Raw genomic sequence first — 72,089 nt, 5'->3', positions numbered from 1 at the left:
TATAATACAATTATTATATTTTTTAAATATTAATTTTCTAAAATTATCCTTTAATAGTATTTTTTTTTGAGAATATCTATTAATGAATTTAAAAGAAAAGCAAAATAGTAAATTTTCCTTGATTTTTGAAAAAGGATTAATATTTTAGGATAATAAAAAATAGAATAAGGAACTAATATTTTAGGACGGATGGAGTAAATTGAACATAAATTTGTGTAGTAAAACTTAAAATTTAGGTGAATTTATATTCAATTTTTACACTTTTATGATATTATATTACTTATTTAAATTCGTGAAAATTTATTTAATTTATAATAAAATTACATATGGTGTGCATTATGCACAAGATAATTATCACTGTAAATCTTGGTACTGATCATCTTTAAGGGAAAACATGGTACTCCTGTTCTTTCTGGATAATTATTCAGTAATCACGCAGTATAGACACGTGATATTTTATAGTATTGTAATTGTTGAAGAAGGTGGGTAGGTGACGTATTATGTTGGATGGTTGAAGAATATGAGGAGACATAATAAATGATGATTGGTTAGAGAGTACGGACTTGGGTACTCCAAAAAATATTCTATAATGTCCCGTTCGTTCATGATGAAATCGTGTCAATTTTATTATTTAAAAATAGTAAAATAATTGTTTTTATTTTTTATTTATTATTTTTTTAAAAGTATCTTGTATGATTATTTAAAAGAGTACTTACGGGTCAATCATATGAACGAATCTTATTTATCTATAAATTCTTATTGATAAATTTATCACTGTAAATTTATTTATTAATATTCATTATCTTTACTCATAATCACTTACTCACTTACAATAATCCATTATCTTCTTCCACATACACAAAGAACAAGAGAAATTGATAAATTTATTATTGAAAAATAAATCTGAATATGAAACAAAGGAGGCGGTTAATATGATGGTTGTATGAATTGGCGACGGTAGAATATAGATTTGCAATAATAGTGGTGAATAAGTAACGGTGGAGGTGGTGGGTGGACAACGACGATGGTGGTGGTGGTGGATGGATGACGACGATGGTGCGGTGGTGAATGGTGGTGTGAAGCTTTTGAAAAAATTGAAGAGGTAGAAAGAGAATCGAATATGAAAAAACTTGATAGCTAATAATTTAATGAAGGCATAACGTATTAGTGCATTCAAAAAGTCAATAGGACTTAATGGTAACTAAACCCTCAAACTAAATTTGTTAATTTTTTTTTAACTTTTTAAAGAATTAAAAAAAAATCTATTGATTAGTTCATTTATTATAATATAAATAAAAAATCTTTAATTATCTATACTTTTGAATTTCAAAATTCAAAAACATATATCTCACTTAATATGGGAAGTATGAATTTTTCCCAATATTTCCTTCCTCTTTTCCAAAGAAAACAAAAATGACAAAAGACCTAAATCTTTAAAAACCCTAAACAACTTAGAAATCTAATGTAACCATACCCCAGATTCAAACCTTCCCCGAGGCCAACAAACTCTCTCTAAATCTAAGTGTGTAAAAAAGTTAGCCCCTCTCATAATGTCAAGGGGATAGTTAAAGAAGGCTTGTTAGGCATTTTAGCCAATGTAAGTTTAATTTTGAGCTCTAATGGGCTAACTATTGGGCTAACTACTTTACCATCCTATTTTTTTGGTGGCTACAATTGAAGAGCTCCAGAGGCTCTCCAAACAATTATGTATGTATTTATTTTAAACTTTTGTATATTTATGTCTTGGATTTGGGATTTTATATATATATATATATGTGTGTGTGTGTGTGTGTAACAATTTTATATGTTCTTTTAATTCTGTTTGATGAATTACCGAATAACTTATTTTGTATTTTATATATTTTTTTCTCCTTATTTTACAAGTTCTGTATGTTTGTGTGGACAAATTTATTATTATTGTAAATTTATATTAGTAAAATATCAACAGTTAGTATTTTTTTGTTTTAAAAATTAATTAAGTTAGTTTAAATGATTAACTAAAATAAAGAGCGTGGTTGGAGAACACAATAATTAAAGTAATTAGGTAAAATAAAGAGTATACTTTAGCTAGTGAAAATAGAGTGTAGTTGGAGTTGCTCAGTCTAAGTTGGAAGTAATTGTAGGTTGAAAAGTAATATCGATTTAAAAATATGTAACTGTTGGGTAGTGTTGATTACTACTATATATTGAACTATGTAAATCTACACGCGCGTGCTTAGCTATCTTTGTTGTATTAGAGTTGATTTGAAATTATTTTTAAATATGGTGTAATTATATTTTTATCCGGCGATTTCTTCTTATTTAAATTATGAAATTGATTTATTTATATTTTGTTTAATCAGTTTAGTGTTGATTGATCATGATTATTAGAATATATATACAGGCAATGAAGATCCAATGATTTTTTGTTCTTTTTTTGTGAATTGATTGTATTGGTATTTTGATATTTTTTATTTTCAATTAAGAAATCAAATTTTTTGGCAGTTCACTGGATTTTAATTTATTTATTTATTTTATTTTTTTTGTGAATGTATTTTTTTCAAAACTTTAATTATTTAACGTGAATGTATTTTTATTTTCCTTTTATTTCCTCATATCTACATGTAATATAGACATGTAATATAGTCATGCAGTTCAGAAATTAATTTAAATTGAGAAGGGAATTTATTGTTGTCATATGTACGATTTTAATACGATAAGCTCAGCAACTAATGTATCATTATGATTTATAGATAAGAAAAGAACAATAATCATAAAAAGCACTACGAAAATTCTTTAAATTAAGAGTTTTTTTTTTTCATTTTTAATTTATTAGTATTTGTATATACAACATATACAAAATTCTTCATTATTTTATACGAGTTGATTTGAATTTATTTGATATGCCAACTCAACCAATCTATTCTCAATTAATAGTTAACAAGAATTTTAATCACCAAACAATGAGATGAAGGGTGGAGATGACGTGAGATTAGAGAAGAGAAGTTGTGGGTGGGGGTAGAGATTGACTTGGAGGAAAAATAAGAAAGAAAAGTTACAAGTATGGGTGGAGAGATGATAGTTGGTGAAGAGTGAAGACTTGACAAGGGTTTTCGGGAGACGTAATATCATGCTTCTTTTAGAAAGTGATAGTTGACAAATCTAGAAATCAACGTGTAAGATAGTTGTATACAGAATCATTTGATAAGGAGAACTAATTACAAATTTTACAATAATGAGTCATTTTAAATTACAAAATCCCGTACATAACCCAAGTAATATATTAGTGTGTATATATATTTATATATAAGTTACTGAACCAATACTCTAAATAAATTTATCTTAAATGTAATTGTTTTCTTTTGCTGCTCAAGGCTAATTTGGCAACACCATAAATAAGTTGTTTTTTGGCTTATTTTGGTCATATCATTTCTTTAATTTTTTTGCATATCTTTTTGTAATAAATAAAAAAGTCACTTTATAAGCCATATTCAAAATAATCCTCAATAAATGGTATAGCAATACACCATGTTTTCATTTTTGTTCAAATACATATATTTGAATTATGTAAGGTTTTAGATGATGTTAGGAGCCTGTCTTTAACATTTAGTTCTATGATTATTTGTATGTATTAATTTATTGGTTCTTTGTTTACGTCTCCGTCCAATTTTTTTTTAGTGGATTTTGATGGACAATTATAATGAAAATTGTAGATTTATTAAACTTGTTGATTCTTAGTGTAGATTGATTTTTTTAGGGGGAAAAGTATTAAATTTTATAAATATTAATAATTAAAACTATATATTTTTTTTAATATATTTATAAACATTTTTTTCAAAAACCTATTGAATTGTAATTCTTCCTTTTTTTTTATAGCATTATAAATATTTAATTATTTATATAAAAAAATGCTAAAAACAATCACAAGTGACTTTTTAAATGAGGTTTATTAGTTATTATAGCTCGCATTATTATATTTTAGTCATTCAAATGGGTTAGTTATTACAATAGCTATTTTAACAAAAAAATTTAAGGCTAGCTACATTTGAGAAGTTTTAGGAGACTCTTTAAACAGTTTGTATATTATAGATAGATAAAATAAAGAGTAGTATTGGAGTACATAGATAAAAAAGAAATTAGACAAAATAAAAAATTACATTTTTTATATTTTAGCTAATAAAAAATGAAGAGTATGGCTAAAATTACTCTTAGGCCTCGTTTGGGAACCATTCCTTTTAGTCAAAAAGTCAAAAAGTTACTAAATTAGCCAAAAAGTCAACAACCCATACCAAAAAGTAAAAGATTCTCTTTTCTCTCTACTTTTTGCACATTTTTTCGTAAAAAGTCAAAAAGTCATCCCAAACATACTAGTTTTTTTTAGCTCATATTTTAGCCAAATAACCAAAAAATTATTAAATTAGCATGTTCCCAAACGAGGCCTTAGTGTTTGAAAATGTGTATAAAGCGTTGTTGACTTATTTTTCCTACGAAGGAAAATATCATAAAGGCGAGCGTGCCAACAAGGATTGAAAAATCCTTACAGATTAAATTCAGGCCAATTATCAAGCGATTGCGTTAACGGTTATTTTGCCTCAATGAAGAGGATTTCAAAATTGCTAAGTCTTAAAGAAAAGAAAAATTAAAAGAAGAATGGGGGAGATTGAGAAAGATGATTGAATGAACAATCAAAGTAACAATTATTTACCTCTACTCCTATGCTTTGAAAAGGAAGTGCATAAAATGCTTTGAAAATGAAATGCTGAAATAAATGCTTCGAAAAGAAAGTGCGTAAAATAAAATGTAGGAAATATAAATGACAAGAAAATATAAATCAATTGTCTTTGATTTGAGTTCTGACCCTTTTACAATGTAGCCATGAATGGCTATTTATAAGAAAACATTTGTAGGAAAAAATACCTAAAACTACCTACTCTTCCACCTCCTCCATTTCATACTACATGACCTTCCATAACTTCCTTCAATCTCCACTTCATGCTTCATGTTCTCCACTTTATTCTCCATCATCTTTTCACATTTCATAACTTTTCATAACCTCCAAATGAGTAGGAGGATGCCACATATCCTACAATTATATAAATAATAAATAATAATAAAAAATACAGATTTATGGTACCAACAATACCCCCCGCGGCCCTTAAAAATGATGTTTACTTGAATTTTCGAATGGCTGAACCAAGCACATGACTAATCTAAGCAATAAAGTGCTTCGAATAATATTAACAAAGTACTTCGAATGATATAATAGCACCAATAAAGTGCTTCAAATGAGTATGAAATTATGACTACATGTCTTGAATTATATATATATGTCTCGAAGGGATATTATATATGTACTTCGAATCAACATTAATCCGTTAAAGGAAATTAAACAACTTTATTTTACTCGTACTTCAAACACTTAGAAAACTTGGAACCTTTTGAAGTAGGTTGATGTTGCTTGCACTTAGAATTATTCAGAATCTCATATTTTCAAAGCAAAGCCAATATTCAAACATGATTCACCTTCACAAGCTGTTAAACATGCTAGTTATTATGGACTAGTAACAAGCTTCGAAGGTGGTATAGAGGACCAAAATCATCTTTCGAAGGTCGAAAGTGCCGACAAAGGACGAATTACATCATTGAAAATACTCGCCAAAGTTTCGAAGGTTCACAACCACTATTATTGTTTCTTCGAAGCTGCTAATGTAAGATGGAGTGCTTCGAAGCTTACAAAATTATGGCAAAAGGGCCTTCGAAGCAACTTTTGGCCAACATTGTGGTTTTTCAAATTTTGTATGTTCTGTTTCACACATAATTAATGAAAATATTAATTTTGTGTTTCGAACCAATTATTAATTCTCCGAAGACACCAAAACCGTTGTTCTTCGAACTAACTTTTGTAAAATACTAATTACATTTTCATGTAACAAATGCCTATAAAAATGGTTATTAGTAAAGCCACTAATTATCATGCAAAAAATAGACATTATTCGATAATTAATTAATTGTCATTTTACATATATTTAAAGGGAAGTACATATTTTGAAAGTTTTCTCGTCCCATGTTACATTTCGAAGGTGTTTATTGATGACAAAACCACTCTTCGAAAGTCACATATGTTAGTAAAGGATTAAAGTCGTCCTTCGAAAGTGATCACGACATCTGTTCGAACCAAATCCAAAAAGTTGGATTACTATGAAATTAGTTTGGCATTTTAACTAGCCATTAATGGCTATAAAATAATATTTCAATGAACAACATGCTTTGAAGGTAACCACAAAACCAAATGGTGATGGTTTTATGGATCAACTAATAACTATATTTTTGGCCCAATATATTGCAATAACGAAATATTATTGTTAGTCATTCCATCAAAGTCAATGTTTGATGTGATCTATAAATCCAAAATGGATTTCGAACAACAAAAGTCATGGTACAGTATGACCATGAAAATTCATACTTTTTGACACTTTGAAAAATGTCAAAAATTTTGAATTCATGAACAGTGGCTTGCTCATTACTCTTGACCATGTTTGTTCTAAAAATATGACTTTCGCCGAATTGATTTTCATAATTATTTGGCAAAGCGGGTTATTTTTCCATGTTAGCCATTAATGGCTTATGAATATCACCCATAGATATGTTATTTTCATGACTTGACTCTCTAAAAATTGGCTTTTGAACCCCCCGAGCCATGCATGGAACATCATTCTTAGTCAAATTTGGCTAAAAAACATGCTCTTTCGTTATGTTAATTTCATAATTTGGCTCTTTAAAAACAAGCTCTTGAACCCCCCGAGCCATTAATGAAATCAACTCTTTACTTTTGCTATTTTTAACCATGAAAAAATTCTGAAAAAATTCCAGCCATTAAAACCTTAGTTGAAGACTTGGTAGTAAGAGTTGATAATTCATCATTCCATTGGCAAATTTCTATATCAAGTTGATGAATTTCTCAAATTAAATGGTGTCTTTTTTCTTCCACCAAATAATATTGTAAGGGATGAAAGTTTATTTCATCAAGAAATGGATCTCTTCTTGAAGATCCAAAAATTTTTGTTTACGCCAATAGATTTTATCTAGGCTATTTAAAATGGACAAATCTAATTCATTTTTCATTTCTTACATTTGACGTCCTACCGGGCGTGTCAAAAATTGTTGACTTATTTTTCCTACGAAGGAAAATATCATAAATGCGAGCATGCCAGTAAGGATTGAAAAATCCTTACAGATTAAATTCAAGCAAATTATCAAGCGATTGCGTTAACGGTTCTTTTACCTCAATGAAGGAGACTTCAAAATTGCCAAGTGTTGAAGAAAAGAAAAATTAAAAGAAGAATGAGGGAGACAGAAAAAGATGATTGAATGAACAATCAAAGTAACAATTACTTACCTATACTCTTATGCTTTAAAAAGGAAGTGCATAAAATGCTTCGAAAAGGAAATGCTGAAATAAATGCTTTGAAAAGAAAGTGCGTAAAATAAAATATAAGAAATATAAATGACAAGAAAAATATAAATCAATTGTCTTTGATTTGATTTTTAACCTGTAGCGACTATAATTTTTCATAAGTCATTATTTATTATTATTACTTTATTTATTTTTGACTTTATTAATTGTATGGTTATATGAGAATTTAATGAGGTATTTAATTAATTTAATGTTTTATTTAATTATAAGTAATTAATCTGAATATTGATATATTTATATTGTTTATATAAAAATATTTTAAAAAAAAGTGTTTTATATATTGATAAAATATATATCATATTTATTTATGTTTTAATTATATTATATTTATATTATATAATATAATAACTATTAGGTTATCCAATAATATAATAAGTGAATAAGTTATCAACTAAAGAAAAGAAAAGAGAATCAAAGAGGAGCAAGGCGTCTGAGAGAGAGAGAGAGAGAGAGAGAGAGAGAGAGAGAGAGAGAGAGAGAGAGAGAGATTAATCAAAATCAAGAGGCTGTTTCATCCAAGAAAGCTCAAAGATAGAGATAGTTGGTGAAGAGAGAGAGAGAGAGATCGAGAAATCAAGAGGGACGGCAGAAAGAAGAGTGGAAAAAAAAAATTAGGATTTTGTTTTGGTGATTTTATTAGTTCTTTAAATAATTTTTTGATCTTTAAAAAAAATATTGTGAGTATAAAACTCAATTCCCTTGATTTATGTTTAATTCATTGTTTTTATTTATATATTTTTATTTATTTGATGTTAGTTTGATTTTGAATTTACATAAAAATGATAGATTGATTTTAATTATTTTGATTAGTGGTGTATGTAAAGTTTAGGATTTTTAGATGATTTATTGATTTTAACTATTTTGATTAGTTGTGTATGTAAAGTTTAAGATTTTTAGATGATTGATTGATTTTAATTATTTTATTTAGTTGTGTATGTAAGGTGTAGGATTTTTAGTTGATTGATTGATTTTAATTATTTTGATTAGTTGTGTATACCAGGTTTTGGATTTTTATATGAATTTATTTTATGGTTGTAATCACACTCATGGTTATATGAAATTAAAATTAATTATGAACTCATAGATAAATTTCTTATACTTCACCATGACTCCATGGATTGTTGTTTTATTTGAGTGATGGTGAGAAAGAGTGTATAAAAAAATGTGAGAATTATGAGGTTTATTTAATTGCCTTAGGCTTGACATTGTTATGTTATTCTCATGGGTGAGATATTTTGTACATGTATATTGTTGCCTCGTTCTCATGAGTTGACGAGTGCTTTGATTTATGCACGTATGTATATGCTAACCATCCAGGGGAGTGTGAGTCAAATTCGGGATGATATTCCCGTGCAAGTTTGACTTCGGAGCGGTGTTAGGTATACGGGAGGCACATGGGTTATATGTGTAGGCCGGAAGTGATGGGCCGAAGTGGTGAAGTTAAGGTATAAAGAATTTAATTATGAGTTTATTGTTATAGTGTGAATTGGATTGATTTGTACATCTAGAAAAAAAAATAGTAAACGACCTCGATAAATTATGAAATTTGAGCGGAAGCATGTATACGTGATTCTAGACAACTTTTGTGTTTTAACTTTTTATTAAAAAGATCGATTAGAACTTATAATCGGATGACCTTGATTATTGTAGTTTTGATTCATTTTAACAATGCAGATTTTAGACGTTGTTTTAACTCACGAAACGAACTCATTTTTATTGGTTTCGCGCAAACTGAAATAAAACATTATTCTTCACACTTTTCATGTTTTGAACTTTTCTCGAAAAAAATCATCTTAGGGCAATTTCTGTTCGTTTTCAGCTTCAAATTTTTCGATTGAATTCTGTCTAGGTTCTTCTATCAAGTTTTTCTCTCAACCCGTTTAGTTTCTGTTAAATTTGTTTGCATTGCCTTGTAGGAAATTTGATTCTGTACAACTTTTGTTCTTTGAGTTTTGGTCAATTCAAATTATTTAAGCATGAATTGGTGTATTTTTATACTTCTTCAGCAAGTTACTTATGATTAAATTATACTAACTTTATTTTTTGTAGGATGGTCGGTCTTACTAATTTTTTTTACGCATGGATGACCCACCATATTTTTATTTCTATTTTGTTTATTTTATAATCAATTTATATTTCGTTGTGCACGGGCAAAAGACTAAATGCCACCTTATCTCGGGAAACTACCCATTCGTCTCGATGTGGTTGGAACTACTTGTTTTGTCCCGTAATAAGAATTAAATGTATTTTTATTTGTGTCTGGTGGACACGTGGGTGTTAAATCTTGTATTCATACCAGTATACCTATATACTAACCCGTTTTGTCTTTTGGCAATTCGGATACGTTCTGTTTGAGCGCAGTCGAGCTTCCTTTGCAGGATTAGTTGAGGCTGCGGTTGTGACGTGGTATAACTATAGTTGTTGGACATATCTCTTGGATTTCTTTTGGTTTCTTGAGTTTAGGGTTGATATAAGTTTATGTATTTATTATTATTATTATTATTATTATTATTATTATTATTATTATTATTTTATAACTTTAGTATTGGGATAATTTGGCATGATTTGTAACCGTAGATTATTTAAGTTATTTTGACTATTGTTGTTACTTTAATGTTGGAGGCATTGGTTAGTTATGAAATTATGGTAGATGGTTTGGTTGGCGTTTAGTTTTTTTGTTTCACCCCTAGGATTTGGATGATGGAATATTGATTGGGGTTTAGTCCTAATTTAATATTTAATTGTCCAAATTTTAGGGTGTGACAGTTTGGTATCAGAGCTCTAGGTTACCTTAGACTTGTGAGAGTTTAGGTGATCCTCGGATTGTGAAAACATGAGTTAGCTGGTTTATTTTGGTGGTTGAATTTATTCTAATTATTTATGAACGAATTCTTTTTGTGTGTTTAACTTGAAAGTGATGTCTGGAAGGTACTTTTAATCTCTTTCAAGAACTCATTAGAGTACTTTTTGATACTGGTGTCTCTCATTCTTTTATATCTAGACAATTTGCAGAAAGAGAACACATTGTAACTATCTCCTTGTCTAGACCTATTTGTGTTGAGATCCCTTTAGGAGGGGCAGTTACTCTTTATGAGATGTGTAAAGATTTTGAAATTGACTTTGTGAGCAGAGTCTTGTATGCGGACCTAATTGTGTTAGGGTTTGAGGGGTTTACAACTATTTTTGGTATGGATTGGCTGCGAAAATATTTTGAGACTCTAGATTATGCTGAAAAGACTGTACATATAGATATTCCCGGTATACCATGGCTTACCCACACTTCTAGCGATGGAGAAGATCGATGATGACGAGTTTTCTACGCTCAGTAAAAATCCGCAAGTAGGATATTAGTGAGGTAGATGTGGTGCATGAGTTTGAGGATGTATTTCAAGAGATACCTAGACCTCCACCTCAACGGGGAGTAGAATTTCGCATTGACCTAGTGTCGGGAACTGCACCGATTTCTAAGGTGGCATACAGAATGGCGCCTAAAGAGCTTGTGGAGATGAAGAAGCAGCTGGAAGAGATGCTTCAGAAAGGGTTCATTCGTTCAAGCAACTCCCCATTGGGAGCACCCGCTATCTTTGTATCCAAGAAAGATGGCACTCTCCGCATGTGCATAGATTACAGAGAGCTGAACAAGGTGACTATCAAGAATAAGTATCCACTACCTAGAATTGATGACTTGTTTGATTAGTTGAAGGGGGCAGCCATGTTCTCTCAGTTTGATCTCATAACGGGTTACCATCAGATGGGTGTGTCAGAGGAAAGTATACCGCTTACTACTTTTCAGACCCGGTATGGGTTGTACGAATTTCCTGCAATGCCTTTTGGTTTGACCAATGCTCCTGCCTATTTCATGGACTTGATGAACATAATTTTTCAACCGTATCTAGATAAGGTTGTGATTATCTTCATAGATGATATCCTAGTATATTCTAAGAATGAGGAAGAACACAGAGAACACTTGAAAGTTGTATTGCAGACTTTGAGGGAGCAATAATTATACGCTAAGTTTAGTAAGTGTCATTTTTGGGAGAAAGAAGTTCGATTTTTGGGGCATGTTGTGTCCAATCAGGGAATAGCGGTAGATCTTGAGAAACTTGTTGCGGTCAAAGAACGGAAGCAGCCTACGAACCCTACAGAGGTGAGAAGTTTTTTAGGACTAGCCGGTTATTACAAGAGATTTATAGAGAAGTTTTCCACTATTGCAGTATCCATGACCAAGTTGACCCGTAAGAATGTGAAGTTCTTATGGACAGATAATTGTGAGAAAGCTTTCCAGGAATTAAAGCAGCGAATAACTACAGCTCCGGTGTTAACTATACCAATACAAGGAGAAAAGTTAGTAGTGTTTACTGATGCGAATGGAACTGGGTTGGGATGTGTGTTAATGCAGCATCAGAAGGTTGTATCTTATGCTTCTCGACAATTAAAACCTCATGAGTGACGATACCCTACTCATGACTTAAAGTTGGCAGCAGTTGTTTTTGCGTTGAAAGTGTGGCGACACTACTTGTTTGGGGAGCACTTTGAGTTGTACACAGTTCACAAGAGCCTCAAATATCTTTTTTCTCAAAAAAAATTAAATATGAGGCAACAAAGGTGGGTTGAATTCGTCAGTAGTTATGATTTCGAGATCCTTTACCACCCGGGAAAAGGAAATGTGGTTGCAGATGTACTTAGTCGACAACATAGTGTAGCGATCCCAATTTCGACCCTTCTTTCATGTTTTGCCACTTTAACTGAGTAGGTCGGGGATCGAGGTTGCACAATGCATTCGAAGTTACTTGAGTCGCATATGCGAAAAACATGGGAGGGTTTGTTTGGCTACTGCAATAAATGCAGATGCGAGAGTGCAAGTGCGGGAGAAGCGCCGCACGTGCGGTGGTAGGTGAGTCCGAAATTTTAATTTTTTCTTCTCTTTAGGCTGAGTGTATCTCACTCTTGTTAGGTCTCTCTCTCTCTAAAAACCCTTTCCTCTCCCTTCTCTCTATATTTCCCTACGCCAAATTGAATCAAAACCTTTATTTCTCAAGATCCATTAGAGTTCTGCCATAGTTTTTTCATCAAAGTTGGTTAACTTCTCGAGGGCTTCATTGTGTGCGATGAAGATCTGAGTTTCGACACCGTTGATTTTGGGGATTTCATCTCATTTCTTCTTCAAAACTTGAGGTAAGGATTTTTTTAGAGTTATATATATGTTTTTGCAAGATCTATATGATTTTCGAAATCATCTTTCAATAGCTTTGAAAATTTATTGTTGATTCAAGAAGTTGAGCGATTTTGAAAATGGGTTTGCCTCTTTTTCTTTTAAAATGATCTTATGGGTTTTGATCTTCGTTGATTGAAGAAAAAATGATTTTAGAAAATTTTCTTTCAAAAGATTTGAGTTGTATAGTTTTGATGAGAAAACATAGAATTTGGGGATTTTTTTTAAGAGACTGAAAATCCATGAATAATATTGTTATATTTATTTTGTGTGTCAAAATAAATGGATATTTGAAAATTTTCTTATTTATATTTATATAAATGATGAATTTCAGGAATATGAGTATTATTGTTCATTTTAGAAATTATTATTCAAAACATTGAAATAATCTTGAAATAACTAATTGTTGAGGATACTTGAGAAAAAGGAATTGTGTTATTCCTTGGATGATGAATTGGAATAAAAGTATTTATATTTATCTTGTGTTATTGGCATATCAATTCATTTGATTACATTAAACTTTGAAAGTTGATTTGAAAACTTGCATTGAGAAAAGAATGTTGAGAAACAAGTTTTCATGGAATGGTTTTGGGGTAAATACGTTAGTAAGTCTTGATAGGTGGTGTAGATGATATTGAATAAGTTGGCCTGAGAGTCTGGGGGTGAAAGGCCGAAAACCTGCGCGGATAGGTGTCAAGCCTTCCGGTTAATACCAGTAAAAATGACAAATTGGTAGCACTTGTATAGTTTACTTGCGACCTAGAGATTACCAGAGTCATATTTATCGCTCTTGAAATGAATTGTTAAGTTTTGAAGAATTAAAATTGCATGACATCATTGAGCATGAGGGTTTTCAAAGATGAAGATGTGATTTTCTTTTAAAAGAGCATAGCATGGCATGTGCATTTCATCTCTTGAGACTTGTACAAAATGTATATATTTTGTTAAGGATTTCCTACTGGGCTTTATGCTCATCCTACGAGATTTTGTGTAGGAAAAGATGTGGTGATGCCGCCTAACTAAAGGCGAGGAAATGTGTGTTGAGAGTACGAGACTCTCATTTTGTTGTGACTCTGTGTGTAAGCCAAGGATTGTATGTGTGTGGGTTTGAATAACCGTTTTGTGTAACCAAACTCAAGCCTTGGAAACTTGTAAACCCTTGGGGTATTTATTTATTTATTTACTTGTTGGATTAATGTATTGTTACATGAAGAACTATTGTATCATGTAATATAAGTTTGGAGATTTATATTTGGTTTTCCTTGAAAAAGCCATGATTGTTGTATTATTATTTGGGCTAGAAATTTGGGACATTACACATGGGACTATAGCTTCTTTGATGATTCAAGAATGGAAGTCCTGTGAGTTAATTTCGATTCATGATGTTCAACCAATAGAGAGTGCTGAGAAGGCATACATTGGTAGGTTGATCGTGCAACCGACGTTACTAGGTAAAGTTCGTCAGATGCAGAATTTAGATGGGTTTCTCGTCAGCAAGCTCGATGACCTCGTAGTGGATTTGATCGATGATTGTCCTACTGATTGGTCTATGGACTCAAATGGGGGGATTGCGATTCAAAGGCAGGTTGTGTGTACCAAACATTGTTGAATTGAGAAAAGAGATTATGGATGATGCCTATAGGTCCCGACATACCATTCACTCTGGTGGGACTAAGATATATCATGACCTGAAGTGAACGTTTTGGTGGGAATGTATGAAGAAAGACTTAGCAGAGTATGTTTCTCGATGTTATGTGTGCCAACAAGTTAAGGCAGAACACCAACGATCGTTTGGACTTATGCAGCCTCTCGAGATCCCTACTTAGAAATGAGAATACATCTCTATGGATTTCGTGGATGGATTGCCGCGGTCTAAGCGAGGCAATGAATCTATTTGGGTGATCGTGGATCGACCCACCAAGTCTGCTCATTTTATTCCAATCAGTGTTCACTGAACTACGAATAAACTGGTTAGGTTGTATATTTGGGAAGTGGTGCGACTTCATGGCGCACCAATTTCTATAGTTTTCGGATCGTGGTCTGTTGTTTGTGACAGAGTTTTGGGAGAGTTTTTAGCATGCTTTTGGTGCTAGGTTAGACTTGAGCACGACTTATCATCCTCAAACAGATGAGCAAACTGAGCGGGTAAATTAGATCTTGGAGGATATGTTGAGAGCTTGTGTCCTCGATCTTGGTGGTAGTTGGGAAGAACGCTTGTCATTGGTGGAGTTTGCTTATAATAATAGCTATCACTCCAGTATCGTGATGGCACCTTTTGAGGTTTTGTATGAAAGGCCATGTCGATCACTTGCTTGTTGGATGGAGGTAGGAGATGCGCTGTTGTTAGGACTAGAGTTGGTGAGAGAGACCACGGAGAAGGTGAACATTATTCGAGAATGTATTAAGACTGCACAAAGCCGTCAGAAGAGTCATGCTGATAGAAAACGTAAAGGGATTGAGTTGAATGGTAGAGATTTCGTGTTTTTGAAAGTCTCGCCGATAAAGGATATCATGCGATTCGAAAAGAAAGGAAAGTTGGCAACTAGATTTGTGGGACCATACGAGATCACTGAGAGGATTGGTAATGTGGCTTACAAATTAGTTCTACCACCTGCTTTAGCTATGATTCACAATGTGTTCCATGCATCTTTATTGCGGAAGTGTGTGCAAGACCCTTCCCAGGTAGTATCACCAGACACTATAACAAAAAAAGATTTTTACAACGTGCAACGCATGTCGTAAAAACCCTTCTACAACGTGCAAACGCACGTCATATTATGACCAGTCATGGAAAATCATTCACTTTCAACAACATGCTTTGTACGCCATTAAAAACTATTTAACGACAAATTTTGTACGTCATTACGTATTCTACAACATACTACAGTACGCTGTTAAAAACTATTTAACGACAGATTTTGTGTATTGTTATTACTTTTTCTATGACTACTTTTGCACGCCGTTAATTGGTGAGACAAACAACGCCGCTGCTTGCCGTAGATAAGTAAAACATACCACGACGTACATGGAATGCTATGGAATATTTCATATAATGACCTAATTTGCTTGCCGTAGAATGTGCATTTTTTTTTTAATTCAACAAATTCTATATTTGACCTGTTTTGTAAAATGTAATATTACAAACAGGCTTCACAAAATATTAATCAACCACCAAAATATTATTTCAACCATTAAAAATAAACTATATCTATAAATTATAAATATTCAAAAATTGTCAATATATACATTCCAAACATCCAAAAGGACTATCCTTAAGTTATAAATTATCAAAAAAAGTTATAAATCATCCAAAACTGTACATATATAAGTTTGTAAACATTACCCAAAACTATTCAAAAATTATAGAAATCTATTCATCAAAGTCCTCAAAAACTAACGGCTTCTTCTATAAAAGGCTTGTGAAGCTCTTGAACCTTATTCTGCAATATATAACATTTATGATAAGGAACCCAAGTCAAAAAATGTAACAACAAAAGTAATACAAAAACATTGGTTCATACAGAATAATCAACTCATTCTTCACAAAATGATTAAGAAGTTGACATCTAATTTAAAATATTCCATTTCATTTCGAATGAACTATTTTTCTTTCAATTTCTATCCAAATTTCTTAATCATTGTTATCAATTGAACTAGATAGATCTAATATAAAAAAAATTACAGTCAAAACTAATTGAATTGAAATTACAGACCCAATTATCAGAGAGCAAGACCATAGATAAAAAATAAATTAATATCATTATGAGCCTTTATTAATTATCAGCTAGCCACAAAACAACCTAAGACTACCTAATTTTAACTAATAAAAATTAGAGTTCGATGAAATGGTTTGATGAAATGGTTTACTAATTCATCATTGGTATTAGGGTTCTTCTGTCATCTATTGTATATATCATTCATGCCCTAAACAAATTCAATGACGTAACTAAGAATTTCATTCAACTAGTTATCATCAATGTCATTGTATTAGATTTTTTATTTCTACAACAAAATCAACTTTCATATGATGTATTGTAATTTTATATATTCCCTATAAACAAAAGTAATTCAAACACGTCAAACTCGTCAATATATAAACAAAAGTAATTTTATATATTCCCTATAAACAAAAGTAATTAGTTCAAACTCCTTTTCTTGGTTTTCTTATTTTGAATGATTTTCAGCTCTGTTTCCAATCCATAGTACAACATGAGCAACACCGCAGGACCAATAATAAAAGTCACTTTTCATTTGGCTTGTGACAGAGATTAAGCAAATCCCAATCTCCTTGTTAATTTCTCTGATCCGATTTTGTGCACGTAAAAGAACTGTATAATTAATAATGAAAAAGGTGGTGTGTGTGATTTTTAAGCTCAACATCTACTTATCTTTTTCCATTTCAATCTCTCTTTTTTTACCCTCTTTGTGAAGTTATTGTCTTTCCATAGTTTTTATTCATCAAGAAATCAACGGATGTGATTAACTCTTTTTTTGGTAATTTTTACTAATTATGATAAAATTGTTATTACTTGAATTCTAACAAAATACAAACTTGAATGCTAAATAAAAATAGGTTCTAAGGTTAGGATAAGGTATGCCAAATCTGAATGTCAACCATATTTATGTAACTACCAGCAGGTTTAGGAGGTCAGATCAGCAAGACAATTGAAGGACACAAGGGCTACATGGCTGCAGCCAGATCCACAACATGGGTAGTTGGCTAAAGCATTACAAGTCAAGGTAGAGCTGCAGCCAGCTGCAGCAGCTGCAACCACAGCTCAGTCCAACTGAGCAATTGCATTAGACTGCAAATACATTCAAGTTCTTCTCTGATTTTCTTTAATTTTAACATGAGGAGCAAGTGTAAAGCAACAACCAGCAATCTTTCAATTGAATTGAATGAAATCATAAGCTTTAATAACATATTAAGGTAATTCAAATAATGATTAGCAAATACACTAAGATGGTATTTTTAGAGTTTCAAATAATCTAGATTCTAGAATTGTAATAAAATACCATTAAATTTTGGAAATATCAAGTACGTAACAAACAATTGAATATCAATTTTGGTGTTTGATAGGCAACCTAGTAACATACTAGATGACAACTAGATAATTATTCTGTAAAAAAGTTCAACAAACTTTAGGCAAATAAAAAAAAAGTATACCTTGTAAACTTGAAATTGCTTGATTCCTTCCTTCTCCTAGATCGAAATAATTATTTTAGATCTTTCACCTATGAAGCACGGATACTTCAAAAAGGGTGACGTATCCGTATCGGATACTTATTGGATACCGATACTCCTCGGATACTCGCGGATACGTATCGGATACTTCTTAAAAGTATTAGATACTTCTTAATTAATTTTTTATTAATTCTAAAGTATCGGATACTTAATTTTGAAGTATCGGATACTCGAAGTTACATATTACTTATAATATTTTGTTTAGTTCTTTGATAAGAGGAATATTTTGAGAGTTAAAGTAATGGAATTTGTCAAATTAATGTATCCTTGTTGTCTCTCTCACTTCTCTCTCGCTTTCTCGCTCTCTCACGTTTCTTCTTTTCTGCTCTCATTCTTTTTTTGATGTTGGCATGTAAGGATGATGTTTAATTTGCATTTACTTTTGCTTTTAGTTTTGGATGTTTTATGAATGTTTGAGCCCTTTTAGGTTAATAGGAATCCCTCTCTTTATTTATTAATTTACTTTAAGTTTTATTTTCATGTTTATTACATTATTAAAATTATAATTTTTTTTTTTTTACGAATGTATCCTCGCTGTACCCGTATCATACTTTTTCCAGTTTTGACATATCGCCATATCCACATCCCCATATCACCATATCCGTATCCATGCTTCCTAGGCTATCATTGATGACTTAAAAAAGTATATTTGCTGAAATTTTTATTTAAGAATGATTTTTTGGCTTTAGCTAAGGTCTTGTGATATTCACTGATGAAGGGGAACAAGTTGAAGCTATTGACCTTGAAGACTCTTAGTTTTATAGGAATCTTTCTTCTTTATCAAGTTGTCTTTCGCTTTAGGTTTTATTTTTATGCATACTGCATTACTAAAAATTGTTAAAATAATATTTTTTACGAACGTATCCCCGCCGAACCCGTATCCTAGTTTTTCAAATTTTGTCGTGTCGCCGTATCGGTATCGTATCCGTATCCCGTATCTGTATCCGTGCTTCCTAGTCTTTCACAAGGAGGCTTTGACAGTTGGTCAGCAGCACTCGAAATTATTTGATGTTTTGTCTTATAAAAGAAACCTAATAAGAAAAAAATCCAGGTTTCCGAATTTAGTGTTCTTGGCTGTTCAAAACAAAAAATAAAAAATTTGTGCTCTTAAGGGAAAGTTTTCCATTCCAAAACACAAGTTCCAAAATGTGGATTCCTAGAAGACTTCTATTTTATTTGTTTAGCTTCAAGACATCTATTATCTTTAGAACAACACCAAAACTATGCATGACAAACAAACAAACAAAAAAAAATCTCAGATATCAAGATGCCATTTTACTCGCCCAATATTTCAGCATCAAAACCAACATGTAACGATGATCTTATTATACACTCCCTAAGAAATTGATCTGCTCATAAGTCAAACTCTAGAATCCATGATAGTTAAGAACAAAAAAATCCATATAAGACAAAATAAACATTCTTTGTGGACACATGCTGAACTTACAATCAAAACATGTCAAAAACAGTGGAAAATGTTGAGACACATGACTTTTGTTTACCCAGGACCAATAAAATAGAATATCATTGGGCCATCTTTATAACAAGTCTAGACATAGAGGAAAAAACAGGGGAAAAATGATGATTTCCCAAAGGAGTAGAATATAATATACACAGAGCATGAATGATGCCAAGAAGGGAGTTCAATGAGGTAACTTGAAGCATAACATTTGTTGAAGTCTGAAGATATGGCTTTAACCAATGAAACCAAAAAGAAAAATAGTAAGTAAAACTTATAGGAAAATGCAGACCAGTTTAAGCATTCTTAAGGAGAACTGTGTCCATGTGCCTATGTGTGTCTCAAGGTGAACTTTCGGCAAGTGTGCAAAACTAGAAATCATACCTTCTGCAAGCTATCACCACTACCAAATGGAGAGTTCAAAGGAGAACTTCTTCGAGTGTATGTTCGGGGACTATTAGCTTCAGATGGAATACCATCACTCCTTGATTCTGTTCTCCACTTTCGTTGATGGCCACGTTAAATTAATGCTTTTAAACCAATAAACCATTGCTCAGCGTCATATTTATCTTTACAAATCTGTAATGAAAGTCAATTACCAAATTACAAATAGAGTAAAATATATATCTATTTGGAAACAACTCTAAAATAGCAACAGAGAATTGGGATTTTAGGAAGATCATTGCAGCAACTGAAAATTAAGAAGGAAATAAATATGTCAAATGAGATGCTTACCAAATCCAGTGACCTGTCGTTATATATAAGAGAGAAGGACTGGTACTCCTCAGACCGTGGATACCTTCGAAAGATCAGCTGAAAAAAATTCTGTTTAAAAAGAATTGGTATTTTATATCATTACATTTGGATTTACGCACCACCAACTACAGAAATTCTGTTTAAAAAGAAAAACAAACAAAAAATGAAAAAGTTACATTCACAATTTGATAAGCCTCACTTTCCCTCTTCCCAACTGTGTCTGCCAACCTCCATTGGTAGTACCAAGATGCTAAATGGGATGTGAGGGTCGCATAGCTGTTAGTTTGCCCCAAGTATGTATGACAAGTGTAAATGGAATGTGAACAAAATATTCATAGGAAAAAAGTATATAGACCACATTATTCATTGATGAGAAGTTACAAGTTGTTATATTTCTACTTTCTTTGCCGGACTCAATGTTAATGAGCTCTTCAAACAACTCATGTATTTTAATAGAAAGAAACCTATTCACAACAAGATCATAATCCTTAACTGCATTTTGCAAGTTACTCACAACCTTTCAAAGAACAAATTGGTGTATCGGTCATTCAAGCAAAAGCCATCTCTCCCAAAATGCATAGTTTGGTTTGCTAGGTGTTTGATGATCTAATAATAATATAATTTAGAAGCCCATAAAAGAAGACAAAAGAATTCCATTTGAAGACTGAGGGAAGAAATTTACTATGAGGAAAGAGAGTAGAACAAGATGAACATAGCTCTACTTTTTAGCTCATCCCATTATTAAAGTAAAATAATAACATTAAAAAAGAGAAAAGATGCAATCTAATTTATATGAGAAAAGAAAGTTTTCAATATGTAGATATCCATTTTAAGATCTTCAATCATTTTATCAATGCTCCAGCAGTTCATCAATCATTTTCTCAATGTTGTAGCAACTTGTCAATCTGTTAATTCAATTTGAGTATTGCTATGCTTATCAACTGTTTTGACCATTTCCATTTAGATTTCGATGTGGCACACTCCATTATCTTTAGATATCAGTGATATGTCTATGGGACCTATTGTATTAACAACAGTGGAGTATGTCACATCAGATATAAAATGCAATTGGTAAAAGAAAATAGTCAACATAGCATTTTTTTTTTTTTTTTTTTGAATTTATGATGAGATGCATTTGTTTTCAGGAACACACCAATGTTTATGTTGATTTGTAACTTTTATATTATTATTAGAACTTGAAATATGTAAAGACATCTATTTCATCCCAATTCTATGATCAAAATTGCATAGAATTTACCAGTACTGTCATCAGAAGCCATAGAGCTAAAGTGATTTCAATATTTGTTATTCTAATTTTATTTCACTTAACCATATTAGCATTTACATTGATAATGTGGAAGTTTATGTGTGTATATACCTGTGTATATGTTGCTCTAATTCTATTTCACGTATACACTTGTAGTCGTGTATATACACTCAATACACTTATAACTGTGTGTATAACCCCAAGGGGTTGACACCCTCCAAGGTTTCAGGTTCGAAACTTCCTAGGTGCAAATAATTCGTTGGGGCAAGTCCATACGGGGCTTTGCCTTGGCTTTAATGGGGCCTCCTGGATTAGTTAGTGGGCCAGATACCATGTTATCAAACAAACAAACCAAAATAATATATATACACTTGTGCATATATGTGTATGTGTATATGTATCTACACATGTATATGAAAATATATCTATATGTATGTGATATATGTTCCATGAGGGATCAAAGAATAACCATGTAGAAATCAGAAGTAAAAAGAAAACCAAAAACAGTACCTGGAAAAAAAAAAAAAAAAAAACCACTAGCTTATTTCAGCAGATAATAAACAAGGGAAGTTGTCTAAAGCGTTAAGACCTAGATTAACAGATAATTAATAGAGTAAACAGAAAATTCAAAGGCTTCATAGAATTTCTGATTTATTATATAAAAGGAATACAATCCACCAGATGAAAAATTTAAATTAATGTTCCAAGGGAATCAGTGTTCTTGGTAAGATATCATGCAGGTTCCACTAAATTGGAGCAATTGAACACAAATTATGGATGACATGCAGGTTCCAAGGACATTAAGATGAAAAACAAAACTAACAAGTGTCTTCATGATTTTCTAAACATGGATAGGCAAATGACCGGATAGTAACTTTTATTACCATCCAATGGCTTAAAATCCTGATAGATTCACTATTGTAAAAATTAAATTTAACAAAAATAATAAATTCAACAAGTTTATGGGACTAGTAAATTTGTTTCAATAGTAGTATATTAAAAATAGGATTGAAACCAAATTTTAAAAAGGAAAATACTTAACCCTCAATATTGAGATAAAAGCTTCCCACCCTCAATTCTACAACAAAAAATAAACATCCCAAACATTCAAAAAGGCTCTGGGCTTAGAAAATTACAAATGATTTACTCCAGCTGCCAAAATATAATACAATACGGGCCAGGTATGGGCCCATTACTATATCATCAACACACTGGTCCAATGACTCTTCAACAGTAAAATGAACCTTTTTTTTTTTTTTTTCTTCTTAAACAAACTATAGAAATAAATAATCAAAGAGATAAGGGAAACAGAAATAAGTTCAACTAGTGATAATAATGCAGACCCCACCCATGTCAAGCCAAAAGCACCCATGTGCTTGAGGTTTGAAAAGAACTACTCATATGTCACTTAAGACTAAGTGTTTCAGACCTTCAAAGTAATTAATAATTAACACATGTAAGAACATATAATAATGAAGCAAATAGCTTCACAATTTGACATAAAGCAATTCAGTTTAGAATAGCACTTACTACATTTCTGCAATTTATTACAACACTTCACTACATTTCAAAAAATGGGGAAGACAATGTAAATTTTGTAATTAATTAAGCTACCTAGTACTGATAGTATACATTATAAATGTCAGTCCACAAGCATACAACCGGTCAGTTGTTTAGATTGATCTGAAAATAAGTGAGAGATTATGTGTTTCGGTCTGCCAATAGCAAGCTGCCAATAACTAAAAGCTGAAAGCTTTAACTTTGGTAGTCATGGCTTCAAAGCACATTATTTTTCATCTCTGAACCACTGCTCCAATTATGAAGTGGGACCCTACTAATCATTTATAATTTTGCACTTTAAAAAGACAACACACCAAATGCATTTGATCATGCTTATGTGAAAGTAATGAGAAACCTTTTTCCACTAGGAAATGATTTAATCACCAAGATTCCTGCAAAAAGGCTGTAATACACATGCATATATGATCTTCTTAATATATATATACACACACTTCAATAAAACGATTTTCTAATAATTAGTCATTTTATAAACTAGGGTCATGCAAAAAGCCAAAGAAAAATCTTGAAATTGATATAACAATACAATACTATCTTTAATTATCAAAAAATAAATAAAACTTGAAATAGATCAATATATACAGAGGAGCAAACAAGAACTAGAATCTTACAACCTTTCAATTCTTTAACACCCAAATTTAAAGCCATTTCTTCAAGGACAGAAACAATTTTCACATGAGTTCCATTCCAAATGCTAACCCATAGATAATCTCTCCCAAAGCACACAAAAAACCCCTCTTAAATAATCAAGATATATCACAAAGGGAAATAATTTTCATTTAGATTAAAGAAAAGTAACACCATGATGCAGGAGACACAAATATATATTTTTAAAACATAAAAAAACATGAAAAACATAAAAAAGAAGTTCGAATAAATCAACAACAATTCTGAGACACTAACACTAAAAAGTAAAAATGAAAACACAAACAACCACATAATTATTAGGTTCTCGAATGCTATTCTAAAAGAACCAATCCACCTGGGACAGAAAGAGTAAAATGGAAATGGTTGTCTAAGCAACATAAACAGAGGGCATCAACTTAATCAAGAGTAGTTATCTTAGGAACAAAAGTTCCTGCCTCCAAACAATCCAAAAGAAAGTAGAGCATATTATAGTTTCTTTTCTTACCCAACTTTTTCTCAGCAGCAAAACAGTGTGTGAAAGCACTTTGCCTCAGGCTAAACAGAGATAAATAAAAACAAGAAAAAGGAAACAAGAAGTATAAATATATTAAAAACTCCAATTTCCAATTTCCACCCAAGTATTTGCAGAAGGGGGACCTAATTGATAAACATGGATTTCAAACACTAAACCCACAAAAGGATCCTACATCTTTCCGCACACTCCAAAACAATGGAAAAATAAGATTTGGTTTCATTTACCTGCATTTTTTAGCAACCAAACAAAGCAGGAAAGAAGGCCCCAAACTAAAGACCAACTTAAAAAACTATAGTCCTAACACCAAACTATTAAAACCAAATTAAAAACCCACTCTCCTTTCTCAAACCACAAAAAAAATTTCCCATGCAAATATAAAAATATATATGAACTTTAATTGTTTATCTTTTTACAATTTCCCACAACCAAACAGGCATAAAATCGACCTTTACAATACCATTTTCCACAATATAAAGAACGAAGAAAGCCCATTTTCACACAAAAAAAAAAAAAAAATCTCCAAAACATAGGTTCAAAAATGTTTATTTCGTCCTTTTCCCACATTTTCTCAGCAACCAAACAGCGCAAAGAAAACCATTTTTGGGGAAAAGTAACTGTGATCAAAGAATGATGCTTTTAACAATTTTTCTTTAAAAAAAAAAAAACAATTAAATGAGAAACCCACCTCTCTGTACCTTCAAATTCCAACCCAATTTCTCCAAACGAAGTTTCACCACCACCCACATCAACATTTTTGTTTTCTTGATTCTCTTCCTCTTTAACCCCACCCTCTTTGTTCTTCAAACAATCAGTCAATACGGACCCACCAGACCCAAAATTCAAAGAACCCACCCTCAATCTAGAACTCGAATTAGGGTTAGGGTTAAGGTTTTGCAAGCAAGTCTCTTCAGAAGCAAAGACAAGTGAGGGAAATGATAACAATAGTATATATCTATATATATATAAGATGTAGAAGCAAAGACAGACCAGGTTATCGGAGAATCGATCGGAGCGAAAATACGGAGGCGGATCCCGACGAACCTCGCCAAGCTCGTAATCGCTGTCGCAACCAGCTTCGCCGCCACCGCCGCTGTCCGACGGCCATACCACCAGCTCCACTGCCGCTGTCGTAATCGGCGTCATTTGATCCTTCTCCCTCGCCACCGAATACAGATTGAAACCCTTTGAATTGATGATTAGAATCGGTCAAAAGCCAAATAGTTGATGTATATATTGTTTTTTTTTTTTTTTTTTTTTTTTTTAGGGGTGTAAAAGCATCATAAAAAGTGTAAAATTTCTAAGGGCGGGTGTTTTGTGAGCTATGAAAAGTGTAATACTTTTTCAAGGTTGGCGTATGTGTGTCGTGTATAGTTGATGTATTAATGACATGTCATATGTATGTCATAGAAAGTTTTATTTTTTACGGTAAACATTACAAGTCGTAAAAAAATCATCGTTACTACTATTCACGGCCTACGCAATAGACACGCCGTGGTTAAAAAAATATTTATAACGTGTAAAAAAAACAAGTCGTAAAAGTAAGAAACTATGGCATGCATTTATTGTATTTCGTTGATGTAGTGCCGTAAAAAATCAATTTTGTTGTAGTGAGAAGTGTTGGAGATTAGTGATGATCTAACGTATGTGATGCGACCGGTTACTATTCTAGACCGAGATGTAAAGCAGTTGCGGCGCAAAAAAGTGAACTTGGGAAAAGTGCAATAGAGCGAGGATGAAAATGATATCATTTGGGAATTGAAAGAGAAAGTTCGACATCTGTACCTAGAACTTTTTACTTAGTATTCTCTCTTATCAAATCTCGGGACGAGATTCTTTTGAGGTGTGTATATTGTAGCGACCGTAATTTTTCATAAGTCATTATTTATTATTATTATGATTATTATTACTTTATTTATTTTTTACTTCATTAATTGTGTGATTACATGAGAATTTAATGAGGTATTTAATTGATTTAATGTGTTATTTAATTATAGGTAATTAATCTGAGCATTGATATATTTATATTGTTTATAAAAAAAATATAAAAAAAAAGTGTTTTATATATTGATAAAATATATATCGTATTTATTTATGTTTTAATTATATTGTATTTATATTATATAATATAATAACTATTAGGTTATATAATCTATATAATAAGGGAGAAGTGTTTTTAAAAATGTATAAAATGTATGTGAAATACATTTCATTTAAATGGTCTAGATCAATCCTATTCAATATCTACGGTTGAGATCTATTTTTTTCCCGCCTAAACACTCTCTACTCTTTCTCCCACATCTGCCAAACGTCTCTTAACTTCCTCTCTCCACATTCTCTCACGTTGGTGGATCTCTCATGTGTTGTAGTTCAGAAAAAGAGATGGGTGTTGTGTTCACACACTCTCTCTCTCTCTCTCTTTCTCTCTCCAGGGTTCTCTCTCTCTCTTTCTCTCTCCAGGGTTCTCTCTCTCGATCCGTCGCACTACCATTACCAGAACCACCGCCTCCTTCACAACCACATCAACCACGCCCCTCTTCTACAGTAGCGCCGTAGTCCGCATCTGCCGCTCTCTTCCGTGTTCACCGCTCGATGGTGCCATTGTTTCGATGCCGAATAGACAATCTTCTGCAAGCTCTTCGCTATGCTGCTCAATTCGGCTCCCTTTGATACCGACGGTGTTTCAATTTGGGTTTATTCAATTTGGGTATATTATTTATTCAATTTGGTTTTTCTTTAATTTTTGTGGGTATTTGTTGTTTTTGTGATAGATGCTAAGCAAGTGCAAAGGTTCCTCTCATTCTTCAAAACCCTACCCCGTGTAAGAAAACCCTTCTTTTATACTTTGCTTTTCTTTGACTCTCTCTCTCTCTCTCTCTATGAATGGAAATGTTTGAAAAATCTCACAACCCTAATCTTATTGTGGTGCTCTGTTTTTAGGACCCTAGGGCTGTTTGATTCTTTGATCGCTGGTCATAACACTCGAATCTGTACGAAGGCCATAACACTTTTTTTTTTTTTGGTGTGTGTGGGTCAATGAAAGTCTTATTGTAAGTAATCTGATCAGAGCATAATTAATGTCGAATTGAGTTTGATGATTTTGTGATTGATTGGTTTTATTCAGGTATGATGAGCTTTGGATGCCATTGATTTCTGATCTTACGGTTCGATCAACATCAACTCATCATCCCCCAATGATTCTTCCTCCTATTGATATTCAATGGGTCTGGTTTTGTCACACCTTCAATCCGGTAAGCTATTATTTGATATGTTCTAATTTGAACTCTGTTCGGTTGTCCAGAAAAGTTCACAATTTGGGCTAAGTTAACTTTTGGGATTTTGTTTGCTTTTCCTCTGTTTTCTGAGCACCCAAACACAATGTAATCCAATATAACAGTCCATTTTCAGGTCTTTTACAGGCAATACTGTGATTCAAGGTTCTCAAAAATCATAGCAAAACCAGCTATTTTCAACGAAGATAATGAAGAGTATGCATTGAATAGATGCAGAGATATTTGGATCCACAGATACCCATCTGAGCCATTCTTTGTGGTTGGTACTTCAATTCATTGTGTATATACATATTTTTGGTTGTGTTATTATATACATAAGTTTGTATGCTTGTGGTTTGATTTGAAAATGGGTATGTCTTGGTACATTGGTTCTGCTCTTATCTGCTCTATGGCGGCAATTGAATATGGGTATACTCTTAATAAGGATTGCAGATGCTCTAAGACATATCCATTTTCAAATTTGATCAAAAAATGGCTAAATACAGATCAAACCATTTTATCAAATCTAAATCAAATCAAGGGATTTGTAAAAAAATTTCACCAAATGTTCAACAGTCATATTTTTAATGAAATTTCAAAAAGAGTAATTATTGGATATGCGTTTCTTTCATTAAAAATGGTTAAAACAGATCTTTAGGATAGGTTTGGATTTTTTTAGAAAGATTTGATGAAATAAAAGAGATTAAGGTTTGAGTGTTCCATATTAGATCAAGCTTTTAACCAAATTTTCTCTAAAATTTGATGAAAAAAAGAGACTAGGGTTGGAGATGCTCTTAGTATAGTGATCCTGCTCTTATTTGTATCTCAGTTAACCAAAATTTCTCTAAAATTTGATGAAAAAAAGAGACTAGGGTTGGAGATGCTCTTAGTATAGTGATCCTGCTCTTATTTGTATCTCAGTTATGTTGCATCAAATCTAGGCAGCAATTGCATATGGGTTTGCTCTCATTCATCAATTCATTGTGTGTATGTATACATATTTCTGGCTATGTTCTCTTGCTCTTATTTGTATCTCAGTTATGTTGCATCAAATCTATGCAACAATTGCATATGGCTTTGCTCTCATTCATCAATTCATTGTGTGTATGTATACATATTTCTGGCTATGTTATATACATAAGTATGTGGATTTAGTGCATGCATGTGGTTTGTATAATTTGACATTGGGTATGTCTTTAGTACATTGATTCTACATTATTTGTATCTCAGTTATGCTTCATTTTAATTTAATAACTAATCTATATGAGTTGTAGAATTTGAATGGATGTGCTATACTCATTGATGACATACTGAGAGAGTTCATGAAAAGGAAAAGAATCAAACATTAGTTAAGAATTGGAGGCAAGTAATCTTAGTGACACTTTTTTTTTTTCTTTTTCCTTTTTTAAATGTTGTGACTGCGGAGGATGAACTAGACACTTCCTACTATTTTTGGTCTCAAAGGTACTGACTCAACACACACACATAGTTAATGAAATGTTTGATTCTTTAATGAGAAATGGGTGTTAATTTTTTATTTATAAAATGGGTTTTTCTATATTATGAGTTTTTCTATTGTTTGCTAAATACTCATAAATATATACGGATCTATAAATACTTCTAAGTTTGCTAAATACGCTTTAAATACTGATATGGATTTTCCTATATTTATTGGGCTTTTTGTGTTTTTCTATTTTTTTCCCCCTTTATTTGGGAGTGGTGATTGGTAAGTTGTGATAAAATATATATATATATATATATATATAATAAGGCACAAAGGTTTTTGAAAATATGTTAGAGACAATTGTTCTACTAGGACATTTTAATGGTCCTGATTCATTTTTATATTTAGATGGGCAGCTGAGATGAACCCCTTTAAAAATACATCAATTTACTTCTTGTCCAAACACTAAACTTCTTACTCACCCACGTCTCATCTCCATCCTATCTTTAAGATCACTATGTTATTCTATCTTTATCTCCTCCCTTCTTTGTTCTCACCCACCCCATTCCCTCTTTATCTCTCTCTTCTTCCCTGTTCTTCTTCCATGCTCTCACTTCCGAAACTGCTGCTCTCCAGCCCTGTTCTTCTTCTTCCATACCTTCGCTCCCGAAACTGCTCATGAGGCACGAACACGACGCTGTGCTCTCTCTCTCTCTCCGTAAATGCTGAGAGAGAGATAGAGAACACTAATATATCTTCATATATGTTTATGTGTTTGTTTTATGCGTGTATAATTGAATTGCCTTTTCTTTCGGCTGCAAGGGCAGAGATCTGATGATCTATTTCTTGATGGCTTTGTTCTGGAGGCATATATATTCATCTCTGTCTCTATCTCTCTCTCTCTCCGTAAATGCTGAGAGAGAGAGATAGAGAGCACTAATATATCTTCATATATGTTTATGTGGTTGTTTTATGTGTGTAATGACTCGAGAAAAGGAGTTTTCCATGGCTACACAATAGACATTTTGATTTGCATTCAATTTCAATTGTTTTTATTCATTTTCGATTCTGAAATTGCTTGGATCTATATTCAATTAGTTTGTATTGGTTAGTTTGTTCGATTGACGTATGGTTTCAATTTTGGGGTTTTGAAACATTTGTGTTATCGATGTTTTGGTAGTGTGGAGATTTTCAGGTTTTTCTTTTTAAACATATGTGTCGATGATGAACAACTCTGATTCTTCCCCAATCTATCCTTGGTAAAGGTTTTGACTTCATCTTTCTTCACATCTTACGTTAACTTTTTCTCTGTTATATATATATATATATATATGTATCTATAGGCTGGTATGTATGTGGTTATAATACATACATATGTGTGTGTGTGTGTATGTATTATACAAATGATTGATTTTGTGTCATTTTTTCCAGTTAAATTAAATTGTTTATTTCGGTGGACTTTATGTGGTTCAATTAATGATGATTGAGATTCGATTTGGCTATTGATTTTATAGATTTTGTGTTTCATTTTTTTCGTAACCAGGAGTCCAGACCCAAATTGCCCAACTCAACTTTTTATTCAGAGAACATGTGTTGCCTGGTGAGACTTGAAAGAAAGGTATGAAATCTTTGTCTTGCTTACCAATCGAGCTATTGTTTGTTATTGTTTTAAAGGTTTTTAAATTAGAATGTGAGTTTTTCTTCACTATGATTTTATCAAGACTTGATGTTTCATTACTGATATTATTATTATTATTATTATTATTATTATGTGTTCATTTTGCCACTTTTGGTTTTGTTTGCTACCTTAGGATTTTATGTTTGATGGAGTGTATGTGTAATAACCCTGACCCGCAATTAGCCACTAATCGGTAATTAAGGATGTATTTAAGTGAATAAGATAAATTATGGGTTTATTATGTGCTTTGCATGATTTTGGATTTCTATCTGTTACCGGTAGAAATATCTATCTGGAAATCCCGCTTTAATATGTAAATTGAAAGCCTTATCGGCATTCGAAACCGAAATTGATTACATCGATGTGTTATTTGGAATTTTTAGAACATTATGGTAAGTTCAATTAAAAACTGATTCAGTCTGATTCGTTAAGTCGCGTTTGGCAAGCCCAAGGTTCTAATTAACGCATTATAGCATCACATGTGTAAAATGAACCCCTTGAGCTCATTTATTTTATCCCTTGAGTGGAAAAATCTAAGGAAACATTCTAGGGAGAGAGAGAGTGCAATTCTAGAGAGAGAGAGAAGAGGAGATTGAGGAGGAATTGAAGGCTTTAGCTTGAATTCATCTAGTTTGTGCTAGAACAAGAGCAATTGAAGGCTCTAGGTAAGAACCTAAGCTATAATTCATGTAGATGATGTGTTTGATTGTTGAATTCATGAAGATTATGAGCTTAAAGGTGTATATTGAGCCTAGAATGAAGAGTTGAGTTGCAATTCATGCATGCATGTGTATTTTCTTACAAATTGAGCATGTTTTCCAAGAATTCTCTCTTGCATGTTTGAAATCCACCTCGATCATGGGAAGTCATCTAGTTTCAAGTTGTTTTGGGGTATTTGATCATGTTTTAAAAAGTTTGATACAAGAAAAATCCATGCATGTTGTGTTCATAAACATTTTTGAAGTTTAAGTTGAATTTGTGAGTTTTTGACAAACTCTTGGGCCATGATTTTATGAAATAATCCCAAATTCTTTATGTTTTACAAGTTTACTATGTTATCTCAAGTTTTGGGGCCCAAGAGAGGTGTTTTGGATGGTTGAATTCGAGTTTTGAGCTTGAAGGTGCAATCTGGAAATTCCAGAAATTGCATCTACGCTCGAGCGAGGGAGTTTTCGCTTGAGCGACCACTCTGAGTTCGTGCACTCCGCTCGAGCGACCAAAAGTCCGCTCGAGCGTGAATTGCAAGCTCTTAGAGGTTTTTTATCTTTTGCAGATCGCTCGAGCAAAGGAATGTGCGCTCGAGCGACCATTCACATTTTGCATGTCCGCTCGAGCGAGGAAATCTACGCTCGAGTGGAGCTTCATTTTCTGCATGTATGCTCAAGCGAGGAAAGCTACGCTCGGGCGAGGACCTTATTTTCAGAAATTTTACCAAGTGTTCCAGGGCATGTTTTGGCATCCTCATTGCGTCTTAGGCATTCCTAAGCCTTAATTAAGTCATAGTAATGAGGTTGTGGATTAGAAACACACGAAGAAACGAATGTACTAAGTTATGAGGCTTCAAGTGTGTGTGTATTAAGCAATGTGCTAAATATGAGCTAGTTATGTAGCATGGAATGAATGATAACTTAAAGTGAGAAAGCTAAGCCATGTATGGCCACAGAAATGAGTAATAATGAGACATGTTTTGTGTTATGTATTTTGTGATTGTAGGTCAACATCTGGGGATTGAATGACCGCTTGCTGGAACCACTGCGAGTAACGTTATCGTAAAGATACGTTTATATGAAATTATGTTCCAAATGAAATGTGATAAGTTATGATTTCTGAAATGTTATATGTTTATGTGAACGAACATTACAAGTTTGAAATCTACTATGGCATCCATAGATAGTCCCAAGTCATGGGGGACGACATGAAAATGCGGGTCCATGACATACAAGTAATTACGAGATCTCGTTAGCCACTTCATTGTAGTGATATGTGTTTAATCGGTATCCGGAACCGATTACTCTAGTCAAAAGACGTTCTGTTCTATTCTGTAATATGTTCTATGGGATGTACCATTATTATGTTCTGATATGAAAATGATTATGCTATGATCTGTTCTGTACTTATGAAATGTTCGGAATTCGTTCACTAACCCCTTTACCTTAATGTTATTCACTGGGCTTTAGCTCACTGTTTGTATATATATGTATATAGGTGAGCATTCTGGAGTTCGAGCCCGAAGGCTTTTGTCTGGAACTGTGTTCTGTTGTCAACCAACCATTGTGCCTCACGTGGAGGTTCCAGATGTGTCACTTGTCATGGGTTTCAGTTACTTGTGTATTCGACTAGTTATATTGTTGGTTGTACTTAAGATACTGTAATATGTGTGGGTATAATGTATGTTGACTGTCGGATATGTATATAATGTTTTAATTATTCTGTTTCATATAAGTCAGCACAGCTCATTGGACAATTATATTTGTGTATTTGCTTCCGCTAGGCCCTTAATTTTGTCAATCTGTTCAGAGGCCTTTGGTAATCCAAGGATTACTGGCCGGTTACGATGCTGAACCTACAAGGGCGGGTTTGGGTCGTGACAGTATGTTTAGTGGGAATGATATTTTGGGTAGGGATGATTCAATTAGGTTCAGTAATGTTGTCAATTATAGTTCAATGCTCTGTTATCTTTTTGTTATTTTTGGAGGAGTTCTGATAAAGTAGTTTTTGATGAGATTTGGTTCTTTGACTGGTGTTGTTCATATGGGAGTTTAGGACGGTTTATTTATGATTTCCATTTCTTGAGATCAACCCAAAGGTCAGTAGATAAACTTGAGCTATAGACTATAGTGTTAGGCATGTTTTGGATTGGGGTTGAGAAATTCCAATAGGAGATTTGTGGGCTGACAGTGTTTAGAAACTGTATTATTACATGTTAATGTTATGAGGAATTTGCAATTACAATTAAGGAACACATACCCTATGTGAGAAATTTCTTGGAAAGTTCTGTGCTTGGCTTAAGCAATCCACATTACCTTTCTCTCTTTTTCATTTCTACAATCTGAAGATGATTAAATGTGTAACATTAGGGTATTCTTTTCAAATGGGTTTATCTATTTTCTTTCATAGACTTTGTTACAAACATTTTTTAGGCTGATTTGACTTTGTCTCTTGAAGTTCTCAAGGAAAATTGATATGTTCCAATTTCTTTTATTTTTCACCATCTATATCTACATGTTTAATTTCTTAAATAGTTCACTTCCTTCATGTTCCTAATTGATAAGGTCAATGATCTTATTTTATTGAATTTTAGATCCTCTTTCTTCATTAATTTACATCACTGTAGACACCCAATTTTTGACCGTCCTCAAGACTTGGACGTCATCGTTTGAACACTCGGTGATCATCCTTGTTTGTGTTCGTTTGGAGTTCCCGGAGGTCTCGGCTACGCGCCTTGCCTCAGGATCTCCAAACTCGACTGTTTAGTGTCTGGTTTTGTACCAAACACTTGTATTTTGCCTTGGAAGGGCAGGGAATGCCTTGTGAGGCATCCCCACACACCACCGGCCATGGCCAGAGGCCACCGGCTGGTTTTTGCTGCCACCGGCAATGTATATTGCCGGTCGGCACTATTTAGTGCCGGTCGGCACTCAATTTTGCCAAAATGGCATCTTTGGCCGGCCGACTACTGTGCATCTGCTTTTGCAGATATTTTGTCACAGCTGTCTTGCATTTGGCTCCCCTCCATACACGTGTATGGAGGGATCTCCCTCTTTAGAAGCTTGTCTTGTAAGCTTTACAAGACAATAAGCTCTATAAAGAGGAGCCCTTCTCTCCCTTGCTTAGGGTTAGACACTTTAGACACTTTAGATATTTTTAGACAGCCATTTTAGGGTTTTGAGTTCTAGGGTTAGAATCCATACACTTTCTATCTCTACATCTCCCTCTTGTGTGTGTTTAAGTGTGTTTTGTGTCTTACTATTGCACACAAACACATAGTGTTTCACCTTCACTTAGTTTCTGAGGTCCCAAGAGGTTGTTCTTGAGGTTCTTGAGTGGTTTCAAGCTTGGAGGAGCTGTTGGAGCTTCATCTTTGAAGAAAGTCAACAAGGGTAAGAAACTAATCCCTTTATTCTCCATTTTTGCATTGTATTTTTACCTATCTTAAAATTGTTTTTGAGCTTGGTGTATAATACAAAAAAGTTTTGTTTTTTAGCCCTCTTGATTGTTTATTAAGAGTGTTTTGTGGTTCGGGTTTGTTTGACCCTTCCTAAGCCTTGTAAGGCTTCATTTTATGCTATTTTGTGTAAGTTTCGAGACTTTGGTGTTTGGGTCTCTTCACCACTGAAATCCCTCAAGATTTCAGTGGTGAAGATGGTGCCTTGAAGTCTCCAAAAGGGAAGGGCCACCCCCTCCCCTTGTTGTCCTTGAAATGGACCGTTTTTGGCCTCTTGGGGGAGCATCATGTTAGAGTGTGTATTGATCATGTCTTGGCCGTTTTCCATGCTTATTATGCCATGATATAACCTTGTTGTGTGTTGGTTTTGGTACACCATGCATGCTTAGCATACCTACCATGTAATGCCTTGTTATTGCCTTAATATGCCTTAGGTTGTTAGCCCTTGTTCAAGCATGTTTTGGGCTTAGTCTTGTGAAGATTTTGTGCATATTTTGCCATGTTTAAGGTCTGTCCTAGGTTGTTTGGGTCGGATTTGGCATGCTTGGTATAGCCCCTTTGCATTCCAGCTTGTTGGCCTTAAGTATGTGAATGTATAGCATGACATTTTTGCATTGATTTGGTGATTTGGAACCATCCACCATGTCATTTCAGTCCCCTTTGCATGCCTATATGTTTGCTACTTGGTGATAGGAATTGGGCCTTGGTTCATTTGTTTGGTTTGCATTTCATTTGGCATGAAAATTGCACACTCGATCACTTGGGCCATCATGCATGGAAATGCGTGATTGGTGGTCCGAGAATCGAGACGCATGTCCCTTTGAGTCACAAACATGATAAGGGACATGATTGGTGCATATATGCCTTGAATTGTACTGCCATGCTCTGCCTTGCCCTCTGTTGCTGTCAATTGCAGATTCTGCAGGAACACTATGCCGACCGGCAGTGCCAAGTGCCGACCGGCAATCCTCTCTCTGCCGATAGCTTCACCAATGGCCGGTGGCCACATGCTACTGCCGGTGGCAATCCCATTCAGCCGGTGGTGTCCCCCAATGTCCAAGGAAGCAGTCCTGAGATTTTGGCAGCCTCCAGAGGAGTAAAGGAAGGAAAACAGAGGCAGCCTATGCATGGCGGTGCATTTCCGAGCAGGATCGAGCATGCATTGCATCGAGCTCTTCTCCCGGGGCGGTTTATCTGTTTTCCCTAGATTAGTTAATTTGCTTAGCTGTTTAGGCAATTTGTAATATTCAATTGGCTTGCGTAGTTAATTAATTTGTATTATTTATTCGGTCCATCCGGGTGAGGGCCAATCTGTAATAAGTGTGTGTGAGTGGTGTGTATGTCTTCCAATGCCCACTTCTTTCTTCCCTTTTACTTACCTGCTTTGATGGTTAGTAATAGGACATGTTCAATTTAGCATACCTTATGCTATGCATGCGTGCATTCATGCATTTGTATTGCATGCATTAGGCTCGGCACATCACGCTAACTGCATTTGTACTTCAATTCCAAATTGAATACGTGCATTAATTGATCGCATTTCACATGCCATATTTAGGGTTAGCCGAGCCTATCTAATTGCATCATGTATGTGTTGCATTAGTCAATTTGACATGAACTAGGATCACGCATATTTGCTAACTAGTTTACTGTTTTGACACGGAGTACAATGTAAGTATTTATGCTTTAGCATCCCGCATGCGTGTGAGTGTTGCCATGACAGTATGATTGCCATGCGGCTAAATGCTTATGTGATAAACTGTTTGAATGCCTGTGGGTGAAGGTTGGGTTGCTTGATTTGGAATAACTCGTTGAAATCCGTGTTTTAGCCTACTCGTGAGTAGCAAAATCCAAAACATTTTCCAAAACAAACGGATGTGCAATGCTTTTTCCCAAATTAGGCAATCTAGTCTATACTTGTTTGCTGTGCGCATAACATAGTAATTCTAGACTAATAACCGGAATAAGAACACATAAGGTTTTCAAAACTAGATATCACGGTTAGTAGAGGCCGGTCTTTAGACCGGGCGAGAGGGGGTGCTCATAGATGACCTTCCCCAATCGTACCCTAGCTCCCGAGCCGAGACAACTCCGGTGATGACGGACATGTGGCCTTCGGCACCGAGTCAGGGTTTCCTAAATTCTCCCATTTTGAAATATTTAGGTGGGGACTTTGTATCGGGCAAAGCAGTCCATGTTTGGCACTTCTTTTCAAAAATCTGTTTCTCAAAATGATTTGCCGGATTTGGACTCTTTGGTTCAAGATTAAGAACCGTGACACAAATCGAGTCCGAACTGTAGCGAGGGCCCCCCACGCGGGCGCGTCTACAGTTTCTGGCGACTCTGCTGGGGACTTAGAGAGCTCGACTCGAACTCGTGATATCCTGTTTTGACTTCATTTATGTGTCTCTTTGCATTGCATGTGCATTGGTGCGCCTAGGACACCGTGTTTGCCATCTGCCATTCCTGAACGGTTTGCCGGATGCTTGTCTTGTCAAGGCATGACCATAAGGCTGACCGGTTATGGGCTCTGACAGTATGGGAACACAAACCCCGGTTTTGTCGGGGCACCCTTTTCGACCATTCGACCTAGTGCATATCGAAATCCATAGTGACTATTCCAAACTAGGACAGGTTGCTTACCCGATTATAGGTTGTTTGAAACCGCTGCGTGCGTAGTGAAACCATAGCTGCTGACAAAATAGGACAGGGAAACCCTACCCCAACATAGGGGTGTTTTGGCTCTCACTTATCTGCTATGTGCTTTAGAGTGCGTCTTTACAGGGAATGCGTGTATCAGCTTGCAAGTTTGGGCATCAGGCCTGAGGGCATCAGTATTTTGAGAATCAGTTATATCTGCCGGTATCAGATTCAGATTTGGGGCAGTGATTTTGGGGAACAGTGATCAGTAGTAGAATACAGTTATTCAGTTATGCTTATGCCTGTTCTGATGAAATTTGGCTGAGATGCTGCCTATTTTCTCTTTTGCTAGGTAGTCCTGGAACCATAGCTTCAGAAGGCTCCAATATCCCCTGAGGTTCATTGGACTTGTACTGATAGACGTCGTCAGGTCATAGACTCAGTTCAAGGGTAATCAGGGCCAGAGAAGGCTAGTCAGGCACAGACCACCAGTACAACAGCTACCAGATCAGTGATCTTTGAGCAGTCGGGCTGAGATTTCCGAGCCTATTGCCAACACAGATATACCGGTTGCTCAGTTAGATTAGAACAGTATGTCGAGTCTGGAAGAGATGGTACGCCAACTCCGGGATAGTATGAAAGCCATGCAGTAAGACACTGTCCGTCAAGCAGAATTCGCCAAGCAACAGGCTGTGGTCATAGCCCAACAGGCAGAGACAATTGCCAGATTGGAGCAGCAAACTGGAGTATCTACTTCGCACCAGGCTCCTCCCCCACCAAGAGTTCCCATCCTCGGGGAGGCAACCCACGTCCAGGATGATACGGACATTCCAGTCGGGCCAGCTCCGCCCCCGGTTCTACCCCAGCTATCCAAGACACCCATCAACCTACCGGACTCCCCTTTTGAGTTAGAGACGGATCCAACGCCACTAAAGATGAGCAAGCTTGAAAGGTTGTTCAAGAAGGCTCAAGGCATGAAATCCGTCCCGGACATCGAGGATGGGTATACCGATGCAGCTGTGACGCTGCCAGACAGATTCAAGATGCCACGTATTGATCGTTTCGACGGGTCCGGGGATCCCATGGTGCACTTGCGGCCGTTTTCAGACATTCTAAGGCCGATGGGCCTCACCAGATTACAGAAGCTATCATTGTTTGGCCGGACCCGGTTTGGGGTAACCGCAATCTGGTATGCGAAATTGGAGAACTCTGTGAAACAGAATTGGGAAGAGATGGCTGAGGCCTTCAGTGATCAATACTCCTACAACACACAGATTGAGGTCACAACTCGTGATCTTGAAGTCACCCGCCAAGAGCCAAAGGAGGGTTTTTCAGAGTTTGTGGCGAGGTGGAGAGCAAAGGCCTCGATGATGGCTACAAGGCCTTCCGACAAAGACCAGATAAGGATGGTTGTGCGCAACCTCCAACCCAAACTAATGTAGAAAATGATCGTGCTCCCCTTCCCTACCTTTTCGGATCTGCATGAGATGGGGGTACAGATCGAGGATGCTATGAAGCAGGGCCTCATTGATCAGGAGAAGGAGCAGCCCAGGAGGGCGTTTACCCGCAGTTCGAATGCGACCACCAGCGGTGACGCAACTGCAAGATCTTCTGAAGTGGGCATGGTCGCCACCACCACACCAAGAACAGCCACCCCTTTTATTGGTGCATCCAATCCAAACCCCCGAACTTCGGACTATCTACCCCGAGGCAAGAGGGTTTTCACCCCACTCTTTATGCCTTTGTCTAAAGCCCTGGAGGTCCTACTCAGGAAAGGACATCTGAAACCGTTGAAACAACGGCCTCTACCCGATCCTCTCCCTCCAAAGCATGACCTGACTAAGTACTGCGCTTTTCATCAACAAACCGGTCATGACACCGGCAGTTGCGTCCGTCTCCGCCACGAGATACAAAATTTGATTGACAACAAGGTCATCCCCGCACCAGGTCTTGCAAAGTCTATCGGCACTTGATCGATGAACTTGTGGGGGATAATGTGATGTGATCGAGGATGAACCACCTGCGGGCGGCACTCAGTTTACTCCAGATGTGGTGTATGGCACGCACTGTTTTGAGCATTTTTGAATGCTAGTTTTGTACATTCTGACTTGGGTATTGGGTCAGTCTTGTTGTGTTGTTTTGAGTCTGTCTCTTTGTTTTGAGTCAGTCCTTTCATACTGAGTCAGTCGGGTCTGTCTTATTGTATCGAGTCAATCCTGTTTTGTTAGAGTCAGGTGATTTCGGCGGCGTTACCTTGGATATCACTTGCTTGTTTTGCGTTTGTCCTTTTGCTTTCCTTTGAGTCTGTTTCTGCTGGAGAGCCAGTTGTGCCAACAGATTTGAATGGAACAGCAGTGATTTTCATACTCTTGTGTTTGCTTCTGCCGTGTGCCAGTTGTGCCAGAAGTTTGAATGAAATGACAGTGCTCTTCGCCTGCCTTTTCTGTGCCTTTGAAGTCATTGCATCGACCTAAGTTTTCCAAAACTTTTTTCGAAACATTGTGAGAAAAACAAAGAGGAAGGAATTCCTCGGGTTTTGCAAAACTTGATCAATTGAGAGAAAGAGAGGCATGTTAAGCCCTTAATGATCGAGATCACGCTTGTTAGTATGAGTACTGAGAAGGATCCTGGCTTGATCCAGATTGGTCCTACACTGTCTTCAGCGCGAGCGATTTGTCGCTTTCTTAAAAGATTTCAAAAACTGTTTTGCGCGATCCTGTGAAGACTTGTGTGGAATCGCTCTTGAGATTGTGCAGCGTAGGATCACTCTCAGCCTCGAGATTCAATCCATTTGTTTTCGAACCTTGAACCCATTCAGAACGTTCAACGGTCAACCGCCATGTGAGGCCTGTGTGGCCAGATTCAAAGCAGCCCTCGAACAAGAGGCAAGAAAGTCAGATCAAGAAAATCAGATTTCATCAGAAGAGGCTTGCGAAGCTAGAACAAAAGCACCCCTTGAACTAGGGGCAAAAATGTCCGATATGCTCGAAGAGCCGAAGATGGATCCTTCAGTAAATCAATGCAACGGCCACTCTCCTGGATACGGATGGCTGCAAAACCCTAAAACCATTTGGCATGGACTTGTTACACTTTTACCCTTTGAGAGGCTCGTTGGGCCGAAAACCCGAAAGGGTGACCCAGGCAAAAGTTAGAGCAAGAGAAAAGAACAAAAAAAAAGGAAAAGAAAATAACAACAAGAAAAAAAGAAAAAAAGAATGAAAAGATACAAAAATTGAAAAAAAAAAAAAAGAACAAAGCTCGCAAGGTCGAAAACCCGCAACGGGTGCCTTGGCAAAAGTTAGAGCCTAAAAAGGAGAGGATAATACCCGAGTGTACCTTACCCCGAACTACGTGAGGCTTGATACCCATCTTTGGGATACGTAGGCAACTTCATTCTGAAGTCCAGCCGTAAAATACTTCAAATTCAACTGTGTCCATGTGATGGTTCTAGTCATCTTTGTCTTTTTTGTATCCGGGAGTTCGGTTGCAATCATCGCTCTGAGGACTGATTACAATACACTACGGTGCCATTCAGACAAGGGGCAACTTTCCGTTGCCATTCAATGCACTGCGGTGTCATTCAAACAAGGGGCAAGTTTCCGTTGCCATTCAATGCGCTGCGGTGTCGTTCAAACAAGGGGCAACTTTCCGTTGCCATGCAGTGTCCTTCAAACAAGGGGCAATTTTCCATTGCCTCCGATCCGAGGTCGTGCATCTCAAGAGTAGGTTCTGTCCTCGTTGAACAGTGGCCGTTTGCAAAAATAATTTTTGAGAATTTTTACTGAGGTTGACTGATCCCTCGACAATTATTCCATCTTTTCCAAAACTGGACCATTTCTTGGACTCAAAAAGGGAAAATTTTCAGTGTTCATAACCTAACTTGCATGATTTTCAGATCAAAAATCGAACAAGTATGTTAATCTAACTTTCATATTGGTCAAAATTGTTTTAGTAGAAAGCAAAAACAAAAAATGGTCAAAATAATGAACTAGGGGCACAGTTGAGTCAGGCTTCCTGTCTTTTCCCTGTTATCAATGCATTTGCCAGAAAGGGCACTCTACTTGCCAGAAAGGGTACAACTGAAGTCAACAACAAAGGGCTGAAAGCTCTCTCATCCTCCAAGCAACGGGGTATCAAGACAAGTGCGAAGCACGAACTGGAATGGGGCGAGATATTCCACTCCCTCATCTGGACAGATCTGATCATGTCCGAACTTCCCAGCAGAGCATCATCAACTGATGTCAACTACAGATTTGCTACGTACCCAGTTGTAGCGCAACCCCTCTGTGGGAGGAATTCACTGTTGTGAACAAGAATCAAAAGCTGGTAGAATACCAGGGGCAAGGGCCCACGACTTCCTGTTTATCCATCAACCACCCAGGGGAGGGATTGAAAAAAAATGAGAGATTGAAGAATAGAGAGATGCGCGATGAGAGAAAAAGTGAGAAAAGGGATTTTTCAGAAAAATAGAGCTTGAGGGCCGAGTGATGTGAGGATCACAAATGAGAAAGGGTGGGAAACAATACCCGGTGAAACAGGCTCCCTGTGCACGTCTGTGTGTCGTGTCTTTTGTTTTGTTTGTCTCGATTCTTGCTTTGAGTCGTTCCGAGCGTGTCTCAATGTGTTTAGGTTGTTTACCTTTTGTTTTCCGTTGTTGAGTCGTAGTGCGCTGTGTTCAGTCGTAGGCTCAATACCCGGTTAAGAACTCATTTCTTAACTTCAAAAATAAAATCGCTTTATGCTTAGAGTGCTGTGCCATTCTTCACGTTTGTGCAAAACAAGATTCGTTCTTTCATAAAACTGCAGGGTTTAACCCAAGTCATGTTAGAACAGTAAAACCAGGACCTATTTGAAGCTATATGGGTTCCAGACTACAAAACAAAAGCAAAAGAGGAAAATATCGGGTATCTGAGTGTGCTTCAACTTCGGAAAACTCCGTGATTGTACTCCGGATGTACCTTTTCAGGCCTTGTCAGTGCTCTGAAGAATGAGTGTGCCTCTACTCCAAGCTTAAGCCTGCTTCAAGTCAGAATGGCAATTAAAGCAGCAGTAGATGTCATCTCTCGCCAATGTAAACAGGGTGTCCCTTTTTCGAGCAGAGTTGTGTTGCCAAGTCCTCCGAAAGGTAAATCGGAGGCACCAGAGTACATGTTTGATGCCTTTCCATTGCATAGAATGTGAACTTTCATATACACTTCGATTGCATGCGTGTCGCGCATCGTTATGTTTCTGCATAGAATATGCTTTCAATGTTGCATAGAAAATGCCCCCATACTTGCATAGAAAATGCATTTTGTCGCACTGTCTTGTGCACCTGCATTGCATTGTTTTGCGCGCTCCTTTGTTTGGAAACACTGGGATACGTCCTTTTGTTTCTTATACCTTTCTGAAACACCGGGATACATCCCTGTGTTTCTCCTACCTTTCCAAAGCACCGGGATGCGTCCCTATGTTTCTTCTTCCATTCCGAAACAACGGGATACGTCCCTATGTTTCTTCCTTCTCTCCGACGCACTAGGATACGTCCCTATGTTTCTCTTTCCATTTTGAAACAACGGGATACGTCCCTATGTTTCTCTTTCCATTTCGAAACTCCGGGATACGTCCCTATGTTTCTCTCCTCCTCTCCGAAACATCGGGATACGTCCCTATGTTTCTTCTCCTTTGTCGAAACACCGGGATACGTCCCTATGTTTCTCCTCCTTGTTCGTAACACTGGGATATGTCCCTAATCCTTGGGATATGTCCCTAATCTCTGGGATACGTCCCTAACCATTGGGATACGTCCCTAATCTTTGGGATACGTCCCTAATCCTTGGGATACGTCCCTAGTCCTTGGGATACGTCCCTAACCTTTGGGATACGTCCCTAACCCTTGGGATACGTCCCTAATCCTTGGGATCGTCCCTAATCTTTGGGATACGTCCCTAACCGTTGGGATACGTCCCTAATCCTTGGGATACGTCCCTAATCTTTGGGATACGTCCCTAACCCTTGGGATACGTACCTAACCCTTGGGATACGTCCCTAACCTTTGGGATACGTCCCTATGTTTCTCCCTTTTCGGTTAAAAGCGTTCGGAATACGTTCCAATGCTCATACCATTCCGAAACACCGGGATATGTCCCTATGTTTCTCCCTGTCCCCTTTCCCCACACGATTTCAGTGTATTTGGAATTCATCTTAGGTTGCATTGTCATGCACACCTCTTCACTTGCGTTGTCGCGCACATTCTACTTGCATTGTTATGCATGCTCTCTTATCCGGAAACACTGGGATACGTCCTTATGTTTCCCCTTCCCAATTCGAAACATCGGGATACGTCCCTATGTTTCTTCTCCTCATTCTGAAACACCGGGATACGTCCCTGTGTTTCTTCTCCTTGTTCTGAAACACCGGGATACGTCCCTATTTTTCTTCTCCTTTTTCGAAACACTGGGATATGTCCCTATGTTTCTTTTTCTTTCTGAAACATTGGGATACGTCCCCATGTTTCTCCTTCAATTCGAAACACCGGGATACGTCCCTATGCTTTTCTTTCTTTCCGAAACTCCGGGATATGTCCCTATGTTTCTCCTTCTTTCTGAAACACCGGGATACGTCCCTATGTTTCTCATTCCTTGCGGAACACCGGGATACGTCCCTATTTTTCTTCTCCTTTTTCGAAACACTGGGATATGTCCCTATGTTTCTTTTTCTTTCTGAAACACTGGGATACGTCCCCATGTTTCTCCTTCAATTCGAAACACTGGGATACGTCCCTATGTTTCTCTCTCCTTCCGAAACACCGGGATACGTCCCTATGTTTCTCCTTCTTTCCGAAACATCGGGATACGTCCCTATGTTTCTCATTCCTTTCTGAAACTCCGGGATATGTCCCTATGTTTCTCCTTCCTTCCGAAACACCGGGATACATCCCTATGTTTCTTATTCCTTCCGGAACACCGGGATACGTCCCTTTGCTTTTCTTTCTTTCTAGAATACCGGGATACGTCCCTATGATTCTTCTCTTTTTCCGAAACACCGGGATACGTCCCTATGTTTCTCCTTCTTTTTTCGAAACACCGGGATACGTCCCTATGTTTCTTCATTCCTTCCGAAACTCCGGGATACGTCCCTATGTTTCTCTTTCCTTCCGAAACTTCGGGATATGTCCCTATGTTTCTCCCTCTTTGGTTAGGAGCATTTGGAATACGTTCTGGTGCTTGAACCACTCTGGAACACCGGGATACGTCCCTATGCTTTTCTTTCTTTCCGAAATACCGGGATACGTCCCTATGATTCTTCTCTTTTTCCGAAACACCGGGATACGTCCCTATGTTTCTCCTTCTTTTTCCGAAACACCGGGATACGTCCCTATGTTTCTTCATTCCTTCCGAAACTCCGGGATACGTCCCTATGTTTTTCTTTCCTTCCGAAACATCGGGATATGTCCCTATGTTCCTCCCTCTTTGGTTAAGAGCATTTAGAATACGTTCCAATGCTTATACCTTTCCGAAACACCGGGATACGTCCCTATGTTTCTTTGCATGATCATAAGTTATGTTCGGCTTCTTGCATTGTCAGTTGCATTTTGCCCCTGCCTTCGGGCGCATATCTTTATCTGTAGCTTGTATGCTTTGTCTAAGTCTTCGGCCTTGTCAAAAATGGGTCGTCTCTGGGCTTTGACACTCACTCTCGTCATTGTTATGACTTTCGAGTTCTGTCAAAGAGGGGCAACTGTAGACACCCCATTTTTGACCGTCCTCAAGACTTAGACGTCATCGTTTGAACACTCGGTGATCATCCTTGTTTGTGTTCGTTTGGAGTTCCCGGAGGTCTCGGCTACGTGCCTTGCCTCAGGATCTCCGAACTCGACTGTTTAGTGTCTGGTTTTGTACCAAACACTTGTATTTTGCCTTGGAAGGGCAGGGAATGCCTTGTGAGGCATCCCCACACACCACCGGCCATGGCCAGAGGCCACCGGCTGGTTTTTGCTGCCACCGGCAATGTATATTGCCGGTCGGCACTATTTAGTGCCGGTCGGCACTCAATTTTGCCAAAATGGCATCTTTGGCCGGCCGACTACTGTGCATCTGCTTTTGTAGATATTTTGTCACAGCTGTCTTGCATTTGGCTCCCCTCCATACACGTGTATGGAGGGATCTCCCTCTTTAGAAGCTTGTCTTGTAAGCTTTACAAGACAATAAGCTCTATAAAGAGGAGCCCTTCTCTCCCTTGCTTAGGGTTAGACACTTTAGACACTTTAGATATTTTTAGACAGCCATTTTAGGGTTTTGAGTTCTAGGGTTAGAATCCATACACTTTCTATCTCTACATCTCCCTCTTGTGTGTGTTTAAGTGTGTTTTGTGTCTTACTATTGCACACAAACACATAGTGTTTCACCTTCACTTAGTTTCTGAGGTCCCAAGAGGTTGTTCTTGAGTGGTTTCAAGCTTGGAGGAGCTGTTGGAGCTTCATCTTTGAAGAAAGTCAACAAGGGTAAGAAACTAATCCCTTTATTCTCCATTTTTGCATTGTATTTTTACCTATCTTAAAATTGTTTTTGAGCTTGGTGTATAATACAAAAAAGTTTTGTTTTTTAGCCCTCTTGATTGTTTATTAAGAGTGTTTTGTGGTTCGGGTTTGTTTGACCCCTCCTAAGCCTTGTAAGGCTTCATTTTGTGCTATTTTGTGTAAGTTTCGAGACTTTGGTGTTTGGGTCTCTTCACCACTGAAATCTTGAGGGATTTCAGTGGTGAAGATGGTGCCTTGAAGTCTCCAAAAGGGAAGGGCCACCCCCTCCCCTTGTTGTCCTTGAAATGGACCGTTTTTGGCCTCTTGGGGGAGCATCATGTTAGAGTGTATATTGATCATGTCTTGGCCGTTTTCCATGCTTATTATGCCATGATATAACCTTGTTGTGTGTTGGTTTTGGTACACCATGCATGCTTAGCATACCTACCATGTAATGCCTTGTTATTGCCTTAATATGCCTTAGGTTGTTAGCCCTTGTTCAAGCATGTTTTGGGCTTAGTCTTGTGAAGCTTTTGTGCATATTTTGCCATGTTTAAGGTCTGTCCTAGGTTGTTTGGGTCGGATTTGGCATGCTTGGTATAGCCCCTTTGCATTCCGGCTTGTTGGCCTTAAGTATGTGAATGTATAGCATGACATTTTTGCATTGATTTGGTGATTTGGAACCATCCACCATGTCATTTCAGTCCCCTTTGCATGCCTATATGTTTGCCTAGGATGCCTCTTTAGTGCTTTGAAAGCTTGTGTAGCATGTTCCATGTTTTGGCCATTGTGCATGCTTTGAAATTGAGCCACTTAGATGCCATCTAGAGGGCCCTCTTTGCATAGTCTAGGTCTGTCTTGAACCTATCTTAAGCCCTCTTAGCCTTGTGAGGCTTGGTTGGCTTAGCCATGGTTCGAGTCCCTTTGACTTGTTTCAAATACTTGGACCATTGTTGCATGTTTAGCTTGCCTTGCTGCTTGGTTTGGCACCACGTTTTAACATGATTTTCAGAGCTTATGTTGCATGCTAATTGTCCATGATATCCTCGTTCAAGTGTGCTTGAGAGTTGCCTCATTTGTGTTTAAGTGTTGGCTATTCAACATGTGCATGTGTGTATGTGTATTTGGTCCTTTATTTTGGTCACTTTGGCCACTGTTTTAGGCCTATTAAGAGTTGCCTAAATCATGTATAAGTCCATCTTTTCATCCATTTGCATTGCCTCATGTTTGCTTGTATGCTTGCATAAGTGTCTTGCCATGCCATGTTGCATCCTTAGCTTGTATGTCTAGGTTGCATTGCATCTTGCATGCATGCCTTGTTCCTTGACTTGGTGATAGGAATTGGGCCTTGGTTCATTTGTTTGGTTTGCATTTCATTTGGCATGAAAATTGCACACTCGATCACTTGGGCCATCATGCATGGAAATGCGTGATTGGTGGTCCGAGAATCGAGACGCATGTCCCTTTGAGTCACAAACATGATAAGGGACATGATTGGTGCATATATGCCTTGAATTGTACTGCCATGCTCTGCCTTGCCCTCTGTTGCTGTCAATTGCAGATTCTGCAGGAACACTATGCCGACCGGCAGTGCCAAGTGCCGACCGGCAATCCTCTCTCTGCCGATAGCTTCACCAATGGCCGGTGGCCACATGCTACTGCCGGTGGCAATCCCATTCAGCCGGTGGTGTCCCCCAATGTCCAAGGAAGCAGTCCTGAGATTTTGGCAGCCTCCAGAGGAGTAAAGGAAGGAAAACAGAGGCAACCTATGCATGGCGGTGCATTTCGGAGCAGGATCGAGCATGCATTGCATCGAGCTCTTCTCCCAGGGCGGTTTATCTGTTTTCCCTAGATTAGTTAATTTGCTTAGCTGATTAGGCAATTTGTAATATTCAATTAGCTTGCGTAGTTAATTAATTTGTATTATTTATTCGGTCCCTCCGGGCGAGGGCCAATCTGTAATAAGTGTGTGTGAGTGGTGTGTATGTCTTCCAATCCCCACTTCTTTCTTCCCTTTTACTTACCTGCTTTGATGGTTAGTAATAGGACATGTTCAATTTAGCATACCTTATGTTATGCATGCGTGCATTCATGCATTTGTATTGCATGCATTAGGCTCGGTACATCACGCTAACTGCATTTGTACTTCAATTCCAAATTGAATACGTGCATCAATTGATCGCATTTCACATGCCATATTTAGGGTTAGCCGAGCCTATCTAATTGCATCCTGTATGTGTTGCATTAGTCAATTTGACATGAACTAGGATAACGCATATTTGCTAACTAGTTTACTGTTTTGGCACGGAGTACGATGTAAGTATTTATGCTTTAGCATCCCGCATGCGTGTGAGTGTTGCCATGACAGTATGATTGCCATGCGGCTAAATGCTTATGTGATAAACTGTTTGAATGCCTGTGGGTGAAGGTTGGGTTGCTTGAGTTGGAATAACTCGTTGAAATCCGTGTTTTAGCCTACTCGTGAGTAGCAAAATCCAAAACATTTTCCAAAACAAACGGATGTGCAATGCTTTTTCCCAAATTAGGCAATCTAGTCTATACTTGTTTGCTGTGCGCATAACATAGTAATTCTAGGCTAATAACCGGAATAAGAACACATAAGGTTTTCAAAACTAGATATCACGGTTAGTAGAGGCTGGTCTTTAGACCGGGCGAGAGGGGGTGCTCATAGCTGACCTTCTCCAATCGTACCCTAGCTCCCAAGCCGAGACAACTCCGGTGATGACGGACATGTGGCCTTCGGCACCGAGTCAGGGTTTCCTAAATTCTCCCATTTTAAAATATTTAGGTGGCGATTCTGTATCTGGCAAAGCAGTCCATGTTTGGCACTTCTTTTCAAAAATCTGTTTCTCAAAACGATTTGCCAGATTTGGACTCTTTGGTTCAAGATTAAGAACCGTGACACAAATCGAGTCCGAACTGTAGCGAGGGCCCCCCACGCGGGCACGTCTACAGTTTCTGGCGACTCTGCTGGGGACTTAGAGAGCTCAACTCGAACTCGTGATATCCTGTTTTGACTTCATTTATGTGTCTCTTTGCATTGCATGTGCATTGGTGCGCCTAGGACACCGTGTTTGCCATCTGCCATTCCTGAACGGTTTGCCGGAGGCTTGTCATGTCAAGGCATGACCATAAGGCTGACCGGTTATGGGCTCCGACAGTATGGGAACACAAACCCCGGTTTTACCGGGGCACCCTTTTCGACCATTCGACCTAGTGCATATCGAAATCCATAGTGACTATTACAAACTAGGACAGGTTGCTTACCCGATTATAGGTTGTTTGAAACCGCTGCGTGCGTAGTGAAACCCTAGCTGCTGACAAAATAGGACAGGGAAACCCTACCCCAACATAGGGGTGTTTTGGCTCTCACTTATCTGCTATGTGCTTTAGAGTGCGTCAATACAGGGAATGCGTGTATCAGTTTGCAAGTTTGGGCATCAGGCCTGAGGGCATCAGTATTTTGAGAATCAGTTATATCTGCCGGTATCAGATTCAGATTTGGGGCAGTGATTTTGGGGAGCAATGATCAGTAGTAGAATACAGTTATTCAGTTATGCCTATGCCTGTTCTGATGAAATTGGGCTGAGATGCTGCCTATTTTCTCTTTTGCTAGGTAGTCCTGGAACCATAGCTTCAGAAGGCTCCAATATCCCCCGAGGTTCATTGGACTTGTACTGATAGACTTCGTTAGGTCATAGACTCAGTTCAAGGGTAATCAGGGCCAGAGAAGGCTAGTCAGGCACAGACCACCAGTACAACAGCTACCAGATCAGTGATCTTTGAGCAGTCGGGCTGAGATTTCCGAGCCTATTGCCAACACAGATATACCGGTTGCTCAGTTAGATTAGAACAGTATGTCGAGTCTGGAAGAGATGGTGCGCCAACTCCGGGATAGTATGAAAGCCATGCAGTAAGACACTGTCCGTCAAGCAGAATTCGCCAAGCAACAGGCTGTGGTCATAGCCCAACAGGCAGAGACAATTGCCAGATTGGAGCAGCAAACTGGAGTATCTACTTCGCACCAGGCTCCTCCCCCACCAAGAGTTCCCATACTCGGGGAGGCAACCCACGTCCAGGATGATACGGACATTCTAGTCGGGCCAGCTCCGCCGCCGGTTCTACCCCAGCTATCCAAGACACCCATCAACCTACCGGACTCCCCTTTTGAGTTAGAGACGGATCCAACGCCACTAAAGATGAGCAAGCTTGAAAGGTTGTTCAAGAAGGCTCAAGGCATGAAATCCGTCCCGGACATCGAGGATGGGTATACCGATGCAGCTGTGATGCTGCCAGACAGATTCAAGATGCCACGTATTGATCGTTTCGACGGGTCCGAGGATCCCATGGTGCACTTGCGGCCGTTTTCAGACATTCTAAGGCCGATGGGCCTCACCAGATTACAGAAGCTATCATTGTTTGGCCGGACCCTGTCTGGGATAGCCGCAATCTGGTATGCGAAATTGGAGAACTCTGTGAAACAGAATTGGGAAGAGATGGCTGAGGCCTTCAGTGATCAATACTCCTACAACACACAGATTGAGGTCACAACTCGTGATCTTGAAGTCACCCGCCAAGAGCCAAAGGAGGGTTTTTCAGAGTTTGTGGCGAGGTGGAGAGCAAAGGCCTCGATGATGGCTACAAGGCCTTCCGACAAAGACCAGATAAGGATGGTTGTGCGCAACCTCCAACCCAAACTAATGCAGAAAATGATCGTGCTCCCCTTCCCTACCTTTTCGGATCTGCATGAGATAGGGGTACAGATCGAGGATGCTATGAAGCAGGGCTTCATTGATCAGGAGAAGGAGCAGCCCAGGAGGACGTTTACCCACAGTTCGAATGCGACCACCAGCGGTGACGCAACTGCAAGATCTTCTGAAGTGGGCATGGTCGCCACCACCACACCAAGAACAGCCACCCCTTTTGTTGGTGCATCCAATCCAAACCCCCGAACTTCGGACTATCTACCCCGAGGCAAGAGGGTTTTCACCCCACTCTTTATGCCTTTGTCTAAAGCCCTGGAGGTCCTACTCAGGAAAGGACATCTGAAACCGTTGAAACAACGGCCTCTACCCGATCCTCTCCCTCCAAAGCATGACCTGACTAAGTACTGCGCTTTTCATCAACAAACCGGTCATGACACCGGCAGTTGCGTCCGTCTCCGCCACGAGATACAAAATTTGATTGACAACAAGGTCATCCCCGCACTAGGTCCTGCAAAGTCTATCGGCACTTGATCGATGAACTAGTGGGGGATAATGTGATGTGATCGAGGGATGAACCACCTGCGGGCGGCACTCAGTTTACTCCAGATGTGGTGTATGGCACGCACTGTTTTGAGCATTTTTGAATGCTAGTTTTGTACATTCTGACTTGGGTATTGGGTTAGTCTTGTTGTGTTGTTTTGAGTCTGTCTCTTTGTTTTGAGTCAGTCCTTTCATACTGAGTCAGTCGGGTCTGTCTTACTGTATCGAGTCAGTCCTGTTTTGTTAGAGTCAGGTGATTTCGGGGGCGTTACCTTGGATATCACTTGCTTGTTTTGCGTTTGTCCTTTTGCTTTCCTTTAAGTCTGTTTCTGCTGGGGAGCCAGTTGTGCCAACAGATTTGAATGGAACAGCAGTGATTTTCACACTCTTGTGTTTGCTTCTGCCGTGTGCCAGTTGTGCCAGAAGTTTGAATGAAATGACAGTGCTCTTCGCCTGCCTTTTCTGTGCCTTTGAAGTCATTGCATCGACCTAAGTTTTCCAAAACTTTTTTCGAAACATTGTGAGAAAAACAAAGAGGAAGGAATTCCTCGGGTTTTGCAAAACTTGATCAATTGAGAGAAAGAGAGGCATGTTAAGCCCTTAATGATCGAGATCACGCTTGTTAGTATGAGTACTGAGAAGGATCCTGGCTTGATCCAGATTGGTCCTACACTGTCTTCAGCGCGAGCGATTTGTCGCTTTCTTAAAAGATTTCAAAAACTATTTTGCGCGATCCTGTGAAGACTTGTGTGGAATCGCTCTTGAGATTGTGCAGCCTAGGATCACTCTCAGCCTCAAGATTCAATCCATTTGTTTTCGAACCTTGAACCCATTCAGAACGTTCAACGGTCAACCGCCATGTGAGGCCTGTGTGGCCAGATTCAAAGCAGCCCTCGAACAAGAGGCAAGAAAGTCAGATCAAGAAAATCAGATTTCATCAGAAGAGGCTTGCGAAGCTAGAACAAAAGCACCCCTTGAACTAGGGGCAAAAATGTCCGATATGCTCGAAGAGCCGAAGATGGATCCTTCAGTAAATCAATGCAACGGCCACTCTCCTGGATACGGATGGCTGCAAAACCCTAAAACCATTTGGCATGGACTTGTTACACTTTTACCCTTTGAGAGGCTCGCTGGGCCGAAAACCCGAAAGGGCGACCCAGGCAAAAGTTAGAGCAAGAGAAAAGAACAAAAAAAAAGGAAAAGAAAATAACAACAAGAAAAAAAAAAAAAGAGAGAAAAGAAAAAAAATGAAAAAAAAAAAAGAAAAAAAGAAAAAAAGAATGAAAAGATACAAAAATTGAAAAAAAAAAAAGAAGAACAAAGCTCGCAAGGTCGAAAACCCGCAACGGGTGCCTTGGCAAAAGTTAGAGCCTAAAAAGGAGAGGATAATACCCGAGTGTACCTTACCCCGAACTACGTGAGGCTTGATTCCCATCTTTGGGATACGTAGGCAACTTCATTCTGAAGTCCAGCCGTAAAATACTTCAAATTCAACTGTGTCCATGTGATGGTTCTAGTCATCTTTGTCTTTTTTGTATCCGGGAGTTCGGTTGCAATCATCGCTCTGAGGACTGATTACAATACACTACGGTGCCATTCAGACAAGGGGCAACTTTTCGTTGCCATTCAATGCACGCGGTGCCATTCAACGCACCGCGGTGTCATTCAAACAAGGGGCAAGTTTCCGTTGCCATTCAATGCGCTGCGGTGTCGTTCAAACAAGGGGCAACTTTCCGTTGCCATGCAGTGTCCTTCAGACAAGGGGCAATTTTCCATTGCCTCCGATCCGAGGTCGTGCATCTCAAGAGTAGGTTCTGTCCTTGTTGAACAGTGGCCGTTTGCAAAAATAATTTTTGAGAATTTTTACTGAGGTTGACTGATCCCTCGAAAATTATTCCATATTTTCCAAAACTAGACCATTTCTTGGACTCAAAAAGGGAAAATTTTCAGTGTTCATAACCTAACTTGCATGATTTTCAGATCAAAAATCGAACAAGTATGTTAATCTAACTCTCATATTGGTCAAAATTGTTTTAGTAGAAAGCAAAAACAAAAAATGGTCAAAATAATGAACTAGGGGCACAATTGAGTCAGACTTCCTGTCTTTTCCCTGTTGTCAATGCATTTGCCAGAAAGGGCACTCTACTTGCCAGAAAGGGTACAACTGAAGTCAACAACAAAGGGCTGAAAGCTCTCTCATCCTCCAAGCAACGAGGTATCAAGACAAGTGCGAAGCACGAACTGGAATGGGGCGAGATATTCCACTCCCTCATCTGGACAGATCTGATCATGTCCGAACTTCCCAGCAGAGCATCATCAACTGATGTCAACTACAGATTTGCTACGTACCCAGTTGTAGCGCAACCCCTCTGTGGGAGGAATTCACTGTTGTGAACAAGAATCAAAAGCTGGTAGAATACCAGGGGCAAGGGCCCACGACTTCCTGTTTATCCATCAACCACCCAGGGGAGGGATTGAAAAAAAATGAGAGATTGAAGAATAGAGAGATGCGCGATGAGAGAAAAAGTGAGAAAATGGCTTTTTCAGAAAAATAGAGCTTGAGGGCCGAGTGATGTGAGGATCACAAATAAGAAAGGGTGGGAAACAATACCCGGTGAAACAGGCTCCCTGTGCACGTCTGTGTGTCGTGTCTTTTGTTTTGTTTGTCTCGATTCTTGCTTTGAGTCGTTCCGAGCGTGTCTCGATGTGTTTAGGTTGTTTACCTTTTGTTTTCCGTTGTTGAGTCGTAGTGCGCTGTGTTCAGTCGTAGGCTCAATACCCGGTTAAGAACTCATTTCTTAACTTCAAAAATAAAATCGCTTTGTGCTTAGAGTGCTGTGCCATTCTTCACGTTTGTGCAAAACAAGATTCGTTCTTTCATAAAACTGCAGGGTTCAACCCAAGTCATGTCAGAACAGTAAAACCAGGACCTATTTGAAGCTATATGGGTTCCAGACTACAAAACAAAAGCAAAAGAGGAAAATATCGGGTATCTGAGTGTGCTTCAACTTCGGAAAACTCCGTGATTGTGCTCCGGATGTACCTCTTCAGGCCTTGTCAGTGCTCTGAAGAATGAGTGTGCCTCTACTCCAAGCTTAAGCCTGCTTCAAGTCAGAATGGCAATTAAAGCAGCAGTAGATGTCATCTCTCGCCAATGTAAACAGGGTGTCTGTAACAACCCTCATACTGTTTACTGATTAAGGACTGATTGATTACCGATAATCACCGATTACTGTTAAACGAAACGGATAATGACTGATAACTGACTGATAATTGAACTGATTAAAAGTACTGAACTGACTGACTGAAACTGGAAACTGAATTGACTGAGTATATGTTAGTTAATTGCATTCTATCTGTTTGATTTTCTGATTATCTGTTCATGTTTATATGTTTAAACTGCTAATTGAAGGCCTTATCGGCGGCCGAATTAGAAACCGTTTGATGTTCCGTGACCCTCATAATTAATGTGATTTTATGGTATATTTATCTGAAAACTGATTAGGTATGATTAAATTAGATTAAAATAAGCCAATTAAAGAGTTTGCCATATTTACCATTTTGCCACTATCTCAATACACACACTTGAGCCTTATGTACACACTTGAAGAACATTTTGCTCAGCCATTTTCTTGTGCTTAACCGACCAAGAGAGGGAGAGGGAGAGAAATTGAGTTCTACCTTGAAGATTGCTTGGAATTGTTTGAGAATTGAGGTGTGATTGCTACTTTGAGCTCCTAGACCTTGAATACTAGACTAAGGTAGGACATTCATCTTCTTGTTGTTGTTCTTGAGTTCATTCTTGCACAATTCATGCCTCATTTGTAGAGCTAAGCCATGATTTGGTTCATTAATGGTGGATTGAAGCTCATCTCTTGCATGCATGTTAGTATTATTGCATTTTGAGGTTAATTACATGGACATTAGTACATGCATGCTCATATTGTTGTTATAGACCATGTTTTCATCTGGTTTTGGAAAGAAATGAGCTCATTTGAGCAAGCTTTGGAGCTTCAATTTGGTTTAAAGCTCATTCATGCATGTTTGAATGTTGTTCTTGAAAATGGGTTTGAATGTGGTTTTAATTGACTCACCTTTGGGGCTTGAATTCATAAATTGAGCTTTGAAACTTGTTATACATTGAATTTAATGATGTTTTCCAGAATTTGGGCCCAAGAGGTCGAGTTTGGAGTGGTTGAATGCTTGGTTTGAGCTTGGGAGGCAGATCTGGAAATTCCAGATTTGGCTTCCTCGCTCGAGCGAAGGATTCCCCGCTCGAGCGAGCACCTTTGTCCAGGGCTCCGCTCGAGCGACCATCGAGCGACGATCGCGCGTAAAATTTCAGCATCCAGTACTTTTACTGTTTTGCAGACCGCTCGAGCGAAGGATTCCTCGCTCGAGCGAAGCCTTTGATTTTGGACTTACGCTCGAGCGTAGAAAGTCTCGCTCGAGCGAGGCTCCTATTTTCAGCAAACTTTGCGAAATGTTTTCTAAGTGTATTTTTGCATCCTCATCCCATCCTAGGCATTCTTAGGCCTAGTTTAAGACATTTAGATGAGGATATCGTTGTAGAACACACCAAGGCAAATTAGGGATTAAGTTATGAGATTTCCCAACTGTGTAGCTTAGTGTGTTCAACCTGTGAACTGTGTAGGGTTGGCAACTGGGGAGACACGCTCTAGCATACTGTAGCCCAGAACTCTGTGAGTAACAATTGTGTAAAGATATGTTCAACTGATTTTTTTTTGAATACTGAACTGAACTGTTTACTGAACTGGTATTACTGAATGAATGTATGTCCTTTATTTCTGAACTGTACTGTGGCATCCTTAGTACTTACTGTTTACTGTTACTGTTACTGCGACAGAATTCTCTGTCGGTTCCCTCGTGGAGCCACTACTGTTTACTGACTGATAGCCATCATTACTGTTCGGTCTTTTAAGACCTACTGTTACTGTTATGCTAATGGATGTACCACATATGACTGTTTACTGTACTGAACAACTGAAATACTGATTGAATTGAACTGTTTTCATTACTGTAAGGACATTCATTCTAAACCCCTTTACGCTTTATGTTATTCACTGGGCTTTAGCTCACTGCTCATATATATATGTAGGTGTTCAGGCACCAGATCGGAGCTAGGAGCGTCAGGGTAACTCCAGTTTTGTCAAGCCAGCCTTTGTGCCTCACTGCGAGGTTCCGAGCCTATTTGCTAAGGCTTAGGGGTGTTTTAAGAATTCCCCCTTCTGTACTGCTTCACTGTTTTGTATAGACTGACTGTTCACTGTACTGCTATCTAGGGTAGAGTCCCTAGTTGGAATGAATGTAAATATTGTGCATACTGTTCTGTACTGTTTATGTATAAATGTATGAAAAATCTTTTTGGCATACAGACTGTCACAGCTCATTGGACATTGTTTAATTACTGTATTGGCTTCCGCCAGGCCCTGTACTCTGTTTTACTGTATTACTGTTCTGCAGGCCTTCGGTAATCTCGGATTACTGGCCAGTTACGGTGCTAAACCCATAGGGCCGGGTTTGGGTCGTGACAGTGTCCCTTTTTCGAGCAGAGTTGTGTTGCCAAGTCCTTCGAAAGGTAAATCGGAGGCACCAGAGTACATGTTTGATGCCCTTCCATTGCATAGAATGTGAACTTTCATATGCACTTCGGTTGCATGCGTGTCGCGCATCGTTATGTTTCTGCATAGAATATGCTTTCAATGTTGCATAGAAAATGCCCCCATACTTGCATAGAAAATGCATTTTGTCGCACTGTCTTGTGCACCTGCATTGCATTGTTTTGCGCGCTCCTTTGTTTGGAAACACTGGGATACGTCCTTTTGTTTCTTCTTCCATTCCGAAACAACGGGATACGTCCCTATGTTTCTTCCTTCTCTCCGAAGCACTAGGATACGTCCCTATGTTTCTCTTTCCATTTTGAAACAACGGGATACGTCCCTATGTTTCTCTTTCCATTCCGAAACTCCGGGATACGTCCCTATGTTTCTCTCCTCCTCTTCGAAATACCGGGATACGTCCCTATGTTTCTTCTCCTTTGTCGAAACACCGGGATACGTCCCTATGTTTCTCCTCCCTATTCGTAACACTGGGATACGTCCCTAATCCTTGGGATACGTCCCTAATCTCTGGGATACGTTCCTAACCATTGGGATACGTCCCTAATCTTTGGGATACGTCCTTAATCCTTGGGATACGTCCCTAATCACTGGGATACGTCCCTAATCTTTGGGATACGTCCCTAATCACTGGGATACGTCCCTAGTCCTTGGGATACGTCCCTAACCTTTGGGATACGTCCCTAACCCTTGGGATACGTCCCTAATCCTTGGGCTCGTCCCTAATCTTTGGGATACGTCCCTAACCCTTGGGATACGTCCCTAATCCTTGGGATACGTCCCTAATCTTTGGGATACGTCCCTAACCTTTGGGATACGTACCTAACCCTTGGGATACGTCCCTAACCTTTGGGATACGTCCCTATGTTTCTCCCTTTTCGGTTAAAAGCGTTCGGAATACGTTCCAATGCTCACACCATTCCGAAACACCGGGATATGTCCCTATGTTTCTCCCTGTCCCCTTTCCCCACACGATTTCAGTGTATTTGGAATTCATCTTAGGTTGCATTGTCATGCACACCTCTTCACTTGCGTTGTTGCGCACATTCTACTTGCATTGTTATGCATGCTCTCTTATCCGGAAACACTGGGATACGTCCTTATGTTTCCCCTTCCCAATTCGAAACACCGGGATACGTCCCTATGTTTCTTCTCCTCATTCTGAAACACCGGGATACGTCCCTATGTTTCTTCTCCTCATTCTGAAACACCGGGATACGTCCCTATGTTTCTTCTCCTTGTTCTGAAACACCGGGATACGTCCTTATTTTTCTTCTCCTTTTTCGAAACACTGGGATATGTACCTATGTTTCTTTTTCTTTCTGAAACATTGGGATACGTCCCCATGTTTCTCCTTCAATTCGAAAAACCGGGATACGTCCCTATGCTTTTCTTTCTTTCCGAAACTCCGGGATATGTCCCTATGTTTCTCCTTCTTTCTGAAACACCGGGATACGTCCCTATGTTTCTCATTCCTTGCGGAACATCGGGATACGTCCCTATTTTTCTTCTCCTTTTTCGAAACACTGGGATATGTCCCTATGTTTCTTTTTCTTTCTGAAACACTGGGATACGTCCCCATGTTTCTCCTTCAATTCAAAACACCGGGATACGTCCCGACGTTTCTCTCTCCTTCCGAAACACCGGGATACGTCCCTATGTTTCTCCTTCTTTCCGAAACACCGGGATACGTCCCTATGTTTCTCATTCCTTTCTGAAACTCCGGGATATGTCCCTATGTTTCTCCTTCCTTCCGAAACACCGGGATACATCCCTATGTTTCTCATTCCTTCCGGAACACCGGGATACGTCCCTTTGCTTTTCTTTCTTTCCGGAATACCGGGATACGTCCCTATGATTCTTCTCTTTTTCCGAAACACCGGGATACGTCCCTATGTTTCTCATTCTTTTTCTGAAACACCGGGATACGTCCCTATGTTTCTTCATTCCTTCCGAAACTCCGGGATACGTCCCTATGTTTCTCTTTCCTTCCGAAACTTCGGGATATGTCCCTATGTTTCTCCCTCTTTGGTTAAGAGCATTTGGAATACGTTCTGGTGCTTGAACCACTCTAGAACACCGGGATACGTCCTTATGCTTTTCTTTCTTTCCGAAATGCCGGGATATGTCCCTATGATTCTTCTCTTTTTTCGAAACACCGGGAAACGTCCTTATGATTCTTCTCTTTTTCCGAAACACCGGGATACGTCCCTATGTTTCTCCTTCTTTTTCCGAAACACCGGGATACGTCCCTATGTTTCTTCATTCCTTCCGAAACTCCGGGATACGTCCCTATGTTTTTCTTTCCTTCCGAAACTTCGGGATATGTCCCTATGTTCCTCCCTCTTTGGTTAAGAGCATTTAGAATACGTTCCAATGCTTATACCTTTCCGAAACACCGGGATACATCCCTATGTTTCTTTGCGTGATCATAAGTTATGTTCGGCTTCTTGCATTGTCAGTTGCATTTTGCCCCTGCCTTCGGGCGCATATCTTTATCTGTAGCTTGTATGCTTTGTCTAAGTCTTCGACCTTGTAAAAAATGGGTCGTCTCTGGGCTTTGACACTCACTCCCGTCATTGTTATGACTTTCAAGTTCTGTCAAAGAGGGGCAACTGTAGACACCCCATTTTTGACCGTCCTCAAGACTTGGACGTCATCGTTTGAACACTCGGTGATCATCCTTGTTTGTGTTCGTTTGGAGTTCCCGGAGGTCTCGGCTACGCGTCTTGCCTTAGGATCTCCGAACTCGACTGTTTAGTGTCTGGTTTTGTACCAAACACTTGCATTTTGCCTTGGAAGGGCAGGGAATGCCTTGTGAGGCATCCCCACACACCACCGGCCATGGCCAGAGGCCACCGGCTGATTTTTGCTGCCATCGGCAATGCATATTACCAGTCGGCACTATTTAGTGCTGGTCGGCACTCAATTTTGCCAAAATGGCATCTTTGGCCGGCCGACTACTGTGCGTCTGCTTTTGCAGATATTTTGTCATAGCTGTCTTGCATTTGGCTCCCCTCCATACACGTGTATGGAGGGATCTCCCTCTTTAGAAGCTTGTCTTGTAAGCTTTACAAGACAATAAGCTCTATAAAGAGGAGCCCTTCTCTCCCTTGCTTAGGGTTAGACACTTTAGACACTTTAGATATTTTTAGACAGCCATTTTAGGGTTTTGAGTTCTAGGGTTAGAATCCGTACACTTTCTATCTCTACATCTCCCTCTTGTGTGTGTTTAAGTGTGTTTTGTGTCATACTATTGCACACAAACACATAGTGTTTCACCTTCACTTAGTTTTTGAGGTCCCAAGAGGTTGTTCTTGAGTGGTTTCAAGCTTGGAGGAGCTGTTGGAGCTTCATCTTTGAAGAAAGTCAACAAGGGTAAGAAACTAATCCCTTTATTCCCTATTTTTGCATTGTATTTTTATCTATCTTAAAATTATTTTTGAGCTTGGTGTATAATACAAAAAAGTTCTGTTTTTTAGCCCTCTTGATTGTTTATTAAGAGTGTTTTGTGGTTTGGGTTTGTTTGACCCCTCCTAAGCCTTGTAAGGCTTCATTTTGTGCTATTTTATGTAAGTTTCGAGACTTTGGTGTGTGGGTCTCTTCACCACTGAAATCTTGAGGGATTTCAGTGGTGAAGATGGTGCCTTGAAATCTCCAAAAGGGAAGGGCCACCCCCTGCCCTTGTTGTCCTTGAAATGGACCGTTTTTGGCCAATTGAGGGAGCATCATGTTAGAGTGTGTATTGATCATGTCTTGGCCGTTTTCCATGCTTATTATGCCATGATATAACCTTGTTGTGTGTTGGTTTTGATACACCATGCATGCTTAGCATACCTACCATGTAATGCCTTGTTATTGCCTTAATATGCCTTAGGTTGTTAGCCCTTGTTCAAGCATGTTTTGGGCTTAGTCTTGTGAAGCTTTTGTGCATATTTTGCCATGTTTAAGGTCTGTCCTAGGTTGTTTGGGTCGGATTTGGCATGCTTGGTATAGCCCCTTTGCATTCCGGCTTATTGGCCTTAAGTATGTGAATGTATAGTATGACATTTTTGCATTGATTTGGTGATTTGGAACCATCCACCATGTCATTTCAGTCCCCTTTGCATGCCTATATGTTTGCCTAGGATGCCTCTTTAGTGCTTTGAAAGCTTGTGTAGCATGTTCCATGTTTTGGCCATTGTGCATGCTTTGAAATTGAGCCACTTAGATGCCATCTAGGAGGCCCCCTTTGCATAGTCTAGGTTTGTCTTGAACCTATCTTAAGCCCTCTTAGCCTTGTGAGGCTTGGTTGGCTTAACCATGGTTCGAGTCCCTTTGACTTGTTTCAAATACTTGGACCATTGTTGCATGTTTAGCTTGCCTTGTTGCTTGGTTTGGCACCACGTTTTAACATGATTTTCAGAGCTTATGTTGCATGCTAATTGTCCATGATATCCTCATTCAAGTGTGCTTGAGAGTTGCCTCATTTGTGTTTAAGTGTTGGCTATTCAACATGTGCATGTGTGTATGTGTATTTGGTCCTTTATTTTGGTCACTTTGGCCACTGTTTTAGGCCTATTTAGAGTTGCCTAAATCATGTATAAGTCCATCTTTTCATCCATTTGCATTGCCTCATGTTTGCTTGTATGCTTGCATAAGTGTCTTGCCATGCCATGTTGCATCCTTAGCTTGTATGTCTAGGTTGCATTGCATCTTGCATGCATGCCTTGTTCCTTGACTTGGTGATAGGAATTGGGCCTTGGTTCATTTGTTTGGTTTGCATTTCATTTGGCATGAAAATTGCACACTCGATCACTTGGGCCATCATGCATGCAAATGCATGATTGGTGGTCCGAGAATCGAGACGCATGTCCCTTTGAGTCACAAACATGATAAGGGACATGATTGGTGCATATATGCCTTGAATTGTACTGCCATGCTCTGCCTTGCCCTTTGTTGCTGTCAATTGCAGATTCTGCAGGAACACTATGCCGACCGGCAGTGCCAAGTGCCGACCGGCAATCCTCTCTCTGCCGATAGCTTCACCAATGGCCGGTGGCCACATGCTACTGCCGGTGGCAATCCCATTCAGCTGGTGGTGTCCCCCAATGTCCAAGGAAGCAGTCCTGAGATTTTGGCAGCCTCCAGAGGAGTAAAGGAAGGAAAACAGAGGCAGCCTATGCATGGCGGTGCATTTCCGAGCAGGATCGAGCATGCATTGCATCGAGCTCTTCTCCCGGGGCGGTTTATCTGTTTTCCCTAGATTAGTTAATTTGCTTAGCTGATTAGGCAATTTGTAATATTCAATTAGCTTGCGTAGTTAATTAATTTGTATTATTTATTCGGTCCCTCCGGGCGAGGGCCAATCTGTAATAAGTGTGTGTGAGTGGTGTGTATGTCTTCCAATCCCCACTTCTTTCTTCCCTTTTACTTACCTGCTTTGATGGTTAGTAATAGGACATGTTCAATTTAGCATACCTTATGCTATGCATGCGTGCATTCATGCATTTGTATTGCATGCATTAGGCTCGGTACATCACGCTAACTGCATTTGTACTTCAATTCCAAATTGAATACGTGCATCAATTGATCGCATTTCACATGCCATATTTAGGGTTAGCCGAGCCTATCTAATTGCATCCTATATGTGTTGCATTAGTCAATTTGACATGAACTAGGATCACGCATATTTGTTAACTAGTTTACTGTTTTGGCACGGAGTACGATGTAAGTATTTATGCTTTAGCATCCCGCATGCGTGTGAGTGTTTCCATGACAGTATGATTGCCATGCGGCTAAATGCTTATGTGATAAACTGTTTGAATGCCTGTGGGTGAAGGTTGGGTTGCTTGAGTTGGAATAACTCGTTGAAATCCGTGTTTTAGCCTACTCGTGAGTAGCAAAATCCAAAACATTTTCCAAAACAAACGGATGTGCAATGCTTTTTCCCAAATTAGGCAATCTAGTCTATACTTGTTTGCTGTGCGCATAACATAGTAATTCTAGACTAATAACCGGAATAAGAACACATAAGGTTTTCAAAACTAGATATCACGGTTAGTAGAGGCCGGTCTTTAGACCGGGCGAGAGGGGGTGCTCATAGCTGACCTTCCCCAATCGTACCCTAGCTCCCGAGCCGAGACAACTCCGGTGATGACGGACATGTGGCCTTCGGCACTGAGTTAGGGTTTCCTAAATTCTCCCATTTTAAAATATTTAGGTGGCGACTCTGTATCTGGCAAAGCAGTCCATGTTTGGCACTTCTTTTCAAAAATCTGTTTCTCAAAACGATTTGCCGGATTTGGACTCTTTGGTTCAAGATTAAGAACCGTGACACAAATCGAGTCCGAACTGTAGCGAGGGCCCCCCACGCGGGTGCGTCTACAATCACCATCTAAAATCTTGCTTTTATTGACATCATGTTTCAGTTACTAGAAGAGTTGAGGAAGCAAAATTCCAGTGCTGAAGTTCACCTATGTAATGCAAGTACTTTACCTTGGTCCTTCTCTATCTTTTGATTGCTCTTAGTATTACTTTTTTTTTCCCCTTCTTTCTGTTCACTTAGTAGTACTCCCATAGATGAATAAAGTACTTGACTAGATAACGAAAAATTTAAAACTGCGATCCATCACCTATTAGAGGGAGTATATCCTACTATTTAGTATTCTCCCAAGTGATGCATTTCTTTCTGGACCTGGGAGCAATATTGAGGTATGTAAACTTAAAAACATAGGCTTTTGCAATTGAAGTATATAACTGAAAACTCAGACCCATTGAAACCAATACACTATTCTTCAATTGATATTCCCTGTTCTATTAAAGAAGCTGTATAAATAATACATATTTTTGCTATTTAGTGGGAGAGTCCATGCAACATTTACTTAATTTTTTGTGACATATTTTTTTCATTCATTTTAAAGATGCCTAATTTAATTATTATTTTTTTAAACCTATCTCTCATGGTATTGTGGAACTATATATATGACATGGAAAATAAGTATAGTAGTTTGTGTTTGAATTTTATAGAGTATGTCTATATGACATGGATAATATTGCCTCTCCTTTCAGCTTCAAGGGTATCAAATTCTTTGTTGGCTTTGTTCTAGAGGCATAAATAATTTTGTATCCATAGTATTAGGGTGTTTCTGAGAATTGGTGTTCTGCCATCTCTGGTTTCCCTTTCTATGGTATATTCATTTTTATTCAAGTACATTTTTAGGGTTCATTTGTCTTTATAACCAAGTTATTTATCAAAAATGAGGAAAGAAAAGTGTAAATTTTGAATTTTGGTTTTTTATGTAAATGTTACATGTCAATACTTCATTCTCTTTTTATAAAATATTAACAAACTTTTATAAATGAATTTTTTTTGTTTTGCCAAGTTTTATAAAGGAAGTTTAAGTTCAATATTCTTAAAAACTATTTAGTTGGCAATCATGTTTTAAAATGTAAAAATATTTTATATAATTTTTAAAAAAAAAATCACTAACAAAAAAATCCAAATTAAATTTAAAAGAATTAACCCTTAAAAAAATATTGGATAAGACAACCTTACTGCTTGCCAAATTGGTGCAGAATATTGTTTTCAAGAATAATTCTCTTCTAAATTAGTAATTTTTTTTGGTAATGGAAATGGTATAAATCTAGAATTTTTAACCTATAAAATATTTCAAAATTTTAGTGTACAATGCAAATTTAAAATTAATAAAATGTAAGTCACACAATAATGATGTTATTATTTTGAAAACAATGGGTGATCCAATTTTCAATGGAATTGGTATGGGAAGTATAGATCATGGAAATTGATTTAAAATTAATAAAATGTAAGTTACACCATAATGATATTATTTTGAAAACAATGGGTGATCCAATTTTCAATGGAATTGGTATGGGAAGTATGGATCATGGAAATTGAACACGGATTGTGGAAAAAAATACATAGAAGGATATCAGATAAATGAGGAAGGAATCTTTTTTGACCATTGAATTATGACCATCCATTTTTGCCAATTAAATAGTAAACAAAAAAAAATGGATAAATTATACTATACTCATTTATGTTTAATCATTTTTTTATTTTAATTTTTTAGATTTTAAGTTTTTTTTTTAATTTAATCTTAAAAATAATTTTTGTTAAAAATTTGACAGAAAATGCTATAATAATCATTACATAATGTAAATATTATCCTAGAAAGTTGTATCACGCAACAGGTAAGACTCGAACCCAAACATCACCCTCGGCAAGGGAGCACCTCATCTACTGGCCCAATCCTTGGTCTTACTCTGGCACATACTTTATAGAGTCAAATTTGAGAAAATAAAGAGTCAGTATTGTAACTTCATTGTCCTAGTTGTGGCATGAAAAACTCTCTTTCCCTTTCAATAGTTTAGCAAACTCCTAAACAGCCTTGCTAAGTTGGAACAATTAGAAATTCCAATTCATAGTCAAATGTGAAGCATGGCATGAATCTCTTGCTATTACAAATCCAGCAAGTTTGAGTTAAAATTAGACTGCCTTTTTGGAGTTGTTTTCAAGAATTCAGTGGTTCCTCTTGCACTGGATATTTTATATCACTGCTGCAAAAAAACACTATTACCATTTTCGAAAATATCATTCCCTTTAGTTTACTATTTCTCTTTAGCTTATACACAGATCTTAATGGTTTGGGTGTTTTGACATCGGCACTCTCTCTATACAGTGTTTTGACATCCTCTCATTGGTCTTGGGTGTTCTTCAATTTGAAGAGAGATAGAAAAACAAAGTGAGAGAGTGAATTAGTTTTGTATTTCTCTTTAGCTTATACACTGAGATCTTAATGGTTTGGGTGGGTGTTTTGACATCGGCTCTCTTTCCCTCGCTCTCTCTGTACAGTGTTTTGACATCTTCCCATTGGTGTTGGGTGTTTTTCAATTTAAAGAGAGAAATAGAAAAACAAAGTGAGAGAGTGACTTAGTTTTGAGATTGTATTTCTCTATTAAATATATTTTTATAATTACATTTTAATTTTAAATTTAAATAGTGTTGTGATTACAATTATATTATAATCTTAATATTATTTACACCGTGCCTTCAGGCACGGGCATACGCTAGTAATATAATAAGTGAATAGGTTATCAACTAACGAAAAGAAAAGAGAATTAGAGAGGAGCAAGCCGTGTGTGTGTGTGTGTGAGAGAGAGAGAGAGAGAGAGAGAGAGAGAGAGATTAATCAAAATCAAGAGGCTGTTTCATCCAAGAAAGTTGAGAGATAGAGAGAGTTGGTGTAGAGAGAGAGAGAGACATTGAGAAATCAAGAGGGACAGCAGAAAGAAGAGTGGAGAAAAAAAAAAGATTAGGGTTTTGTTTTGGTGGCTCCATTAGTTCTTCAAATAATTCTTTGATCTTTAAAAAAAATATTGTGAGTACAAAACCCACTTCCCTTGATTTATGTTTAATTCATTGTTTTTATTTATATATTTTTATTTGTTTGATATTAGTTTGATTTTGTATTTGCATAAAGATGATAGATTGATTTTAATTATTTTGATTAGTGGTGTATGTAAAGTTTAGGATTTTTAGATGATTGATTGATTTTAATTATTTTGATTAGTTGTGTATGTAAAGTTTAAGATTTTTAGATGATTGATTAATTTTAATTATTTTGTTTAGTTGTGTATGTAAGGTTTAGGGTTTTTAGTTAATCGATTGATTTTAATTATTTTGATTAGTTGTGTATGCCAGGTTTAAGGATTTTTATATGGATTTATTTTATGGTTGTAATCACATTCATGGTTATATGAAATTAAAATTAATTATGAACCCATAAATAAATTCCTTATACTCCACCATGACTCCATGGATTATTATTTTATTTGAGTGATGGTGAGAAAGAGTGTATAAAAAAAAGTGAGGATTATGAGATTTATTTGAATGCCTTAGGCTTGGCATTGTTATGTTGTTCTCATAAGTGAGATGTTTTGTATATATATATATATATTGTTGCATTGTTCTCATGAGTAGATGAGTATTTTGATTTACGCGCCTACGTATATGCTGACCATCTTGGGAGTGTGAGTCAAACTCGGGACGATATTCCCGTGCAAGTTTGGCTTCGGAGCGGTGTTAGGTGTACGGGGGGCACATGGGATTTATGTGTAGGCCAGAAGTGATGGGCCGAAGTGGTGGAGTTAAGGTACAAAGAATTTAATTATGAGTTTATTGTTATAATGTGAATTGGATTGATTTGTACATCTTGAAAAAAAATAGTAAACGACCTCGATAAAATATGAAATTTGAGCAGATGCATGTATACGTGATTCTAGACAACTTTTGTGTTTTAACTTTTTATTAAAAAGATCGATTAGAACTTATAATCGGATGATCTTGGTTATTATAGTTTTGATTCATTTTAACAATGCAGATTTTAGAGGATGTTTTAACCCACGAAATGAGCTCATTTTTATTGGTTTCGCTTAAACTGAAGTAAAACATTATTCTGCACACTTTTCATGTCTTGAACAGATTCGAAAAAAATCATCTTAGGGCAGTTTCTGTTCGTTTTCAACTTCAAAATTTTCAATTGAATTTCGTCTAGGTTCTTCTATCAAATTTTTCTCTCAACCTGTTCAGTTTCTGTTAAATTTCTTTGCGTTGTCTTTTAGGAAATTTGATTATGTACAACTTTTGTTCTTTGAGTTTTGGTCAATTAGAATTATTTAAGCATGAAATAATGTATTTTTATACTTCTTCAGCAAGTTACTTATGATTAAATTATACTAATTTTATTTTTCGCAGGATGGTGGGTCTTACTAATTTTTTTTTTACGTAGGGATGACCCACCATATTTTTATTTCTATTTTGTTTATTTTATAATCAATTTATATTTCGTTGTGTATGGGCAAGAGACTAAATGCCATCGTATCTCGGGAAACTACCAATTCGTCTCGATGCAGTTGAAACTACTTGTCTTGTCTCGTAATAAGAATTAAATGTATTTTTGTTTGTGTCTGGTGGACACGTGGGTGTTAAATCTTGTACTCATGCCAATATACCTGTATATTGACTCTTGGCAACTCGGGTGCGTTCTGTTTGAGCGCAGTTGAACTTCCTTTGCAGGATTAGTTGAGGCTACGGTAGTGACGTGGAATAACTATAGTTGTTGGACATGTCTCTTGGATTTCTTTTGGTTTCTTGAGCTTAGAGTTGATATAAGTTTATGTATTTATTATTATTATTATTATTTTTTTATAGCTTTAGTATTGAGATAATTTGGCATGGTTTGTAACTATACATTATTTAAGTTATTTTGACTATTTATTGTTACTTTAATGTTGGAGGTATTGGTTAGTTATGAAATTATGGTAGATGGTTTTGTTGGCGTTTAGTTTTTATTTCACCCCTAGGATTTGGATGATGGAATATTAATTGGGATTTAGTCCTAATTTAATATTTAATTATCCAAATTTTAGGGCGTGACATGACCCTTTTACAATGTAGCCATGAATAACTATTTATAGACAAACATTTGTAAGAAAAAATTATTTAAAACTACCCACTCTTCCACCTCCTCCATTTCATACTACATGACCTTCCATAACTTCCTTCAACCTCCATTTCATGCTCCATGTTCTCCACTTTATTCTCCATAATCTTTTTATATTTCATAATTTTCTATAACCTTCAAATAAGTAGGATGACGCCACATGTCCTGTAATTATATAAATAATAAATAATAATAAAAATTACAAATTTATAATACCAACAAACGTATTCAAATATATAAAATGTTTTGGAATATGCAAAATATGGATTGCGATTATAAATATTGTAACTTTATATGATTTTATTGATAATCCTTAAGACTCCCATTGGCGAAACACATTTATATGTAGGCCTATTGGTTGAGTTTGGAAAGTGCATTATTTTTTAGCTTCCTTAATAGGCCAGATGTTTTGACTGGATCGAGGTTGGACAAGTTCAAAAGTTCCTTATTAGGACTGGGAGTAAGTTATTTTAATAATATTTTAATATTTTGTATTAAAAAAAATTAGGATAATTAAATTATAAATATATTATTTGAGATTTGTTTAAAATATGAATTATTTCTTATAGTTTGAAAAATTATAGATATCTCATTTTTATAAATTTTTTATTTAATAAAATTAATTAAAAAAATAAAATTTCTATCTATTTTCTTATACAATAATAAAATTATTTGAATTATGATTAAAATAAATTTATGATATATTAAAAAATGTTAATTGACTTGATGATATATTAATAAAATTGGTTATTTATTATGAAATTAGAAACTTGAAAGGGCGAAATGTAATTTCCAGAACCACATAGAGTAATTTGTATTTTAAGTAAATCTCATAGGTATATTTGTAATTTATCTAAAAAAAAAACTAATATATTTGAGATGACTTTTTAATTTTTTATAAAAAAAAGAAAAACGTATAAAAATGTATAGAGGAAATAAAAAAATTTGAATTTTTTTTATATATAATTTATTGATTTTTTTAATAATTTTTTAATTTTTAAACTATTTTGTTAACTTCCCAAACAAAGTGTTGCCCAAACATGTCCCCACCTGGTCAATAGCCACACCCTAGTTGGGACTGATATATTTGCCAATTTTAAGCATTTGACAAATTTGATTATTTCATGCATAAAAAACAATAATATTGATACTGTTTTGTTTGTCTAAATAAGTAAAAAAACACATGAGTAAAGTAAATCGTATTAAATTTTATTTTTGTTCATATTTCATATCATTTATTAACTAGTAATTGTCTTCCTTTCTTTATTTAAATTAAGACCAACTTACATTTTTTTAAAATTTCTCATTTTGCTTGAAAAAAAAAATGTTTATACATAATCATAATTTATATTTAAATTGTGGGGATATATTTTCTGAGAACCAACACGTGGCATGGTGACGCCGACGTGTCAGCCGAGGTGCCACGTGTCGTGGTAGTTATGCCGATGTTATCTTGGCGAGGCCGAGGTTATCTCCGAAGATATCGGAATCCGGGATAAGTGGATATGGGACAAGAGTCCTAGGACAAAGAGGAAGTGGATCTTTGTCCTAGGACTCTTGTCCCATATCCACTTATCCCGGATTCCGATATCTTCGGAGATAACCTCGGCCTTGCCAAGATAACCTCGGCATAACTACCACGACACGTGGCACCTCGGCTGACACGTCGGCGTCACCATGCCACGTGTTGGTTCTCAGAAAATATATCCCCACAACTGCCCCTAGGTTCTATTACCTCGGCATTCTGAGGTGATGGGACCTATATCGTGTCTTCCTTCCAGTACCTTGACGTAAGAATTCTTCGGCCGAGATCATTCATGTCAAGCCGATATGTCTTGTTTTCAAGAACGAGAACTCAAGTGAACTTTCCCACGCGCATGAGCTGTCATGCATCATTTCTCAACTGTTTCCTGCACACGTTTCATCTTTATTGGCCCGTGCTAGCGACGCGCCTGTAAGCCGTCTTTCATCCGTCTGCGCCGTCTGACGCATGCGTTCCTCCAGGCGCAATAAATGCCGTGTTTTGCCGCCGTTTCACGTTTTTGATAAAACTTTTCTTTCCCTCTTCACTTCTTTACTTTTGCACTCGATTTTCTGGCTCTCTCTCTTTCTAAACTTTCTCAAATCCGCCATTGCTTTGGCTCCAAGCTTCTGCAACCGTCTTTATTCCTTCATTCCAGCGAAGCTTTCGCCGTTCCGTCGTGTTTGCAACCGTTGCCTTACCTCGGCGACTTTCATTCTGGCTTCATTTGTTTTGGTAAGCCTCTGCTCCTCTTATTCCCAATTTCATCTATGTGCTTTTGTTTACTGGCTGCCATTATTGCTTTATTCAAACCTTTGATTTGCTGAACTATTCATCTGGATGCGTCTATTCCATGACTTCACTCATGTCTTGAACACTTGCACTGTTTCAACACTTTTCTTGCCACTGTTCTTGATTATGAAACTTCGTTCTTTGTTTCTTTTTTTCTGTGTTTCTTTTCCAGATCTGTGCCCCCAATCTTTACTTTCATAGATTTAGGTTTGGGATTTGTCTATAAAACCTTCTAATTCTTAGGAAAAAACTGAAACAATCCTTACCAGCATATACCTAGGATTTCGCCGAGGTCCTAACAACCCTTCTGAAATATCTTTCTTCTGAAACCCAGCCCTCTGACTTTAGACCGACGTTATGGGTATGTGGAGACATAGGGTAGACACCCCGACGAAAGTAGAGTACTTCAGGTAGGAGTTCGAAATCCCAGCTAACGTCAATCTGAGGTTGGCTGGGGATGACGACTCCATCATGTCTACTGACGATACCATGCCCTTCCTTGTAGTTGCCTTTACGGAGTGTGGACTTCGGCTCCCACTTAACATTCTCTTTCGTGAGATTCTTCACTTTTACAAGTTGAACCCTATGCAACTTGCCATAAACTCTTATCGAGTGATCAATGGCATCATAGTTTTAGCAAGGCAGGAGAACGTTAGAATCACCCTTGTCGATGTTCAGTTTTGTTATACCATGTGTGCCCTTAATCTGAAAGAAAGAGGCTATATCTACTACCTCAAGCCGAGGTCCACCGAATTCAAAATTGTAGCCGACCTCCCAGACTCCAACAAGGGAGCCGGGGATGATTATGTCATTGCTTCGGGAAGTTGGGAATTTGGCCCAAACGAAGATGTTCACCTCTACCCTCTTCCTCGATCAGTTAAAGAGGGCAAGGGTAAGAGCCCATTGTTAACACGTAGTTGTCTTTTTTCAGGTCCTCAACACTTTGTCTGTTTTTAATGTCTGTTCCTCTTGCAGATGTTCGCAAGCCTCCGAAAGGATTTCGCCAGTCCTACGCTCTTGGCAAAGATTTAAAGAAACTTTTGGACTTGCCAGTCCACAAAAGAAAAGCGCATGTGCTCCTCAATTTCATCCTAACATACAGATCTACCCTTCCCGACGTCCCCAAGAAAAAGAAGAAGAGCTTATCTCCTCCCTCTGCTACCACTTTACAAACCGCATCAATATCTCGGGCTGATCAAGGGTCAACCTCTGATCCAGCCGATCAACCATCAACTTCAGCCCCATACTTAATCCTAATACCAGAAAGAAAACGTCGGCGACGACTTGTCAAGACTGCTGAGATGGGTCGCCCGAAGCCTGTTGCCCATGATCTCCTAGCCGACCTCCCAGTTGATACTGATGCTGAACCATCCCAGTCCATGCCCCTACCAAAGCCAAAAAGAACAAAAAGGGCTCAGCCAAAGGCCAAAGTGACTCAGGTTGAATCTGAGGACACTTTGCCTATTTCCAAACTGGCTGAGAGTAAGAAGACTTCTTCTGCTCCTGCAAAAAGGTTTGCTGAAACCCAACCCTTTGAATC

The 72,089-nt window shown here is 37.6% G+C and overlaps 1 protein-coding gene and 1 long non-coding RNA gene across 5 annotated transcripts; one reads left to right on the top strand and one right to left on the bottom strand.

Moving 5' to 3' along the window:
- Positions 1-15,847: 15,847 nt before the first annotated feature.
- LOC145806730 (uncharacterized) lies at positions 15,848-25,472 on the bottom strand. 4 transcript variants are annotated; one of them, XM_082904460.1, is made up of 6 exons: positions 25,120-25,472; positions 20,105-20,194; positions 19,754-19,948; positions 18,876-18,941; positions 17,833-17,900; positions 15,848-16,105 (listed from the first exon to the last, which is right to left on the bottom strand). In XM_082904460.1, exons 1-3 carry the CDS (start codon positions 25,273-25,275, stop codon positions 19,889-19,891), a joined length of 306 nt encoding a protein of 101 aa, XP_082760586.1. In that variant the 5' UTR covers positions 25,276-25,472; the 3' UTR covers positions 15,848-16,105; positions 17,833-17,900; positions 18,876-18,941; positions 19,754-19,888. The 4 variants fall into 4 exon arrangements, with proteins under 4 accessions (XP_082760586.1, XP_082760584.1, XP_082760587.1 ...); XM_082904458.1 differs by having other exon boundaries at positions 24,818-25,435; XM_082904461.1 differs by lacking the exons at positions 17,833-17,900; positions 18,876-18,941.
- A 4,796-nt stretch (positions 25,473-30,268) lies between these two features.
- Positions 30,269-63,492, top strand: LOC145807835 (uncharacterized). The gene is made up of 2 exons (XR_014351260.1): positions 30,269-30,463; positions 63,142-63,492. It is a non-coding gene; the product is annotated as an uncharacterized LOC145807835 (long non-coding RNA).
- Positions 63,493-72,089: the final 8,597 nt, after the last annotated feature.

The sequence above is a fragment of the Camellia sinensis genome, chromosome 14, assembly GCF_055761805.1.
Source record: "Camellia sinensis isolate YWXY chromosome 14, ASM5576180v1, whole genome shotgun sequence".
Lineage (NCBI taxonomy): Eukaryota > Viridiplantae > Streptophyta > Magnoliopsida > Ericales > Theaceae > Camellia > Camellia sinensis.
This window is presented reverse-complemented; position numbering and strand designations above follow the sequence as displayed.

Bases quoted from the DNA above. Each gene is read 5' to 3' on its own strand.
- LOC145806730 (XM_082904458.1), bottom strand. From the start codon at position 25,275: ATGACGCCGATTACGACAGCGGCAGTGGAGCTGGTGGTATGGCCGTCG.